The 56,551-nt window shown below is 35.3% G+C and overlaps 5 protein-coding genes across 5 annotated transcripts; 2 read left to right on the forward strand and 3 right to left on the reverse strand.

Annotated features, from left to right (window-relative positions):
- Window positions 1–12,733: 12,733 nt before the first annotated feature.
- On the reverse strand, window positions 12,734–13,633 carry LOC142609184 (F-box/kelch-repeat protein At3g06240-like). Its single transcript, XM_075780796.1, has one exon. The coding sequence runs from the start codon at window positions 13,631–13,633 to the stop codon at window positions 12,734–12,736; it is 900 nt and encodes a 299-aa protein (XP_075636911.1).
- Window positions 13,634–15,540: 1,907 nt separating this feature from the next.
- Window positions 15,541–17,280, forward strand: LOC142609186 (uncharacterized). Its single transcript, XM_075780797.1, has one exon. The coding sequence runs from the start codon at window positions 15,541–15,543 to the stop codon at window positions 17,278–17,280; it is 1,740 nt and encodes a 579-aa protein (XP_075636912.1).
- A 15,327-nt stretch (window positions 17,281–32,607) lies between these two features.
- LOC142609187 (uncharacterized) lies at window positions 32,608–33,201 on the reverse strand. Its single transcript, XM_075780798.1, has one exon. It carries the CDS (start codon window positions 33,199–33,201, stop codon window positions 32,608–32,610), a length of 594 nt encoding a protein of 197 aa, XP_075636913.1.
- An 8,763-nt stretch (window positions 33,202–41,964) lies between these two features.
- LOC142609188 (F-box protein At3g07870-like) lies at window positions 41,965–43,098 on the forward strand. The gene has a single exon (XM_075780799.1). It carries the CDS (start codon window positions 41,965–41,967, stop codon window positions 43,096–43,098), a length of 1,134 nt encoding a protein of 377 aa, XP_075636914.1.
- Window positions 43,099–46,074: 2,976 nt separating this feature from the next.
- On the reverse strand, window positions 46,075–49,921 carry LOC142609885 (F-box protein At3g07870-like). The gene is made up of 2 exons (XM_075781612.1): window positions 48,660–49,921; window positions 46,075–47,486 (listed from the first exon to the last, which is right to left on the reverse strand). Exons 1-2 carry the CDS (start codon window positions 49,854–49,856, stop codon window positions 47,406–47,408), a joined length of 1,278 nt encoding a protein of 425 aa, XP_075637727.1. The 5' UTR covers window positions 49,857–49,921; the 3' UTR covers window positions 46,075–47,405.
- Window positions 49,922–56,551: the final 6,630 nt, after the last annotated feature.

Raw genomic sequence — 56,551 nt, forward strand, 5'->3', positions numbered from 1 at the left:
GCAAAAAAAAAAAAATTATTTTCACAAACCAAAACTTACTTTTGCTACTTTAATATATCATTTGAAATGTCACATACATTAGTGATATTGGTATTTGGTATTCTAATATTAAAACACCTTATACTATTACTCTAATATGGGGCTAACTATAATCTTTTATTTTTTATTTTAAAGTTCTGTTTTTGTTAAGTTTTTTAGTTGGGTAGATACTAGTCGGGCTAGGCTAATACATTGGTTAAGAGACCCAGTGATATCCCCTTGACCCAAGTTTGGTAATAGAATCAAAAAAACATAAGTGATCAACCACACCTTGAACTCTCAATGATTGATAGTGATTTTATAAGTCCTAAAATTTCCCGTGGACAATGCAATTGAGCAATGTGTTCAGGCATGGAAAAATTCACCCAATTTGAACCCAAAGGAAAATACCCAACTCAAACACAAAAGTTATGAGTAGGAGCAAAAACGAATTGACCTATGACACAACCTTTTTTCTGGGTTGGTAACCTGTGACCTGACCCATTTGTTAAAAATAAAACCATATAAGCTAGTAAATTGCTCCAAATTTTAACCCATTTGAAGGTAAGATGATATAACTGTACAAAGTTGTTGATAAGGTGGACCTTAATGGGGAACTGGAGACACTCGTACAAGCAGGTTTGGCAGATAATATATGGTGCTCTTACAATGGCTGGTTTAATTTATTTCTGTAAATGATGTACAATGACTTCAATTTAGATTAATATTGTATCTACAATATTGTCTTGCTGAGAGCTCTTTTACAATATACACCATTTCATTTTTGGCTGCTATGTAAATTGAAATTTGTTTGACATTTATATGTGGTTTTGTAAACGAATGTAAATTCTGTTCAACTTGCCAGCTCTTGCTTCTAAAAAAAATGCTAGCTCTTATGTTTGCAATATTAACTATACAACGGGGAAAAATGCCAAGAGACTCTTTGAACTTTGGAGTAATGACCATTACACCCTCTAAACTTTTATTTTAACCAATTTACTCCTTAAACTTCACATATGTGCCAAAAAGAAGCATATGTTACTCTACACATTTCACTTAACGGAACTACCACGAACGTTAACTTCATTTGAAAAAAAGAAAACAAACAAACTTCCAAACCAATGGAGAGGGAGAGAGAGAAAAACTTAAAATTTAAAAAAAAAAAAGAAAAAAAAAAAAAAAAAGAATGCTTCCCACGGTGAACCCAAGACAGTATCGAGACAACCTCATCCTTTTCTCCCTCTACGAATAAAGTTGAAGCATAAGAGCATACCAGATCAATTCAAACTCTATAATTGCAAGCCAAGCTGAACAGCTAATTATTATTCGCTATCTTTATTTTTTCTTGAAAAAAAAAAGGGTAAGAGAGACACTTGAGTTGGTGTCTTCCCTTTGAAACTGAGAGTGACCATAGTGGCACCATACTCGCTGAGCCCAGGCTTGTAGGAGGGGATTCGGATGAGTCATAGTTATGCACTCAACCCCATCGAGGACACTAGTGAGCATGATCCGAGAGCATGAGGTTTATTTCTAAGTGCTTCCCATTTTGGGATTCGAACTTAGGACCTCCACCTCCTAAACCTATAGGAGTGAGCCTATGATCACTAGACCAACGACCCCTGGTGGTTGAATATATTGGTAGTGACTAATTTGGTACATTTGTGAAGTTCAAAGAGTAATTGGCTAAAATAAAAAGTTCCAGAGGTATAATAGCCATTACCGAAAAGTTCAAGGGGGTGTCAAAGCATTTTTTTTTTCATATACAATGGTATAATTTCCTTTGTTGACATAAGAGTGGTCTTCTATATTACTATTTAAGGGGTTTCCTCTATTTTTTTTTTTTAGTTTCCTACAATGTTTTCTCAAAACTTTCAACCGGATATTAATCATTGTTTGCAATGGGTGGGCCCATAGTGAGATAAATCATTGGTCCAGGGAAGTTTTTTCAAAGTGTTGGTGCCCAGACTTGAATTGAAGAGCTCTCATTCAAACCCAAAACAGCCACTTTGAAACTGAGTGCCTAACCACTCGGCCAACCCCACTGGGTTGGGTTTCCTCTAATTGAATTCCTACTTTTAGTTGCCTAAGAGCATTAGCAATGGGGGATGTAAAAAAATAGTTATTTTACATCTTCAAACACTTCTATATCTATTTTACCAACCCATCCAACAATACACCCAACATTCCAGTTTTTTTTGTGTGCATACAACCTGATAAAATAATATAAACTACCTAATAAAAAACTAAAAATTAAGAAAAGAGAGAGCGTGAGAAGAAGAGAGAGTGTGTGAGAGATTAAAAAAAGTTTTTTTTTTTAATCCCCATGAATAGTAAGGTTGCATATATGCAACCTTACTCACTTTTTCAGTCAACTTCAAATTTAAAAATACAACTTTTTTTTATAAAAGAAAATAAAACTACTTTTTTTAGATAGTTTCAAATAGCTCTCTCTCTCTCTCTCTCTCTCTCTCTCTCTCTCTCTCTCTTGTTAATTCAATAACGAAACTAGTTAGTCTTTAAGAAAAAAAAATCCTATAACTTTTCATCTATATCCCTTAAATTTAGGCACTACTATGTATCCTTATACTTTCTTAATGGCAAGCCAATTGCCAAAATAAATGATAAATCTCCTTTATCTCTTTCTTTTTGAGGCATAAGCCGAGGTAATTTTCTTAGTGCTCATTCTTTTCTGTTATCTAATTATTAACATCAATTTTTTTATCAATCTCTACCATCATGTACTTATTTTTATGTCAGTTCAATTATGTTTATGTTCATTAAATTCTACAATGGCTTTCTTATATTAAGCCTACAATTCATATCTCTCATTGTCACATTAAACCCCAAAATAAAGAGCTTCATTGCAAGTGTGAAACATGTGTGATGAGGCTAGTTTAATATAATAGTATACTTTCCTTTGTTGACATGAGAGGGGTTTTATGAAGTTCAAAGTTTTCTCTAATCGTGCTTCTTCTTTACTTCTAATTGTTTAACGGTGTCATGGCTTTGATTATCCAAAATGGATTGCACTTACAACTTTAGTAGTTGAGTATTTGTGAACTTTGAATTTTGTAAACTTAAAAATTTATGTATTATTTCCCTTATATTTTGAGAATTTTGTAATTTTTGACATTTAGTCATTTTTGTTTTTTTTTTTTCATGTGAAAAATACGAGTAGATCTGCAATCCAATTGTCTTAACCTGCTTACATACTGTTTATGATGACTCGACTCGACCTGTTTTCCATGTCCAAGGATGTGTTTGTTTGAAGGTGAAATAGGGTAGGTAGAAAACTTTGAAGAGAAAATGGGAAATAAAACTTTTTTGTAATGTATTTGGTTAGGTGAGGAGGAAGGAAAATAAATGGTAGGACTCATGTATTTCCTTCCCGGGCCCACTAAAAAGTTTTCTCTCCAAAATGGAGAGAAAACTAAAGGGAGAAATTGGGAATCATTTTTGGACAAAAATGCCCATGTGCAGTTGCACATGGACTTGTCCACGTTGTTCTTCTTCACACTTTTTTTTTTCTTCCTCCTGTTGGACATTGCTTCTTCTACTTCTTTTTGTTTTTTTTTTTTGTTTTTTTTAATTGGGCAAGGTTTTCCTTGTCCAATGCTCATATATATATATATATATATATATATATAATCTATCTGGGATAGGGTCAACTCCTAATAATTATAATGCCCTTTTGGTTTTATTATGATCTTCTTAATCGAAGAGTCCAACTATTGGATTTTGAGATCTCTACACATCTTCATTCCTTCACTTCGAATGGTGCTAGAGATGTCTCCATAGGTTAGGTTATCATAATCTATGACACCTGAGGGGCTGCAAAGTGTTTCTTTGATCTTCTGGCTAAAGAGTGTTGGTAACCCATCAATGAACTTCTCCTTCCAAAATGGAGAGTTACAATCAGTCCTATGCATGACTCGGGTAGTAAAGAAATCTTAATACCATTGGTAGTCTCCTAGGGTTTTACATCTAAGATTACTCAGCTGCTCGTAAATCCTAGATGTGATATTGCTAGGTTTTCCTATGAAGTGTTTCATGATCGTATAGATCAGGTATTGACTCCATCAGGAACTCCTCTATCAATATTATCAAAGATGGGGGTTCCATCCTAATCTTTTTGGACTGCATGCTTGATGTCTTCTTTAGACATATCTGTTAAGCGTTGTTCCACCATTGCAGGAGTTTTCCTGTGAATCCTAACACCATCATATTTATGACTTCTTCATGGGGACGGCCTTCGTCCAGGTAGTTATTGGCTACCATTGTCATATGTTGGATTTTGTTTAGGATTTCTTGTTTCGATAAACCATCTATGTTCCATTCATAGAGTTTACCAGAGGATACTGAGAATTGGTTGCTAACATTTCTTTCCTCTAATTGGAGGTTAGGGGGTGTAGGTCAAGGGTACCAATTCTTGGTTAAACTGGTTGGATTTATGTTGGGATGGTAAAGCCGTTTTACTTGTAAATCTTGAAACTGGTGTTCTAATTGTTCTATTTCCTTGTCACAATCTTGACTAGAACTACTAGAAGCTGATTGGATGTCTAAAACATGAAGCTGAGTAGTTGCAACTGGCGAAGGGGTGGCTGGTTCCTTTTTTTACTAGTTCTTCTAGCTTCTAGGCAATTATTTCTAAAGCTGTTTTGTCCTTAGGGTAACTAAGGCAGGTGTGCCTAGTGGGTAATTTGACTAGGGGTTTTTCTAAGGCTTGGATAGGTTTACTAGGGCTTCCTGGCTGAAGGATGACCTTGTTCTCGATCCTATCTTCTATCCTGTTAAGCTGTTTTCCTATAACGCTTAAACACTGGTTGGTATAGTTATTCTGTTCAATCACCTTGTTGACTGGTTTATCCTCATTAGTAGAGATTTTGAAAAGAGTGGCAACTATCTCTCTTTTGCGGTGGTTAAAGGTTATGGCTTGTAGGGGTGGATGGCTAGACCTAACAACTTCCTTAGTTGCATTGGGTCCTTCTATGGTCCAAGCTCTGGTGAGGACACAAAATTGCTTGTGCTGACCAAAGTATCTTTTAAAGTATATGAAAAATGGGACATTACGACATAGTTCTCTCATGAATGTTGTCCATGCTTCAAATACTTTTTCTTTTTGCTCTCTGGTGTAATTGGCTTTGTAAGCTTCTCTTTTGATTCTATTTTCCTCAGAACGAAATTCCTTCCCTAATTCTTCTAGGTCAGGAATGAAGTCTCTATTTAACATAAAGAGCTGGTGGTCAATGGGAGGAATCTGGGGCTCTTGCTGAAATGGTTGTTCCATATCAGTTCCTGATGGGGATGGGGGGGATTGCTCACGATCGTCTTTCTCATTGACAATCGAATCCTGTTTGGCTGTGTAGCATGGTGTGGTAAGCTGGGAATTAGTTCTAACTCCTTGGAGCTGTACACCTAGATCTCTTCTAGACCTGGGGAAAGGTGATCCTAAAGGTCTGGTTGAGCTACACTGGGATGCAGATTTATCTCTAAGGTAGATAGGTGACTACTTATGAGGTTGGTGTAGATCTATTGGGGATCTAAACCAAGATATATCTAAGGGTGGTCTACACTCATAGTCTAGAGGAGTGCTAAACCTAGATTTGTCAAAACTTAACCTAACCATGCCGTCAGCTAGCTGTTAGACAAATTCTAGATCTGGATTCTAGGCTGGGTTTTGGATCTGTAGAGTATGGTTCTCATTCTCTAAAGTCCAATTGGCTAGGAAGGTGACCTCTGTCCACTTTAGGGTTCTTGGGACCCGAATCTTGGCACTAGGGTCAGTGGTTTAGATGAGGGTTGTCTCACCTCTTTCCCTTTTGTCAAGTGCTCCGACATTCATGTTCGTTCTCATGCACTTGTAGTATACTCTGTATATCATGGATGTGGACAGCAAAATCCAGGAAACAGTCGAAATGGACTGGTCCGTTGCTAAGACTGGTTTCTATGGTTCCTAAAAGGCTGTCATCAAACCCGAAGTGACGAGCATCTCTGAGGGCCATGAGGATTGAGTTGTTCAAACCTATACTGATAAGTGGTTTAACTCTAACTTGGACTAAACCTATGTGTAGGAAGTTATGACCTTGCTTCCTATGTGCTTGAATGGCTGAAGGGGATAACAAGTAGCACGTTTCGTACTCCTTGTTTATACCGTAAACTTGTTCTATAGTCTTGACATGGTAATCTGTCTTGAAGGCTCTCTTCCAAGACCATGAGGACTTATAGATCTGGTTGGTGGCTACTTTAGGGATATTCCAATCTCCTATGTCTAGATCTACATCAGATAACTCATAAGACTCCGAATTAATTATTTCTACATCTGCTGGTCTGCGTGGGAGTCCATATTCCCGAATGGAAACAGACTATCTGTTCAGGAGAATTAGGACTAACACGCTGGAGGAGGATGCCACTATAACCTATGTTAGAGGCATCTGTCTGGACAATCTTGAAGGAATTGATTGAGGGAATTTCTAAGCAAGGAAGGGTCTTGACATATTGTTTGATATGTTGGACAACTTGGTATGGGCTGGAGTCCAAGGGGATGGATTGGTTCGAAGTTTATCAAAAAGAAGTTTGCATTGCTGTCTGAGATTCTGATAGAAATCAGAGAAGTAGTTGAAAGATCCTAGAAATCTCTGAAGCTGGGTTTTATCTATCATTTCATCTGGAAACTTATCCGCGAACTGGATAGCTCTATCTATGGGTTTGATTACACCATGGTGGATATCAAAACCTAAGAATCCAACTCTAGTTTGGAATAGTTTGATCTTGGGGGTTGAAACACCAAGACCATTGAGCTTGATAGTATGGAGGAATGCTCTTAGGTGTTTCTGATGTTGCTCCAAAGATTTTGAGAAGATGAGTACATCATCGATGTACACAATTGCATGGCTGGAGAAAGGATTAAAGATCTCATTCATGATATTTTGGAATTCTGAAGGTGCATTTTTGAGACCAAAGGGCATTATATTCCATTCGTAATGTCCAAAGGGTGTGGTGAAGACTGTCTTATACCTATTAGACTCTTTGATTTGTATTTGCCAAAATCCACTCTTCATATCAAACTTGCTGAAAACTACTGTCTTACTAAGCCTATTGACTAAGTCTTTTTTTGTTGGGAATTGGGTACCTTACCCATTCTAAGACTTTGTTGAGGGGCTTGTAGTTGATGACTAATCTAGGAACACCTCTTTCTATCTCAGCATTTTTCTAAACATAAAAAGCTGGACAGGAAGGCCTTAGACTATAAAAAAGCCCTGGCTTAGACACTTTGACTGTACATGAGCCTCTCTTATATTGTGGACTTTGCAATCACTATGCCAGGTATCACAAGCATAATTGCGACGACGATTCCCAGTGGGATCCTTACAAAGGATATCCATTAGATACTCTTGATACTGATTAAAGCATCTTAACCAAGCAACTCAGGATAAGGTTCCAGTCCGGTTACTATTCAAAATCAGCACCAGCAACTAACATGAACAATATCCGCACCCAGCAGATTCCCTGACAGAATACTATTCATCCAACAGTACCAGCCACTACAGATAAACAGTACTCCGAAAAAGTAAGGGGACAAGTCACTATTCATGAACAGTAAAAGCTATTGTTCAAAAACATAATCATTCAGAAACTCTGTTTGCTTTCGGTGAAAAGAGTTTTCACCCTAGTAAAAGCATTTCACTTTCCGCGATTCTAGCAATCTTCAGATGGCATCCAAGACTCCCTCTAGTCTATATAAGGTAGCCAAGACTCCATTCTAAAGCAGGTTCAATTTTAGGAGCAACTCCAAAATACCTCACTCTCCCAGTCCAGAGTTTCTCAGCTTTGCCTCTTCTTTACAACCCTTAGCATTGTAATCAGATGGCTCCTCTTTACTTTTGTAATACCCTAGCCGGTTTTCACAATTGTAATCCTATGGCCCCAGTCAGCCTTTACTTTTATTTTTCGCACATGGCCTCAGTCAGCCTTAGTCTGTAACTTACCCCATTTTGGAATGCCATTTGTGGAAGTTAATCCTACTGATGGTATCTAAGAATAATTCTTTGGAGGGTTCTTGGATAAGAACAGCTGTGGGGTTAACAATTTCTTCATCATCAGAATGGTTTTGAAATGAGGGACTTTCTTGATGAGAAGTGTTTTCCAATTGTTGGGCTTTCTAGTCACCTTTATCCTCAAACTTCTGGATCTAACCTTTAGATCTGAAACAAGATTATACAACAGTGAGATAGACACCTTATCTGTGCACTCGGTTACCTAGCCTACTTTCTTCCAAAAGATGAGCCTGGTATCAGACTATACATGATGATCGGTTAAGTAAAGGCCTTTACACGAGCCAAGTTGGACTTGAATGGCTGATCTCACAAGATCAGCCCCTTTTGGTATAAACTCAGGGATATTGTTTCCAAGTCAGAGTTTGCTGGAACTAGTCCAACTAGGCTCCTGTTTCGGATGTAAACCAAGTCGGAAAGATTATTGGTTAGCAAAAAGGATTATTCCTACATCGTGTGAGATAAGGTGAATTGGTGAATCTGACAAAATTCTATAATCAACCCTTATCTGACAAAATTCCTACATCATGTCAGATGTCACTACTGGAATATGTCACCATTGGAGGGACAAATTCCTGAAGGGATATTGATCCTCTATGGCTAGTAGAGGATGCACCTTCATGCATTACAAAAGATTATCCCATTGGTAGTCTTTTGTCTTAAGGATAGCCCATTGTTGGTGCTTTCCCCTTATTCTTCTTCTCTGCTGAAGAAGTCATTGTCCACTTATTAGTGGTATTAAATATTGCTTTCTCTCTATCCTGCTAAGAAAGGTTTGGATCATTTGAGATTTTCAAATAATTGTTAAAAAAACCTTTTGTTTTTAAAACTGATGGATGCAAAGATGCAATTACTTTCATGATGAATGCATGATGATAACTGGGACCAATATATATATTGCTTTCTTTTGTGTTTTCTTCTACTTCTTTTTTTTTTTTACTGGGTAGGCTTGTCCAGTGCTCATATTCTCTTCTTTTTTCTTTTTTTTTCTTTTGCTTTCTTTTGTATTTTTTTTTTTTTTTAGATGTGATTTTTTTTCCTGGACATGATTTTTATTTTTTTTAATAAATTTAAGTGATTGATTTTTTTTTTTGGTTGTTTATCACTTTTTTAGTTTTAATTGAATTTCATTTTTTAACAAGAGTATATGCGTAAATTTATATAAACTCACTTTTTTCATTCATCCTCTTTTCCACTCCCAACCAAACAAAATGAGGGAAATTAAAACATTTTCTATTCTCTCACTTTTCCATCCTCCTACTATTTTCTATCATCTTATTTTTCCACCCTTCCAACTAAATGAACCCTAAATGAGTGGCAGAAATGTACAAATCATTTTCAAAGAGGAGGTCAAGGCAATTAGGGTGCCGTAAGCTATTGGATTTGCAGCATGCAGGCCAAGGGAATTCTCTTAAGTCATTATCCTAAAAACATAGGGATGAAACCCAATTGGTAGAATATACACCACCACAAATATAAGCGAATAAAATATAATAACATAACAAGTCATTTTTTTGTAATTGCTCTTTTTAAATTAGTTCAATTGGTAAAATATCTTCTACTCAAGTAAGAGATATGGGTTTCAAACTCTACCCCAATAGCATCATGGAACTAAACCTATAGGTTGGCACTTGGAATACTAAAAAAAATAATAATAAAAAGAGAGAGAGAGAAAGAAACCCCATCCAAATTCTAATAGATAATCATTCCAAAACACTAACATTAATCCAAATCCAAATCCAAAACGCTCCCATTTCTGCTACCATTCCAAATCCCCAATTCCATTGGAAACTCCAAGTTCTTTCTTAGTTGCTAGACCAAGTGGGTTTGATAGGACTGTAATGTATAGGCACCAAGAACAGAGAAACTCCGCGTAAAACAGAAAAGCAAAAGCATGCAACACCACCCCATTAACTCTTTCTCTCTTTCGTCAATGCTTCATGAACTACTATTGCCAAAAAGCAACAGAATACAAGAACTTACTATAACCTGTCATTTAATTAACACATAAAGAAGGGAAAAAATAATTAGTGCAACAAAGATTAACCTTGTAAAGGTCAAGCAGGGATTTTCCATGCTTTTGAAGAAAATCCAGTAAAGCAGTCCACATAAAAAAGCTTCAAACTTTACCATAGAATAATTCAATGTTTAATCTTTGAGAAATTACCACAACTCTACTTATCCCACAAAAAAGAAAAAGTTCCACAACTCTAACCAAAAGAAAAGAGCAAGTTCCAAAGAATTTCATTCATGATCATTTCACAGGGAATTTCTAGTTCCCTTACCCCAAAATCAATGTCATACAGAAGACCTTAAAAAATCCTAGTAGAGTGAATTTCAGAAAATGAACCGTAACATTTAAAAAAAAAAAAAAAAACACAACAACAACAACAGCAACAACAACAACAACAAAGAAGAGCTTCATGCATATCATTGTACAACACAACTCATCAACCCCACTTGCAGCCATTCCCTACACCACATGATACATCAGAGAACCCAAAACACATATAACATTCAGCCATAAGAGCCAACAACCAATCATATATGAGCAGCTAACAAATATCACCTTGCACCATATTTCCAAATTGGGCAGAGAAATTATATACGAGAGGAACCAAATCACAAACAACTTTCATACAGAAGAACAAACCAGCAAATCATATATGGGTAGCTAACAAATCTCTTTATTTAAATCATCTTTCAGATCAGCAAACATTGGGAATAAAAAACAGGATGCTATCACAAAGAAAGAGAGTATGAAGTTAGGAGGTCAGATCAGCGAGAATATGGTGTTAGAAGGTAAGAACAGTCAGAGGGAAGGGTTAAGTTGAGAGATAAATAGTTGATTTGGTTCGATCTCACAGGTTCCCAGAGATGGTGAGTTAGTAGAATGATGCAGACTAGCTATTGCTCTCTTTTGGTTTTGTTGTTTTGATTATATCAATGTTACTTGGAAAGACTCTGTTTTATCTGGCTAATCATGGTAATTTAGATGGGTTTTATTTATTTAGATTCCCCCATGTCATTTATGGCTATGTTCTGTTACCCAGTAAGATTCAGGTAGTGTTCAGACGTCGTGGTGGTCCCCTAATTGGACATCTTTGAAAATTGTGTTGAATGGAAAATTTGTTATCACAATTCATTCCTTTCTTTTTCTTTTGTTTTGGTCAGAATGGGGTTGAAAAAGTCACTAGATTGGCTTACATCTGTTTTGGTCATTCAAGTCTGATATCTATGTTTTAACTCTACTAAATTTATCATGATAAAATTCGTGAAAGTGTAATGGGCAAAGAGCCTCTCCCGCTACCATAATCCTAGACCCCTTATATGTCATGTTTATTCTGATTCTAGAAGCAAGTAACATTGTATATAATGCAAAAGTCGATAAAAGCAAGAAGTAACATTTTCAGTTGGGTCAAACACCTGAAAATAGGGAAAACATTTTGCAGAAGAGGTTTTACGTTGAAACAATTGCAGCCTGAGTACCGATAACTCTTTGTTAAGAATAAAAAGCATGAGTTACTGAAAACTTTCTTTTGTGTTATGAGGATTAAATTTCAATGACATAACACTATAACAGTATGATGGCTAGACATGATTCACAATGAAATGGCCTTGACTAGAATGAGCAATAGAAGTTGGTTGATAAATAATAGTCACAACTCATTACCTCTGAAGTGATTTTGACCTTCTACATAAAAGCAGTACTTTCATGTCTACAACAAAAGGAATAAAAAACACAGTGATAACATAGATTCAGAGAAAAGCTTCCAACCTTACCTTACTTTTTCTATGCTTTTAAGGAAAATTCAGTAAAGCAGCACACATAAAAAAGCTTCAAACTTTACCTTAGAATTAGTCAATGTTGGATCTTTGAGCAAGTTCCATAACTCTACTTATCCAAACAAAAAGATCCACAACTCTAACAGCAAGTTCCACAGAATTTAGGATCATTTCTTGGGGACATTATTTCAATTTCCCTTACCTCAAAACAAAGTCCTAGAGACACCAACAACTGTACCCGTTTATGATCATTTCAAAGGGACATTATTTCCTTTTCCCTTAACCCCAAAATCAAAGTCATACAGAAGACCTAATAAAAAAATCATAGTAGAGTCAGTTTTAGAAAATGAACCTTAACATTAAAAGCAATCAAAACAACAAAGAAGAGTTTCATGCATATCTTTGTACACCACAACTTATTTACATACATTTCCTGCACCAAATGATACATTAAAAAAACTCAAACAAATATAGTATTCAGCCATAAGAACCAACAAGCATATCAGATACCCAAAAGACAGACAACATTCATAAAGAACAAACTCATCAATAAGAATTTCAAAAGATTACCACCTTATGGTTTAATCATTGAGTAAAACTAAGCTCTCCATGAGATTAGCTGTGTAATGCTCCAGTGAAATATTTTCAATTCCAAGATCTTCAATTCTAAGATTGTTCTCATTTAAACTCTCAAGGTCAAATAAAAAGAATCGATCAGAAGAAAATGGCCTGATACTCGAAATCATAAGTTCATCACTGCCCATGCAGCCAAAGATGCTCTTAAAATTCAACAACGGTACAACTTTTTGAGTCCAAGATTCAGCAACACCATAATCCCTCATCACCCATATTTCGTGCAACTCATTGTCTACACCTGCTCATTGGCCATAATTCATCAAAGCCAGTGATCCCTTGAGTATCGCAAGTTGATCAAAACTTGGAGATAACTCAACTGCATAATTCTGCGGTAGTAGTATCTCCCGGAATTTCTCATCATTGACATCAAAGCACAAAATGATTTTCTTGAGGAAATTGTTGTGGCGAGTGTACGCTATATAGTGCAGAGCTCCATTAAAAAACAAACCGTTTGATTCAATCCTCCAAACAGATTTTATCAATCCATTAAGTGGCTCCACCAATCTCCACGAATCGGTACTCAATGTGTAAACCTCGGCCTGAAAGGACCACCACAAGGGACCTTTATGTATAACACGCAAAAATCTCAAAACCTTGAGGTCATTGTTTTGACAATGATACGCAAATCCATAACCGATAGTATCAAAATGGTTGTTGGCTTGAAGCCTCTTAAACTTTCTAATGCTTGGGTTCCACAAACACGTCATGCAATTATACCCAAAATATTTAGTACACAAAGAATCACGGTCCTCATCCAGAGCAGTGAGGCAGAATATGCCATTGAAGAAGCCAATAATGTAGAAAGGATCAAATGGGAGTTTGAACCTAGAAATTTCTGTCAATGTGTGGTCATTATTGCATACGACCGTGCACAAGTCAGCCTCAGACGAAGTGGGCACTGGTCGTGTCTTACATAGTAGGTAACCATTGTTGTTGTTGGACAAAGATTTAGCTTTGTTGAGGTTGAAGTGTGCGTTGATGAAAATGGGGTCGGTGATGGTTGAGTTCAAAGATTTAGAAATGCACCTGAATCGGATTATGGGTTTCACTGGCAGCCGAGTCAGGATATCGAATACGACTTCGTCAGAGAGACGATGATGGGACGAGGACGACAATGTTGGCTTTTTCCTAGGCTTAGACATCGTTTGATTTTGAAGCAGTAGGCTTCGGCTTGTCTTTACACTTTTCTCTTTAGTCTTTAGGGAAGTGAGAGAGTGACGATGAGGAGACAAACTTCTTTTTTCTTTTTTTCTTTTTGTGAAAGAGGAGAAAGAAACTAAGTTTTAGGCATAGTGGAGACCTCTATATATATATCTATTTATACTACTAATAATTTTTTTTTTTTTTTTTTTGAGATTGTATCCTACTATTAAGATGGCAAAATTTGGGAAACAGTACAGGATGGGAAAAATTTTAGGACGAAAGCATGCATTCAAACTTAATTAGTAAGTTGGACTCTTTTTGGAAGTCGAGTTTACTATACTCGACTTCCGGGTAACTTCAGTCCACACTACCGCATATTTCTCTGTCTGACGTGGATTAAAAAAAGGGAAAAAAAACCCCGTAGAAGTCGAGTTCAAAAAACTCGACTTTTATAAGTCGATTATCCTAAACTCGACTTCAAGGTCCCCACAGTGTCAAAAACTCCCGTAGAAGTTGAGTTCACTAAACTCGACTTTTAGAAGTCAATAGTGAACTCCAATTTAAGAAGGTGTATGAATTCACATAAAATCGAGTTTACTGTACTCGACTTTCAGTTAAAGTCGAGTACAGCCTACTCGACTTCTGGGTATTCACCCCTACATGGTAAAAAAATTTTAAATGGAAATCGAGTTTACTGTACTCGATTTCCAATTAATTCTGCAACCACCTCAACTGCCTCATATTATTACTCTGATGACTCTTAATCCCTTACTCTCACAACTCTCACAACTCTCACTTCTCCCAGCTCTCTCCCACGTCCAAAATTCTCCCTTTCACCACACATCACATTCTACAAATTAAAAAGGTTGTTTCTTCTTCTTCAATAAGAGAGGTAAATTATTCAAACATTTTAAACTTTTCTTCTTCAATACTTGGTTATTCAACGTTCTTGAATTTTTTTTTTATTATAATGGTAGTAATGGTAGTTTATGTGCTGTATATATATATATATATATATATATATATATATATGTGTGTGTGTGTGTGTGTGTGTGTGTGTTGTTTGTAATGGTAGTTTATTATCATTATGATGTGCTGTTTTTTTTTTTTTTTTATCCCAGCAAAGAAAACTTTCAGCTCTCTTAATAAAACATTGTAAATTATAGTGATTCAAGAAACATGAACTTGATGGGCTGTTATATTATAATGATGTGCTGTTTTTTTTTTTTTTTTTTTTTATCCCAGCAAAGAAAACTTTCAGCTCTCTTAATAAAACATTGTAAATTATAGTGATTCAAGAAACATGAACTTGATGGGCTGTTATATTATAATGATGTGCTGTTTTTTTTTTTTTTTTTTGATCCCAGCAAAGAAAACTTTCAGCTCTCTTAATAAAACATTGTAAATTATAGTGATTCAAGAAACATGAACTTGATGGGCTGTTATATTATTATGATGTGCTGTTTTTTTTTTTTTTTGATCCCAGCAAAGAAAAGTTTCAGCTCTCTTAATAAACATTGTAAATTATAGTGGCAGGATTCAAGAGAAACTTAGACTTGATGGGCTGTTATATTATTATGATGTGCTGTTTTTTTTTTTTTTGATCCCAGCAAAGAAAAGTTTCAGCTCTCTTAATAAATATTGTAAATTATAGTGGCAGGATTCAAGAAACATGAACTTCTCTTGTTAATTGTAAGGTGTAACGTATTAATTTTTTAAGGTTAGCGACCATGTAGAAATTTGTTTGAGTTTAAAAATTTGTTTATAGTTGTTTAAATTTTTTTTCAAGGTTAGCAACCATGTTATCTTTATATTTTCCTTGAGGCAATATTTGTAGTTCATATCGAATAAAGGTGTTATATTTGTCACTAACTTTCAGTAAACTTATTTGACTTGTAGGCTTGTAATGAGTTCGATTGATTTATATCTATATTATGGTGGGGAGCTCTGCAATGATGTTACTTATGGAGTGGCATATGAAGGGCCTGGTACAAAGTTAGAAATTATTCAGCTAAAAAAACGGCGGGAGATCAATTTGAAGAAGTTGAAAAAGAAAATTATGAAAGAGCTGAATTTGGACCGTCGGTTGCAAGACATAAAAATTACATATCGTGCTCCTCTTGCAATGTTCAGTGACCGTATTGTCTTCACACCTATTGAAATAAAAGGAGACAAGCATGTTAAGATTATGTTTGACAGGATAAACTCTACGCCCCAATTAAAAGCTGCTGAGTTGTATATAAGTGTGGAGCCTCGTATAGAAGTTGGCGGTGCAGATGTGCAACAAACAACTTTGGAGGGTGGTGGCGGGGAAGAATTCCAATTATTACATGCAGATAGTCATCCGATTCTTACCCCGTCCACTATAGTTGGGGGTTATACACTACCATGTCAAGAGACACCAACTCCAATGGAGGATTGCGGATCTAGTTATCAACAAGAATATATTCAATCTCTAGGGGGGGAAGGTGAAGACGAAGACGAAGACGAAGATGATGTTGATCATGGTAGAGATGAGTATGAAGAGATGATTGGGAGAGATGACTTTCACGAGAATACTATAAACTATGAAAATGTTGACAATGTCTGTGATGATGTCGTGGATGATCATGATGATGATGCTATAGAGTTTCAAGATGATATAGGTGATGGTGATCATGCTACAGTCCCTACATATGAAGCTCATGGCCTGTCATTCCATGCAAACACTTGGGATAATGTTATTGATCCTTCAAGTGTTGAGATACCATTTTCATCAAGTTGGGGGCGGGGAATGAATTTTAGCAAAGGGTTAATTTTCCCTAATAAAGAGGCTGTGAAACAAGCATTAATAGTTTACTCTCTGGATAACAACAAGAATTATATAACTGAGTGGTCCAACCAGAAAAGATTGTGTGTGAAGTGCGCAAATGAGTCATGTGCATGGAAAGTCCGAGCATTCTCGCAACCGAAGCTTAACGGATTATGGGCTGTCAAAGTATTTGGCGGTCCTCACACTTGTCCATCAGTTGGGGTGAACAAAGATGGCAGAATGATGGATTCGAATTTTCTTGCCAAAGAACTGCATAAATATATACTTGACGATCACACCAGCAAAATAAAGGATCTCCAAAATCTGATGAAGGAAAGGTTTAACCACGATATATCATACTACAAGATATGGGATGCGAAACAAAAGGCTATTGCAAACATACACGGGAATTGGGAAGAGTCGTACCAAAAGTTGCAGAAGTTGTTGTTGGCATATAAGGATAGCGATCCAGGTACACAAGTAAAGTTTCGGTCGATCAACAGGGACATACCGGGTACTATTATATTCAAGTATGTGTTCTGGGCTTTTGCTCCTTCCATTGCTGGATTCGCACATTGTAGGCCAGTGATTAGTATTGATGGAACTCATCTTTATGGAAAATATAAAGGAAAGTTGTTGATTGCAATGGCTACCGATGCTAATAATGAGATTTTTCCGCTTGCCTTTGCGGTTGTGGATGATGAGACGGGGGCCAGTTGGGGATGGTTTTTAGAATGCTTGCGGACTGCAATACGGGATGTGGTACCCAATTCTGGCATTTGCATAATATCAGACCGACATAAAGGTATAATATCATCCATTGCCCAGTGGCCCAATAATTATGTTCCGGTATAACAATAGATGAAAAACGTATGCAAATATTTAGTATTTATGGCTAATTAGAGTTGTGACATGAATGCATAGTTACATAAAACTCATGCAATTACCTGTCCCCCAGGGTTCCACAGTAACTCAGATCGATGTTTAACTTGTTCCGTCAATACACTACGATCAATAGGTCCAGGATCTATCGTCATACTGCAAAAAGTTTATGTGTCATAAGGCATAACAAGAAAAGGAGATCAAAAAAGTCAAGCTCAAGCATAACATGGATAAAGAGGAGCTATGCTCTACTAGAACAATATTAATCAAGGGAAACAATACAAATGACTTGGCTTGAACTTCCACATTCGTCTGCCCACCAACACAAAAATTGAATTAGTCCTAACATATTTCAGTCAACCATTAGCACATAAGAAACAACTAACATTCAAGAGCACTATCTACACAAAGTAACTAAGATACTATTAAACTCATAGAAAAGTAATCATGATTTGGGCAGATTATATAGGTGGAAGAGGGAGAAAGAAATAATTAGAAGATTCAGAGGCATAACAAGAACAAATAAAATAAAAACAAGTATGTATCGAAGTTTTAAGTCGGTGCTTCTGTTGTTTTGAGTAATTGACAAGTCTGAAAACTTCTATTTTGTTTGAGAAAGCTACAAAAATTGAATCATTCCAGATAGCAATCTACACAAACATGATTTGGTTGATTATATAGGTAAATCATGATTTGGTTGATTATATTTGTGCAGATTAAACTCATAGAAAATAAATAATTAGACGATTCAGATGCATAACAAGAACAAATAAAAACTAAACCCAAATCTCCAAATCACTAAACCTAAAAACCAAATCAAAACCCATTTCAGCCAATAAATAAAGAGAAACAAATCACATTAGAGAGAGAGAGAGAGAGAAAACAAACCTGCTGGTTGATGATGGATGGAGAAAACGACGGCGTAGGAAGAGAGAGACACCGGAGAGAGAGACAGTTACGGCGTATAAAGAGAGAGACGCCGGAGAGAGAGAGAGTTACGGCGTAGAAAGAGAGAGACGCCGGAGAGAGAGAGAGAGAGAAGAACGGCGTAGAGAGAAGGCCTTAGGTAAATCGAGTATACGATACTCGGATTAGAAGACAAAAAAACAAATTTTAACCGCAGTGGAAGTCGAGTACAGGATACTCGACTTTTTATGGAAGTCGAGTATCTTGTACTCGATTTTAGTAGTTTTACTACGTTCTACTATTTATACATTAGAAGTCGAGTACACTATACTCGACTTCATAAGTCGAGTATGGTTTACTCGCTTTTATAGAATTCCAACCTGGCTTTTTTCCTCTTTTTTTAATCCACGTCAGAACTATTTTTAGTAGGAAGTCGAGTATAGTAAACTCGACTTCCAAAAAGAGTCCAACTTACTAATTAAGTTTGAACGCATGCTTTCGTCCTAAAATTTTTCCCATCCTGTACTGTTTCCCAAATTTTGCCCTATTAAGATGATTCTACTGTTTCATTTTCAATTTTTTTTTCTCAAAAAAAAAAGTTTAATTTTTTTCTTACAAAAAAGCAAAAAAAGGTTAAAAGAATAATACTATCTCCCGTACAAAAGAAAAAAAAAACTGTTATTCTTATTCTCACCACTTATTCGTATCAAATTTCTAATACCTATTTGTATTTTTTATTTATTTGAATTCAAATACTTCAATTATATTTATAAAAAAAATGCAAAATGCAGAATACAAAATTACTTTAAAAAAAAAATACCACTACTTCAAGTAAAAACTACTTATTCTTATCCTGTAATCAAATGTCTAATTCTTATATGTATTTATGATCTATTTGAATTCAAATACTTCAATTATCTTTATCAAAAAAATAAAATACAAAATTACATCTTTTAAAATAGTAATATTATCTCACCTATAAAAGGAAAATAAAAATCCTTTAGTTTAATTTTTTTCCAACAAAAAAGGAAAAATTGTAATTTCGAATTTTAAAACGAAAATAAGAGCACCCCATTTTAGGAAATATGTTTCTATTCAGTTTTTAACCGTTATATCAACAAATATATATATATATAAGTTTTTTTTGCATTAACCACCTAAATTTTTGAAACATTAATTCATAGAGATAAACTCCGTGTTTAAAACAATATCACCACGATTGGAGATGATTAATTTTAAAAAATAAAACTCACACATCCACCACTCTCAATTCTCTCTATATCAAAAAAAGAAAAAGATAATCTCTGCATCATCCAATTGCATTCCCCAAATTTATTTCTAATATAACTCTAAATTGTAGTCTACCTGGGTATTTAATTATTGTTGCTTCATCATAATTTTGAAAATAAATACTAATGATTTTTTATTATTCTCAGTCTCTAACATTGTTTTTTTGTTGTTTTTTTTTTTTTTAATATACAAAATAGAATTCTACTATAGTCTAATCTAAGTGTATATGTGTGTAAAGCTCTCTTTTGGAGACTTGAACCCTGGCTCTTGCCCCCCACACCCCATAAACACTTATACTTGTGGAGTGACCATCGCACTAAGGGTATGCGGTGGTGTCTCTAATATTGTTGAATTTTCAGGTTTTGTGATGGTTTGAGACTTGACAACATTGGGGGAAATTGTGGAGTTAAGGATCACCTGTGTGTGTCTTTGCTGGTGTCGTGGGGTAAGTTTTATTAGTATAAAGAAATTGCTGGTAGCCAATTCCTTTTAATCAATTTCACATAATTTTTTAGATCTTCCATTGTCACGTACTCATTGGTTTTGGTTGTTTTAGTCTCATGTTGTCAATTTAAAAATGCTATATTTATTAAATGAACCTTATTGAAAAATTTATATGATTGAGCTATTTCCCTTCTAATGTCTTTTCTTGGATAGGCTACAACTATTAGATCTAGAGACTCAATAGGCTGGTGGAGATACTCGCCATGAATTTATATTACTCAATAGAGCTCACAAGCTTCCTTTGTGTTTGGTATTAAATTTGAAGCCTAATCTATTGCACTTAAAGTTCTAAAAATTAAGTTTCACTCATTTGCGTATAAATTAAGAGGCTTTTCTTTAAAGAAATAATATGTGATTAGTCCCCTTTGCAATAATTTGTTTCTAATTTTTAATATCTTTCATTTCTTTTTCTAATTGGATCATAAAACTCAACAAAAAAAAAAATCTTTACAATTTTGATTGGAGTTTATGCTATTTTGGGTTGTTGAGAATCATGGAAAAAGAAGCAAAATTTATAATATTTAGGAATAAATTGTTACATTATTTTTTACTAAGGTGATCCACTTTTTGACTTATTTGCAGGTTGATCAGATGAATTAAGAAGAAAGGCTTGGGTTTTCCTCAATGACATGACATCTTCTTCTTTTTATTTTTCTTGTTCTTTTTTAATTTTTATCCTTTGTTCCCCTTGATGGATTGTTGTTAGATATTTAGTATTGTCAAAAACAAGATAAAAAAATAAACATAAAAATGAAAAGCCTTCAATCATGCGCGAAGCTATAAATCTGTAATGAAACAATTAATAGGGTGAATGAAAGATTCAAAGCCGAATACTCCTGGAAATTTTGGTGATTGAAAAATGCATCAACCTTGAATTATAATAAATAAATAAAATTTGCACTCACAATAAAAATAGAAAAGTCTCTGAGCATACACAACACATGTGCGAAGATCAACACGTGTGCGAAGATGCCAGTACAAGACAAAATTTCTACTCGAACCTAATTTAAGTATATTTGTGTGTTAGACTGTGGTGGAGCCAAGATTTTAGTTTGGAGAGAAGATTAAAAACAAACTTGAAAGCAAAACTAATCCAAAAAATGTTAGTCGACATTAAAAATAAATAAATAAAAATTCTAATGCTATAATAGTGTATTTGTCAAATACACAAGAATACTCAAATCACATCTATCACATTCAAATAATCTAAATCTGTTTTTTTAATCCAATAATCTAAATCTAAGTATATAAAGTTCAAATATGTAATTTCTTTTCACAAAAAAATAAATTGAAAAAGACAAAGTCGAATTCTTCAATATTCATTGCCTTATTGCTTTTTATATAAAAATATATAAATTTCAACTTTCTTTAACTATTCTCTTTACTATTTAAAGTTTGGATTTATAGCCAAAACCCACAGTTTGAAATTATGTAAGAGTCTGATTGATTGAAAAAAAAAATTAGTGGAAGAATAAGTAGGTAATTGAGTTATAATACAATGAGAAATATGAGTACAATTTGACTTTACAAAATGTTATGATATAAGAAAACTGAATTTCTTTTTTTGAGAAAGAAAACTGAGTTTCAATTATTAATAAGACCCAAAGTGGCGTGAGTCTATTAATCCTTTATCCGCCAAAAAATGCCGTGAGTCCCTTATTTATCTTCTTTTTCTTTCTTTTTTTTGAAGAACTCATTGATCTATTTGTTTGTTTTTCTTCTCAATATATATATATATATATATATATATATATATGTTTTTTTTTTTTAGTTTTTAAAACATATCATCTTATCATATTTATCTTTTTCCTGGCTGAACAGGGACGGAACTAGGATTCGAACCTAGGGGGGGCAAAGCTTAAAACAATTTTTTTTTTATGGAAATAAAAACTAACATCTATTTCATATTCAACAAAATACTACATATAAAATAAGTGTTTCTTAAACATTTTAACATATTTATCAAAATAGAACTCAACGCTATTTCAGAGGAGATCTAAATATATATATATATATATATATATTTATTTATCTAAGGGCAAATCTTTTTTTTTTTTTTCAAATTACATATGTATACCAGTTTTTTTTTTTTTTTAATTGGGGGGCTATTAGGACCAAAATTTGGAAAACTCAATCAAATCTTAAAAAATTTTGAATGTTATGTGTATATAGAATGTTATGTGTATATATATTTAAGAATCTTTTTTTTTTTTTTTTGGGTCCGTCTCTGTTGCTGAATATATATCATAACAATCTTTTCTCTTTTTTTTTAATCAATGTATCATAGACAGGTATCTAAGTATCTATTAGAGTAGTAAAGAGTAACTAAACGGCAACTTAATTCGAATTAAAGGAGAATTTTTGGGGGAGGTCAGGGGGCAATTGCCTCCCTAGGCCCCCCTTGGCTCTGCCCTTGGTGTGAGGCTCTATCTATAGACTTCAATCTCGGCTCTTGCCTCTTCCACCACACAAGAATTTTATATTTATGAAGTGACCATCACGCTAATGGTGGATAGTTTAAAAAAGAGTAAAAGAAAACAATTGTATATATGAGAAATGTGAGGTAATTACACACCCTCTTTAGTAGTAAAGGGTAACTAACGGCAACTTAATTCCTATATTAAAGGAGAATTTTTGGGGAGGTCAGGGGGGCACTTGCCTCCCGACCCCCCCCCCCCCCCCGCGGCTCTACCCTTGGTGTGAGGCTCTATCTATAAACTTCAATCTCAGCTCTTGCCTCTTCCACCATACAAGAATTTTGTATTTGTGGAGTGACCATCACGCTAATGGTGTATAGTTTAAAAAAGAGTAAAAGAAAACAATTATGTATACGAGAAATGTGAGGTAATTACACACCCTCTTTAGTTTTGAAAATTAGCCTTGTCAAATTGTCAAAACTCAAAAGCCCATTATTCTCCTGGTCTAACAAAAACACATTATTTACTAGACTTTTCTTTTTTTTTTTTTTAAAAGCCATCCTCTTAACCTTTAGAGAAGGAGATAGTATCTCATACGACTGTTACATAAGATATTTTTTTTTGGAGAAGATAATTTTAGTGCCTACAGAATTGTCAAATGGGTCTCTTTGTGCAAATGAGAGTTAAATATTCATTCTTCTCAACACACAAAAAAAAAGTTAAATATTCACATTTCCTCCATTTCAAATTATTATCTTGGGCTACGGAAGAAAGAGGTGGTTTCAATCTCTCACCTGTTTGTCTTTGCTCTTTTAATGATAAGTATCATCCAAAAAATCACACACAGCTAAACTTTTGAACTTATATATCTAGTTGTAGACATGATTTGATCCATATGTAGGTTAAGAGACCTAGTGACATCCCCTTGACCTAGGTTTGGTAATAGCCTCAATAAAACATAAGTAATCAGTCGCATCTTAAAATCCCAATGATCAATAGTGACTTTATAAGTCATGAAATTTCCCGTGGACAATGCAATGCAGCAATGTATATATAAATGTATGAATTTGACCCGACTTGAACCCAACAGAAAATATCCAACTTTATGGGGTATGATAAAATGCAACTTCAATATCGTCCATGGAGGTCGTCCAGGACAAGACCAGGAAAGCGAAGGTGGTAATAACCTCATCCATGAGGACCATGGTCGTCCAAGACAAGACCAGGAAAGCGAAGGTGGTAAGAACCTCGTCCTGGTAAACCTCATCCATGAGGACCATGGTCATCCAAGAAAAGACCAGGAAAGCGAAGGTGGTAAGAACCTCGTCCTAGTAAACCTCGTCCATGAGGACCATGGTCATCCAGGACAAGACCAGGAAAGCGAAGGTGGTAAGAACCTCGTCCTAGTAAACCTCGTCCATGAGGACCATGGTCATCCAGGACAAAACCAGGAAAGAGAAGGTGGTAAGAACCTCGTCCTGGTAACTCTCATCCATGAGGACCATGGTCGTCCAGGAGAAGACCAGGAAAGCGAAGGTGGTAAGAACCTCGTCCTGGTAAACCTCGTCCATGAGGACCATGGTCGTCCAGGAGAAGACCAGGAAAGCGAAGGTGGTAAAAACCTCGTCCTGGTAAACCTCGTCCATGAGGACCATGGTCGTCCAGGACAAGACTAGGAAAACGAAGGTGGTAAGAACCTCGTCCTGGTAACCCTCATCTTGGTAAACCTCGTCCGTAGAGGAACGACCTTCCTTGGAAGAAAGGTACGCTCGACAAGAGGACCCCTAGACGAGTTCTGGACACTTAGGAAATTCTTGAATATGTACAACAACTCATTATCACATGCATAACTTCCAGTGACCGTTATATGAGAAAAATGTAACTCCTAAACAGTTGTGAAAGTTATTCCTGAACCCTCGCACCTCCTCAAATCTAGGAGAAGTTACAAGTCTAATAACTGCTCTTTAGACACTATATAAACACTCATTCAGACCAGACAAGGAGTACGTTTCTACTTCTCCCAAAAAGTTGGAACTCCAAAAATATAGAGAGAAAACTAACTTTGCCATCGGAGGGTTCTTGGCCGGCGACCCCGGTCAACTTTGATTTCTTTTCTTTCTTTTTCAGGCCATCGAGAGAGCAAGTAGTCCTTTCAAGTCCGAAGCATCCAGTCTACTGATTTTCTTCGCATCATCACAACTCAAACCCAAAATTTTGAATAGAAACAAAAATAGGTTGACCTATGCATGATCCAACCCTTTTTATGGGTCAGGCACAAGTCAACTCAACTAACTTGTGACCCAACTTTTTTTTTTTTACTTTTTAATTAAAAAAATCTATATAAACTAGCAAATCCCTCCAAATACAGAACCATTTAAAGGTAACATAATGTCACCCACACAAAGTTGTTGATAAGGTTGTAATAATGAGATTCTAGAAGGATTTGGTTACAGCAGCAGTAAAGAAATTGACATCGATTGGACAATCAGTGGACCCTAATGTGGTGCTTGATAGGCTAATGAATGATGGGAAGTCGGAGTGACGTACTAGTAAGTGAATGTAAATTCTATTTAACTTACTAGCTCTTGGTCTTGCTTATCAAAAAAAAAAAAATGCTAGGTCTTTTTTCTGCACCTATATTAACTATAGATAAAAACCTATATAGATCTTAACAAATATGAAATAAACTAATATATAAAGGTTTATTGTATTTAAACTTCACTCGCAATAAATAGTATGTTCATTGTATAAAGAAATAATGTGCCAAATGAACTTATAATTTATTTTTTATGAGAAATACTATGTCCACAGTATTTTCACAACAAATTTTAAGTGGTAGATTAATACTCACTGTTTTTTTTTAAAAAAACGAAAGTATCTAGACCTCTTTGAGTATCCCGCTATGCTCTCAGGTGTATTCAATTCTTCTGTCCCACATGCACCAAGTTATTACAGGGAGGATTCCCATGAGAGTGGCCCCAAGATACTGGCAAAGAGGTTTCCAATCCAAGATCTCATAGATATCATAAATCCTTAAGAACCACTTAGCCAACCCCTGGGGTTTGATTATTATTCATTATTAATAATGGACAAAATGTAACAATTTTCATCTTTTATTTTCTTGCTAGTATGTACTATGGACAAAAATTCATCTTTTTATTGACCCTTAAAAAGAAATCATGGAGCACCACTATTGGATTTTAAATCAAATAAAATTGAGAGGGCCTCTAAAGTCTAAACATGCATGTATGGAGCAAGGAAATCAATACCGTACCGGAGGCTGTACCGGTTTGGCCACCGGTACGATATATTTCAGATACCGGTCAATACCGGTGTACCGTTTCAGGTTTACCGCATTTTTATATATTTAATACACACACACACACACACAAAATCTCTATTTACACACACATACACACAAACTCTCTAACTTTTAGTCTCATAAATACCTTCCATTTCAACTATTGTGTACTGATTGATACAGCAACCTAAAGATGAACTGGAGATTATAATTGATGCAGGTAAAACAATTAAAAAAGAAGAAAATGGAACTCTTAATTCAAACACTAAATCCAAATTAAGTAAAAGAATTGGAGAGATCAACGGTTAGGTGAAATAATGAAATTATCTACAAAATACTTTCATTATTGATTATTTTAGAGACAAAAACTGCCACAATTACACAAAAAAAAAAAAAAAAACACACACACACACACATAGCATTTTGTGTTTCGGTCCGGTACGGCCAGAATTCGCCGGTACGGCCGGTATTTTTTTCGGTACAAAATAGAAGTGTATCGGTACAAGTGCACTGGCCGGTACGGTATTGACCACCCTGGTATGGAGGCTAGTAAAAAACTTAAAAATATTGTTGTTGATGCTCCAAATCAACATTACCAATATGTTTCCTCCCCTTTGTTTTAAAGTTTATTTTTTTATGTGTACCCTTTCCAGTTTCTCTATTTTATTATCAACTTGAACATACTATCACTTCTTCTTCTTCTTCTCCTCTCTCTCTCTCTCTCTCTCTCTCTCTCTCTCTCCCCGAAAAATTCCTTCATCTCTCATTTTCTCCTATCGTCACGTCATCTAATAAGCCTAATTCATCTAGTATGAGGTTCGGGCTTCTATGGCCATCTAGTGTGGTAATAAACTCTAGCTTTCGAGTCTGTCTTTGGGCCAAATTTTCCAATGACAGCCTGACCCACATAGTTTTTGGGCTTCCTCTGAGCTTTGAATTGATTGGTCCATGACCCAACATTTTATTGCTATTGATGTTGCATGGAATGTGTTGGATTTTTTTGATAAAAATATTAAAATTTATTGTTTTCAAGTGAATTTGTTAAATTAATTTTTATCCTTCAGTGGCTATATCAGTTTTTTGTTTTTTGTTTTTTTATCAAATTCAAATATGATAATAACAATATTTTCTTGTCAAATACATTTCCTTATAAATGTTTTTTTTTTTTATACAAAATAGAAATTCTACTCTAAGCTAATCTAAATGTATATGTGTGTGAAGTTTCCTCCTAAAAACTTGAACTCCAACCCTTCCTCCTCACACCCTACAAGTATTTATACTTGTAGAGTGAACATCGCATCAAGAGTATGCAGTGATCTTATAAATATATTTTTAAAGTGTACTAGACTTGTATTCGATTAATACTTAACGAATCATGATACAAAGCTTTCACTGGCTGGAGGATGGCAATCCTCTATCCAAATAGTTTCTTCAAACACATTTCGGGCAAAGCGAGCTAAAGAATGGGCTGCTGCATTGGCACCCCGCTTGATACAGTTGACAGATCCCATCTCAGACTGTGAACAAGACATTGGATATCCTCAAAAACATGACCCAATCTAGACTTATCCATACTATTGGAACTAATAGCTCTCATAACATTCGCATTATCTCCTTCAATCATCTGTTGGGTATATTTCAACAATTTATTTTTGTGATAAAACAAAAGGAACAAAACATAGATCTAAGAAAAAGCAATAACACAAATAGATGTACAAAGCAACAGTAACAAACAAATACTGAATATATATATATATATATATATAAAGATAAATCTGCAAATAATTAAAAACTCACAGACCAAATGCGTGAAGGATGAACAAATCAGATCAAGTCTTGTGTTTGACACAATCTCCTTAAAGCAGATTTCGCCCCTCACACAATCACTGTGGTGCTTTGAGACTCACGGACATCTGTCTCCCAGGATAAAATGATCTACAGCACGAAAACGAAGCACACAAGGTCGTGCTCTGCGAACTACTTAATGTCTCTTGCTTTTTCTTTGACACAAAATGAATGCACAAAAATTCTCACTAAAGAGTTTTTTCTGAAAAGTAGTTTTTATGAATGAGGGACAATGCAAAATTATATGTTACTAAATAGGTACTCTGTTTCAGTAATAATTGCTGTGTACAAACTAACTGACTCAAAAATTAAAATAATAAAAATATAAATATTTGGACAAGTAAGCCCAGACCACATATGCCAAAAGCCCAACCCAATGTCGAACCCATGAGCATATAAACTCATATATTATCTATTTCCTTTCCTATGTGGGACTCAAGAATTTTACCACTTTTAATAGCATCTTCAAGTGAACGTAGAAATATCAATTTCTTATTCACTCCATGCTATTTTTCCAACATCATCAACTCTAAAAAGCCAGCATCAATGGCAAACTCAATAGCTTTTCAGCATGCTAGTGCTTCGGCTTCATCACTATCCCATACTGGAGGTCCTTCAACAAACAAGATTGCCATGACTTCTCCCCTCTCATTCCGAATAATCGCACCGACTCCTGAACAACCCAAATCTGAGAAATTGGCCTCATCAAAATCAACTTATAGTGATCAACTGGAGGGGGCTGCCACTGAGTCACACTCTGCTGTCTACTCGATATTGATAGCTGATCTTGTGCTTGGTGGTAGTCTATTTGCTCGTTTGCACAGCTGCCCAGGATCTTTTGTTTTTCCTCCGTGTATCATAGCGTTCCTCTGATTCTAAATAACCCATGACAAGGTCAAAAACAATTCAAACTCCTCTTTGGACAGCTAGTTCAGTAAATCTGCACACAGTTGTAACACATCATCGTGGCCTTGGGTACATTTATGCAGTCTCACCAAACTACCAGACCAAACCTCTTGGGCCATCGGACACTCCCATAAGACATGAATTCCAGTCTCTAGAGCTGTCTTACATAATTCACAGTACGCATCCTCAAGTATTTTCCTTCGAGCCAGGTTTACCCTTGTTGGAAAAATATTTTGACAAGTCGTCCACCCAAAAACTTTAATCTTATTCAGAACCTTCAACCTCCACAGCTTCACCCACACTCTAGTGCCACTGCAACTTGCGGAACATTCAGCCCAATTTTCAGTCCTTATTATTTGTCTTGCCAAATGATACCCTGAATTTACCGAGTACCGACCATCCTTGGTGTGTAGCCATAGTATTGAGTCTAAAACATTTCTATGACTTAAAGGAATTTGACATATCGCTTTAATGTCATCCCTATGAAACTTCGACCAAACGAGCTCCCTATCCCAGCTCCTGGAAATCGAATCTATGAGGTCTGATACTCTCCATTCTTATTCCTGTTCTTCTGGGGGGTGAAGTACCTTGTTGGGATAGTTTGTGATCCATCTGTCCTGCATGACTCTAATTGAGGACCTGTCCCCAACTCTCCAACATCAACCTTGTTTTAAAATAGGCATAGTAGACATTAAACTCTTCCAGACAAACGATTTATTTGGAAAATCACTAGCATCCAAAAGATTACACCATGGAAAGTAACGATATTTGAAGCACTGATATAACAGATAGTTGTGGCTTTGCATCAATCTCCACCCTAGTTTTGCCAATATGGCCAAGTTGAAAGCCCTTAGGTCTCGAAAGCCCATCCCACCATCCTTTTTAACCTGAGATAGCATCCCCAACTCTTCCAATGTATCTTCCTCTCATTCTCCACTTGCCCCCACCAAAACCTTGCACACATCGCATTGAGTTCATCATACAGCTTTGCCGGTGTTTGGAACACCCCTATTGTGTAGATAAGAATAGATTGAGCCACTGCTTTAACTAGAACTTATTTACCCGCTCTAGAGAGTAATTTTCCTTTCCAACCTTGTCATTTTTTCCAGAATCTATCCTTAATAAAGCAAAAGTCTAGTATTTTGCACGGCCTATCAATGTAGGCAAGCCCAAGTAAGAGTCGAAGCACTCCACCTCCTTAACTCCTAAGGCAGCCTTTGTTCATTCCTTTTGTGTTTCAAGTGTGTTGCTACTAAACAAAACCAATGATTTCTCCATATTGATGCATTGGCCCGATGCTCGTGCATATGTTTGTAGGAGCTCATTAACTTCATTTGTTGGGGTTTATGCCCTAAAACCCAATTTATTGGCATGTATTTAATAATTAAATTGTTTAATTATATGAGACTATCTATAAATGAACTAAGACATTATCATAGTCCATGAGATGCATTGTATGTGATTTATGTGAAAAGTCACAGAAGATATAAATCACAAGTTCTTTGTAAACTCAGAAGTTTAGTTCGTAGTCGGTGATGAAATTGGGTGTTTCATCTGCGAAGACTATAACATATCAACTAAGATTATTTGTCTTGATCATGGAAGTGGAGACTTCTAGTTGGTATGTTGATATGTTTTAAGAGTTAAGACATATTAAACTGGACCGCTGTGAGATTTATTATTCTCTTAACGACTGTCAAATGAATAATAAATCTCACGACTTCTATTTACATCAACTCTAAATCCTGAGAGAATAATGGACATGATCATGAGATGTAGGTTGCTTTGATATATCAAGAGTGAGATCTATTAGTTACGGTCAAAACCTCAGTATGTTGGGCATCCGCATTTAGTGTTGATGGAACATATATTCTCAAGATGGAATTCATAGTCTCTTAATGGAGATACAAAATATTTCCTTGAGATAAGTTTAATGGATTTAGTTATTCAGAGTGTTGGGCCCAACCACTTTAGTAAGGAGTTACTAAAGTATATATTTATGAAATTGGATTTCATAAATATATGACGAATAACATAAAGGATTAAACCGGGTACTCAAGGATTAAGATGTAGTAATCTTCAAAGTGGCAGTCTATATTCATGACTTTGGATTACTACGAATATTTTAATGAAGGGGTTGTATGCATAATAAAGTCTTGGGATATAATTTATTAATAAGGCCTAGAGTGCAATTATATTTATATAGTGGTATTAAATATAATTAATGGTAACTTTGGACTTGTCAAGAGTTGACGGAAAAGCCCAAGGCCCATTGGAGCTAGTGTCTTATTGGTCCCTTTTGGTCCCACTCCAAGCCACACACTAAAGCCCAATTGGAAAGGCCCAATAGGCCAACCCAATTAGGTAATCAGTTAGTTATAAAGGGAGAAACATACAGAATTTTTATTAGAAGAGATTAGAAAAAGAAAAAGAAACGGTGTGTGAGAGAGTGTGAGACACACTTTCATTCTCCCTTTGAAAACTGATTGAGAGACCACACATCTTGGGCGTAAAGTGGAATTGGAGTGAAGATTAAAAGTGTTCACAAGTGCTTCTAATCTTTTTTTTTAATTTCTCCACACCAAGGTACGCTATCTTGTTCTTAAATTCTAAAATTTACATAGTGCATGTTATCGATCATGAATGAAATAGATTCTTGTTTGTTGCTTCCGCTATGTGTTTTGTATGAGATACAAAACCAGTTTTCTCCTGCATCATTAACTTTCTTTTGGGTAGCTTGGCAAAAAAGCAAAGAATCATCCGCAAATAGCAGGTGGGAGATTCTTGGTGCTTGCTTGCAAATGGATACCCCGTGTATGCGCCCCTCCACTTCTACTTGAACTAGCAAAGAAGTAAAACCTTTTTCACATAGGAGAAACAAGTAAGGCAAAAGAGGGTCTCCTTGACGGAGACCTCTAGATGGAGTAATATGTCCAAAGGGTTTACCATTAATAAGAATTGAAAAGGTGGGAGTTGTCACACAGTCATCACCCAATTTATCCAATTTTCTTGGAAACCCAATTTTACCATAATACCCCTCAAGAATACCCATTCCACCTGGTCATAAGCTTTACCTATGTCTAATTTCAAAGCTAGTGATCTTGTTTTACCCTTCCTCTGCCCTCGCATAGTATGTAGAGTTTCACATGCCACCAACACATTATCAGTGATAAGACGACTCGGAACAAAAGCACTTTGAGTGGAAGAGATAATATGGGGAGAACCTGCTTTAATCTATTGTCCAACACCTTTGAAATGATTTCATAAAAAACATTGCATAAACTAATAGGTCGAAAATCAAACGTTTTTTCAAGGGCCTTTACTTTGGGAATTAGCACAATACTGGTATAATTTATTTCAAGCACCATATTATCAGAATTAAAAAAATCCAACACAACAGAGCCTACATTATCACCAACAATATGCGAAAAATTTTTGTAGAAAAGAGCATTCATACCATCGGGTCTAGGAGCCTTCATGGGTCCCATTTGGAACAAAGCTGCCTTTATCTCATCTGCAATAACCTCGTTGGACAATGTTTGCCACATATCATATGTTACCTTGTGAAGGACTGCATTTAGGCACTCTTCAATCTGGTCACAGACCCTTGCACTGAAAATATTCCCAAAGTAGTTGGTCGCCACATAAGCTATGTCCTCCTATTCCTCTAGCCAATTATTTTCTGAGTCTTTAATTCCTTGTATAAAATTTCTCTGCTGCAAAGCTTTGGAGTGGAAAAACTTAGTATTCTTGTCACCATGCTTCAACCAAGGAATCTAAGATTGTTGATACCAATAGATCTCTTCCTGTCTTAATAGATTATCCAGGTGCTTGCTAACTTCTAAGAATTCTGCTATGTTTTCCACTGTGCATTCAGCAAAGTTTAATGCCTCAACCTGATTCTGAAGTTGTTTTATCTCCTTGGAATCAAGATGCATTTTAGATGCCCCCCCAAGTCCGCAACTCAGCCCCACATGTCTCAATCTTCTGCTTCATGGTTGCTAGTGCAGAACTTCCATAAGAATTTTTCTCCCAGGCGTCCTTAATAACCACTTCACATTCATTCCAGAGTAGCTAAGATTTCTTAAACATAAATCCATAGTTCCTCCTATCCTGAAGCTTCTTGTCAGATCATGTTTGAAGGATGATTGGCAAGTGATCCGATGCATGAGATGAAAGGTGAGTCACAGTTGTCAACGAGAATTCATCTCTCCAATCTCCAGTCGCTACCGCTTGGTCCAACCTTTCTTTCATGTTGGCTTCACCAGGCCCTTTGTTATTCCATGTAAATGGATATCCTTGGTACCCCAGGTCTGCAAGGTTATTCAATTCCAATGCCTCTCTAAAGTCATCCATGATTCTAGATTGAGTTGGCTGACGACTTAATTTTTCTGATGAGCTAAGAATAGCGTTAAAGTCACTGATACATGACCAAGACCCTTCCACAAAGGATCGGAGATGGTTTAGTAATGCCCAGGATTTTGCTTGACTATTATACTCTGACCACCCATAGAAACATGTTAAAAACCATACAAAGCCATCTTCCTCGACTACCCTGACCAAAAAATGGTGCACCGTATAGTTGATTAGATCCATCTTCACATCCTTCTTCCAAATTAAAGCTAGCCCACCCCCTGTGTTTGGATGTTTCACTATAAGTCTGTTTGGATATGGTAAGTCACTACACCAATATTTAAATCCTTCTCTGTCCAATCTTGTCTCCATTAGGAAACACACTTAGGAGCTTGATCCCTCACAAGTTTGTGAAGGCTTCGAAATGTCCAAGGGTTCCCAAGCCCTTGGCAGTTCTAACTCAAAAGCCTCGTTGCTTCCGGCAAGGGTGGGTCTCCACTCTCGCCAATCTCTCAATAAAGGTTGTTTGTTGTTCATCAACCTTCTGTTGTTTGATGCGTCTTGCTGCTAGAACCTCATAATCATCTCCATCCAAATGTGGCATTGCCCTCTTTTTACCCAATTGGGCATGGGTTTTATCTTCCTTAGTTATTTTAGGCTCATCACCCATGCGAGGAAAACGAGTCCATTTTGGTTTGGGCCTAATGATAGGCCCATCAGTATAGTTATTCATCCCTAAAATAGAATCCACATGCTCTGAGCCCGCACTTAAATTCAAATTTGGATCTCCAATATCATCCCCTATGTAGTTTGTTACCATCCTTTCCATTATAACTTCCCTGTTATCGAGAATCACGGGACTATTTAGCTGAAGATCAAGGGGAATCCCTGGATTATCGTTGTTTCCTTTTCCACGTATTATCTCCTCTCTAAGGTTTCTCAAAATGTTTTCCAGCTAGCTTGAGATTAATTTTAAATATTTGAATCATTGTAAGTATTTTAAGGGCTGAATCATTTTAAGCATTTGAATCATTGTAAGTATTTGTTTATCATTGTCTTTGCTCTCATCCATGTTCTCTCCTAAAAAAGATTGAACACCTAAGCTAATAATAATGCTTATCCAAACCACTATAATATAAGGCAAAAATTATTAAATAAACCAAGTGACATGGACTCAACGAATTTTCACATTGTTTCTTGGGGTTTTGAATTCACACCCAAGATTGATTCAATTACAGTTTATTCAAAGAGGGGGGAGAAGAATTTATCAATTGATAGCTACGTCTATTTAACATATATTACCCAATAGTTGACTATAAGGAAAAGCTAATCAACTTGATATTGGGAGTGTTCATTAAATTTGGAAATTTGAATGGATATGGTTGATTTATATTTTTTGATTAATTTTTGGACTTAATACTTGTAAGCATTTTATATTTGTGATTCTGATAATTGTATTGGGTAAATTGTTGTGTTAGAGCAAGTGGGTGGCTTGCATGGTGTTATAAGGTCGTTGCAATTGAGATTGGGAGTGTTTATTAAATTTGAAAATTTGGGTGGATATAGTTGTTGAGTTATGTTTGTTGAACCAAAATTATTTGTGATTATAGTTTTTTTTTAAAATATATTATGATTTCCACTGTCAATATTTGTGTCGAATTTGTTTGTTTGATTGTTGGATGTTCTCTTAACTGTGATAAATTAATCTTGTATTGTTCATTGGCTAAATGACTTGAATTCATTCTGTTGAAATGGCCTAAATTCTAATGTCAGTGGATTGACATTACAAGCAAGCATTAAATGCTCTTCATGAATTGTCAAAGAAAGAGGCAAGGAACAACACCGACTCATTAATGTGCTGGAACTATTGTGCTGGAATTATTGACTCATTAAAGAGACAAGCAAGCATTTAATGTGCTAGAACTATTGACTCATTATATACATACATTCATACATACATACATACATATATATATATATATATATATATATATATATATATATTGTTACTAAATTTTCATGCACCATAACTCATTAAAATTTTCTACAATAGCATTCTCATATGAAAATTTTGGATGATTTGGAGTACCTTTTTTAGTTGAGACATTTAGGCATAATGGGTAAGTTTCCTTATGTGTACCAAATGAAAAGGTTTGGATACAATTAAACTTCAAATATTTTCTGCAAAGTGGTCCTTAATTGTTTGGCTACAATTGTTTGGCAACCAGTATGTGCTACTCGTGGTGCTAGCCAGTACTCATTCATTTGGAATCTCCCTGAAAATCACAAGATTGAATTGCCATTAACTAGTTCAAATCAGCCAATTCAGAAGGTAGGGAGACACTTCTCAGGTTGGTTGGGTACAATTGCACGAAAACCCCATTTGTGCCCAATTAAGTATAAGAATTGGACAATAATGCCAAATGAATTGAAGGAAGAAATATGGGATATTTTTCAGGTATTCAGGAAGTTATAGACTATATGTGTATTATTCTATCTTGTACTGAGTTTTACACAAGTGTTTAGCTTGATATGGATTTTGTTAACTAAGCTATTGCATGTAATCAAAATGGATTTTGCCTGAAAAACCTGCTAGGTTGGAGGCAATGAAGAATAACACATTGTCCTCAATTGTGACATATTGGAGGAACTACAAGTCAACTTTGAAGAAGAAGTATTTCCTAGGAAGAGGAAATAGAGCACAAGCACCGGCAAATGTAATTCAGGAAGATTATGAAGCCATTGTTCAGCATTGGAGTTTACCAAAAACGAACGTATTATTTTATATTGATATGCTTTAATTGTTCTACATCATCATCAGAACAAGAACATTCATATGGATATCCTTATTCTACATTGAATATCTACCATGAAAAATATATTCAAATAATACTTTGTTTAAATATGTAATTTTTTTTAACATAGGATCTTGCTTTAAAAAACAAGAACAGTCGTTCCAAGCAAACACATGTACATATTGGTGGTTCAAAAAACTTTGTTTCGTACGCAGAAGAAATGGTAATGACTCAATAATTATCTTCTAAATGACTTATTAGATTGTTCTTAAGTTTGTATGAAACCATTATTCCTAAGAGTTTAACATCTAAAGTTTCTGCATTTTAGACAAAATATTAGATCTTGAACTTAAAAAAAATAACAATAATAAAAAGTGATGGTTTTCTCTACAAATTACTCATAATTGTTTTAAGAAAAAATTACTAACTGTTTGAAACTTAAGTATTGAATTTTATAAACTAGTATATAGCAAATGAAAATTAAAACAGGTGTGTTGGCAATAAGTGTAAACTTGAAAACCAATATAAATATAGCAATGTATAATAAACATTGCCAATAATTAGTACGTGTATGTTAGAAAGACAGCCACATGTGTGTTGTAAAGTTGTTAGAAAAATGAAAGATACTAAAAGTCTGCGTTTGGCACTAACTTAAAAAGATTTTTTTTTTTTTTATACTATTTAGCTTATTTTTATTATAATTTATAACTTCTATTGTACTTTTTAGTATTATTCATGGGTCTTACTGTACTATTTCAACTATCTGTTAGCTTTATCTACCTTACTTTCATTAAAAAAAAAAATCAATTTAGCCAACTAAGTTGTTTCCAAACAAACACAAGACACGGAATCTATAAAGTTGTGATTTACAACTATGTTTTATGTTGGCTTTATTCCATGACAAAAAGTGTTGTATTTGCTTTAATTTGTTCCTTTTTTTTGTGGAATTTTATTTTATTGGGTTTTGTAGGGACACGATATTCAGACCAAGCCCAAAATGTAAGGGATCTTGACCCAGTGAACCTAGAACAATAAATTTGTAGAGAGTGGATCAAATAGCTAGGTTTTAGTGCATGGATAACAGTTAATATGGTTGTGGATGATGAACCAACAAGAATTGAACCCAGTTTGTGCGAGAAAGTTTGTCCTCGGCACAGTCCGAGGAGCTCTGTTCTAGTATATATTGGATGACAATGGTTACAGGAGTTGTTGAGATTACTATAGTGTTTTCTCTTCTCCTTTTTTCATCCCCCCCTTTCTCTGGGATCTCTGCCCTTATTTATATTACATCTCTCCCTTCATCCTTACCCTACACGTAGACTACATGTGGATAGTTGATCTTGTCCCATCAGCCCCCTCTAAAAGTCTTCTGGGGTGGCTGTAAGGCTGCCATAATACTGTTCAGAGGTCACTTCCTCATTAATGCGGTGGTAGCAGCTTTCCCTTAGATATTTTTGAGTCCTTATCCCTCTTGTACGTTCATGATGCTCGTTGCTATCGTTAGAACTTCCTGAAAGGTCATCCTTGATCATTAAGATCTACACCGGATTTGCGTTTAGCTTTATCCGAGGAGATAGTACTCCTCGGACTCTGACCACCCATGCTTTTCAGCCAAAACCACATGCTCTCGGTTAAATCCCAAAATCCATGACCCCACAATAGCCCCTCAAAACTCCGGTTTTCTCCTCGCGTCCAAGGAGAAAAGTGGAGTTTTGAATTCTTAAAAGTTGATTCTGCTTTGATCCTTTGATTTACACCTGTGGGAGTGTCGTTTCACGTGCCCCATATTTATACTGTGAATTGCTCCTTTCAGAGCTATCAATTTGAGGATTTGGTTATAATCTTGGGCCTGTCTTGACACGTAGTGAGAAACAAATAGATGTTGTGGAATGATAATTCCCCAAAGTATGTGGTCCGAGGACCGAGGCATGATCAAGTTTATAGTTTAAATACCTTGAAGAGAGATGTCATGAAGTGTTAATTTTCTCACATCATCTCGTCCGAGGACCGAGGCATGATTGAGTTATAGTTTAAACACTTTGAAGAGAGATGTCATGAAGTGTTAACTTTCTCACATCATCTGGTCCGAGGACCGAAGAATGATTGAGTTATATTTTAAACACTTTGAAGAGAGATGTCATGGAGTGTTAACTTTCTCACATCATCTGGTCCGAGGACCGAAGCATGATTGAGTTATAGTTTAAACACTTTGAAGAGAGATGCCATTGAGTGTTAACTTTCTCACATCATCTGGTCTAAGGACCGAAGCATAATTGAGTTATAGTTTAAACACTTTGAAGAGAGATGCCATTATGTGTTAATTTCCCCAAAGCAGGAGGTCTGAGGACCCGGCATAGCTAAGACTCTTTTTAACACTTAGCAGGAGGTTTGTGGGACCTGATGTAGCTAAGGCTCTTCTTAGCAGGAGATCCGAGGACCCGGCATAGCTGAGGTTCTTCTTAACCACTTCAATAGATGTCAGTGTATGTTAATTTCCCCAAAGCAGGAGGCCCGAGGACCCGGCATAGCTGAGGTTCTGTTTAACCACTTCAATAGATGCTAGTGTGTGTTAATTTCGCCAAAGCAGGAGGTCCGAGGACCCGGCATAGCTGAGGTTCTATTTAACCACTTCAATAGATACCAGTGTGTGTTAATTTCCCCAAAACAGGAGGTCCGAGGACCCGACATAGCTGAGGTTTTGTTTAACCACTTCAATAGATGCCAGTGTGTGTTAATTTCCCCAAAGCAGGAGGTCCAAGGACCCGGCATAGCTGAGGTTCTGTTTAACCACTTCTAAAGATGTCAGTGTGTGTTAATTTCCCCAAAGCAGAAGGTCCGAGGACCCGGCATAGCTGAGGTTCTGTTTAACCACTTCAATAGATGCCAGTGTGTGTTAATTTCTCCAAAGCAGGAGGTTCGAGGACCCGGCATAGCTGATGTTCTGTTTAACCACTTCTAAAGATGTCAGTGTGTGTTAATTTTCCCAAAGCAGGAGGTCCGAGGACCCGGCATAGCTAAGGTTCTGTTTAACCACTTCAATAGATGCCAATGTGTGTTAATTTCCCCAAAGCAAGAGGTCCGAGGACCCGGCATAGCTGAGGTTCTGTTTAACCACTTCAATAGATGCCAGTGTGTGTTAATTTCCCCAAAGCAGGAGGTCTGAGGACCCGACATAGCTGAGGTTCTGTTTAACCACTTCAATAGATTAGAAGATATCAATATATACCTTCAAGAACTAGCCCCGCCGCAAAGCCCCTTTGAATTGCTCATATGTTGCTGCCATTTCCTCTAATGGAGGTTCAGCGAACTCGGCCACCAAATTCGCGAGGACCTGGCCCTTGACAGAGGTACAAGGCATGTACTTGATGTCAGAAGCCCCCAGAACTGTGCCCTATTCAGCAATCCTCCCCGTATAATCCGCACTTTATAGTATAGACCTGAGCGGAAGCTAAGTTAGGACAACAACTGTATGCCTCATGTAGTGACTTGCTCACATAGTAAACTGGCTACCATAATGGTTTTCCCCAGGGACTCTTACATATGGGGGCCTAATCCTATCATATCTAACCGTTGCACTCACTATCCCACAAGCTCTCCCCATAGACGGCGCCAATTGTAGGGACACGATTTTCAGACCAAGCCCAAAATGTAAGGGATCTTGACCTAGTGAACCTAGAACAATAAATTTGTAGAGAGTAGGTCAAAGAGTTAGGCTTTAGTGCATGGATAACAGTTAATATGGTTGTGGATGATGAGCCAACAAGAATTGAACCCGATTTGTGCAAGAAAGTTTGTCCTCGGCACAGTCCGAGGAGCTCTGTTCTAGTATATATTGGATGACAATGGTTACAAGAGTTGTTGAGATTGCTATAGTGCTTTCTCTTCTCCTTTTTTCATCCCCCCCTTTCTCTGGGATCTCTACCCTTATTTATATTACATCTCTCCCTTCATCCTTACCCTACACGTGGACTACATGTGGACAGTTGATCTTGTCCCATCAGCCCCCTCTAAAAGTCTTCTAGGGTGGCTGTAAAGCTGCCATAATACTGTTCAGAGGTCACTTCCTCATTAATGCGGTGGTAGCAGCTTTCCCTTAGATATTTTTGAGTCCTTATCCCTCTTGTACGTTCATGATGCTCGTTGCTATCATTAGAACTTCCTGAAAGGTCATCCTTGATCATTAGGATCTATACCGGATTTGCGTTTAGCTTTATCCGAGAAGATAGTACTCTTTGGACTCGGACCACCCATGCTTCTCGGCCAAAACCACATGCTCTCGATCAAATCCCAAAATCCATGACCCCACAAGTTTAGTATTACATTAATGAAGAATCAAGCATATAATGAAGAATTAGTGGATTTCGCGAGTGTCTCGCTAGAAACTTACCCGCGAAATAGCCACATGAGAAGCACATGCTGGAAGCTGAAGAGTCGTACCAGGCTATCGTTTTTACGAGTGTTTCGCGGATAAGGCCTTCTCACGAAATACTCGCGAAACATTCTGCCTAGAAGATTTTTAAGTGTGACTTTCTTACCCTTCACTCATACTATATATACCCTCATTACCCATAAAAGTAAAAAAGGTCATTCAGAAAGAAAAACCCTAGATAGGTTTTCAACAATACACAAACCCATCTTTTAGAGAGAGAGCTACTAATCCTTAGTGAGAAATCATTCTAGCCTCTTCCCATTCCCTCTCCCATTGTCATACCTTGAGAGGAGATTTGTACCCAAACACAACCCACACTTTTTCAGAGTGTAGAGAGTGTTTTGGAGCTTGGGAAGTTTTGGAGCTTGGGAAGCTTTGGGGATTTGCAAAAAGAAGCCGACATGACTTGTCGGATGCAATCGAGCGTACTGCGAGATTCGGAAAGCTAGACAAAACATGGTTCCAAAAAGCCTTGTTGGAGTAGGAGCTTGAAGGGCTTAGGTGCATTGGGTAGATTAGGCTTGGAGGATCTCTTGCTATTCGTGTATCCAAACTTATTGTCTAGTGGATTGATTTACCGCTTGGAGGGCAACAGAAAGAATTTTCATCGAGTTCTTCAATTTCCTCTTCAATAACACATTTTGGTGTTATCTTGTGATTGCATCTCTTTTCTCTTACCCTTCTGCTTTACTTTTATCGTTTGTTATTCATGTTTATGCACTAGAGTAGTTATCGGTTTATTGCGCTTCATTTACTCTTGTTCTGTACTTAGATAAGTTAGAGTAAAAGCAATCTAGCCATACTTTTTAATTGGGGGTCTAAACAAGCTCTTGTGTATTCATACAAATTCGAGCTTTCAAAATCCATTGTAAATAAGTAATAAATTTACTCTTTGGTTGGTTCAATTCTAAGTAAATTGCAATTTCGTCTTTAGCAGTAATGGTAATAGATAAGCATAGAAAGACGATTAGCGGTGGAAGAGGCAAGTGCACAGCAGTGACAAAGCACACAGAGTAAAGTTGAAATTTTTTTTTTTTTTCTAAAGTTTAATCTCTTTGATTTGGAATGTGTTTATTGAGGATCGGGTTTTGTTAATATTTAGAGAGTCAAGGGCTGAGAAATGGGCTTTTTTTTTATGGGTTTTTTTTAGATCAGTTTAAAAATTTTGATAGGCTGATTATAAACTTTTAAGATAAATTTTACATTTTGAGTCTAAATTCTAATATTTAAGGGGGACCAGTAAGGAAAGTTCTATTTAATTTAGTAATTTATTTACCTATGCAAGCTACTATTAATGAAAAATTAAAAAATCCAAGAGGGCCATGGCCAAATGGCCCCTCCGTAGCTTCGCTAGCGAGTCTAGAAGATTGTTACTTTTATCCAAAAAGTAATTTGCATCCCCTTCTTTTTTTTTTTTTTTTTTTTAAATTTACTTCTTTTTTTTTTTTTTGGTAAGTTTTAATTGGTTAATAGCATAATAATTTGTTGATGAGTTTTAATTGGTTTTTAAAAAAATTTAATTGATTTTCTATAAAAATAAAAATATTTATTAAATCTAATTTAATTAGAATTTGTTTAGTACTAAAAGATTGTTTTATCCAAAAAGTAACATCCGTCCCCTTCTTCTTTTTTTCAATTTGTTTACTTCATTTGTTTATCATATGCCACGTAGACAATTCTGATGAGTTTTTAATTAGTTTTAAAAAAATATATAAATTGATTTTCTATATAATCCGAATTTGTTTAGTACTAGAAGATTGTTTTATCCAGACTTCTGTTGCTTTTACACCAAGTAACACAAACATAAACCCTTTTCTTTGTGATATGCATATAAGTTGTTCTTGTTGGCTGAACGCAGACCAGAAATATTCAGGAAGCCAAATCTACCTTATTATAATCGAACCATCAACTATGTCTCGACCTATGGAACAGTGTCTCGATGAGGACCTCGTATTCGACATCCTGACTCTTCTGCCAGTGAAATCCTTAATCCGATTCAGGTGCGTTTCCCATTCATGGAATTCCACTATCATCAGCCGCCTGTTTATTACAACACACCTCAATCTCAATCTCAACCGCAAGCAACCCAAATTATTATCCAATACCACGAACAATGAGAGTCATAATGGTTTTATAGTATGGACGTTGGACAATGAATTGTGTACATTTGTTTGCAATAGCAACCGCACATTGACTGAGATTTCTAGGCTGAAAATCCCCTTTCCTCCTAAATATAAATTGGTTAACTTCTGTAACGGCTTGTTCTGCTTTGATAGTTTTACCGGAGGTAATCATATAGTAAGTTTGTGGAACCCACGCATTCGAAAGTTTAAGGTTGTCTCTTCTCATCATCATAGGATCAACCCTAATATCACACTTGGTCTTGGGTATGATTCTCAAAACAATGATTTCAAGATTCTAAGAATGGGGTGTACTAGTGATATTTTTGGACGACAACCCTCATGGCCTGAGGCTGAGATTTACACATTAAGTACGGATTCGTGGAGAAAGGTTTTGATATCAGTGGAGTCCATACGTTGGCCTATTCGTTATTTATATGATCGGCACTGCACACTTTTTAATGGAGCACTGCACACTATAGCATGTGCTGCGGACTACAAATTCATATTGTCTTTTGACGTCAATGATGAAAGATTCCATGAGATAATGTTGCCTCAAAATTACTTTGGTGGATTGAATGTATTGAAATGTGAACAGCTTCATGTGTTCAAGGGATCGCTGGCGCTGATTGTTTTTGATTATAATAACATAATGCATTATAATAACACAATCTATATATGTGAGATGAAGGAGTATGGTGTGGCTGAATCTTGGACTAAAAAATATATACCAATTGGCTTTAGTTACTTCTATGGTTGCACTGTCAATGGTGAACTTCTTTTTAAGAATGCCAATGGGCTGGTTTCAACATTTGACCCTGAGAGTCTAAATAAGAACATTTTTGCAATTGAAGCTGCTTCTTGGGTGGGTCGCACTTGCACCGCAAATTCTATGGAGAGTTTGATTTTACTTGACGGGGAATAAATGTGTCATCTAAATACAAAAATTAATCTGTTGTGCTTTCTAGAATAGTGACTATTTTTGTGAAGTGACAGGTATTGTGGTATCAAATATGCAATTTGAGTAATAAATTGAACTCTTATTATGTTCTCTCTCCTTTTTTGTTTTCCTCTTATTGTTGAACAATATATTACGAAGTTAAAAATCTTGATGGGGATTGTGGCTATTATATCCTGACTGATATACTTGTGTTAATGAGGTTGAAATAATACTTTTTAAAAAAAAAATCATACATTTCTAAAATATGTAATGGTTTTTCATTTTATATATACATATATATATATATATGATTTATAATTTAATTAGTTTTAGACTCTTTTGTTTAGCTCTTTTGTTTGCAATATTAACTATACAATTGGGGAAAAATGCCAAGAGATCCCCCTAACCTTTGGGATAGTGGTCACTACATCCTCTAAACTTTTTTTTTAACCAATTTACTCCTTAAACTTTATATATATGCCCAATAGAACCATTTGTTAGTCTACTAGCGGTGAACCTAAGACAGTATCGAGACAACCTCATCCTAATCTCCCTCTACGAACTTCCAATTCCATCACCAATCCCTTAGGGAGCTTGAAACAACTCATCGTGTAAGTTGGTATGTTTTGATTGACTAACTTGATGAGAACCTCCCTACCCACTTGGGAGAGAAGTTTTTCTTTCCATCCCTGAAACCTCCTCCAAGCCCTTTCTTTAAGATAAATAAAGTTTTACTTCTTAGCTCGACCCACCAAAGCTGATAAACTCAAGTATTTCTCGTACCATGTATGGCAAGGACACCATGGAGATGTTGGATCCAAAGTTGATTACACTTCTTAGTATTATTTATCAAATTTTCAAAGGCGGATTTATTTTTACAAGTTGGATACATCATGGTTCAAACCTCCCCTCCCAATTGTAACTATTGAATCATGCATTATTATTATTTTCGGTGTAGAATGAGGGTGTTTAGATCTTTAACTATTTCCTCTGGTGTGTATCCCCCCTCCCACACACCAGGCATAGCATCCGCTGATGAGAGAGCATGGGAAGACGATTCGTAGTAGCTCTGCGCACTACAACTTCCTTGGAAACTAATTTACAGAAGGAAGGCTACAATAATCGGCCAAAAAGTAAAAATGAACTAAAGCTGAAAAAGAGATTCAAGGAAACTTATTGCAATAGCAAAATGCCTAATACAATTAGGCTTAAATAGTTTAATTACCTTAGTTACTCAGACACTAGGATTCTAATAGAAGAATGAACATACAAATAAACGTTAAAGGCATCAATTAGAAACGCCAAAGTAAAAAGGGAAAACCATTGAATATATACTAGTATTAGCTAAATATCAATCAGAAACACAAGCGTCCTGAAAATACTCTAGAAAAACATTTTCCGATGTTTGGCTCGTATGTAGAATAAAAAGAGAAATAATTGAAATTAAATAAATTTTTTTTTGTTTTGCTTTTTTGGACCAGACATATATCCATAACTTGCATCATAAGCCATGAAAGTTTCTGTTCAAAATACGCCACTTAAACCTGGTTTAAACACAAGCATCCATAATTCTCACATTACCAAAATACTACACATAACAAGTTAATACATATCCATTCAAGTTAATATATATCCATCCAAGTTAAACCAGATCTCAAATAGCTTTGGGTGCTCCAAGAGTCCAAGTGCTTTCTAAGTTGCTGGAGCAAATGGGTTTGAGAGGATTGCAACAGAAAGTACCAAGAACAAATAGACTCCATCTAAAACAAATAAGCAACAAGCAACACCACCCCATCCACTTCTCTCTGTCTTGTCAATGTTTTACAAACCAATAGTGCCAAAAAGCAACATAATACAAGAACCCATTATAACCTGTCATTCATTTGAGACATAAAGGGGGCAAAAAATTACTAGTGAAACAGGGATTAACCTTGTAAAGATCAAGCAGAGATTTTCAATGCTTTTGATGAAAATTCAGTAGAGCAGTGCACATAGAAAAGCTTCCAACTTCACCTTATAATTAGTCAATGTTTAATATTTGAGCAAGTACCAAAACCCTACTTATCCAAACATTAAAAAAAATCCATAACTCAAACCAAGACAAAAAGCAACTTCCAAAGAATTTCATTTATGATCATTTCACAGGGATGTTATTTCCATTTCCCTTACCCCCAAAATCGAAGTCATACAGGAGAGCTAAAAGAAATCATAGTAGAGTCAATTTAGAAAATGAACCTTAACATTAAAAGCAATCAAAAAAACAAAGAAGAGCTTCAGGCGTATCATTGTACTCCATAACTCCTCAACCCCATTTGCAGCCATTCCCTAAACCACATGATACATCAGAGATCCCAAAACACATATAACATGCCGCTACTAAATATGAGTAGCTAATAACCAATCATAAATGAGTAGCTAATAAATATAAACTTGCACCATGGACAATTTATATTTTATACCTAATAATATCATTACAAATTTTTTTTTAAAGTTAACAAAATACAAAAATGACTATCAATAGTATTTAAATTAAATATATAGAAATTATATTATGCATCTTATTGTATATTTTTAAGTGTATCTATACATATGCATGGGTTTACAAACTAGTATAAAGAATAAATTAGCCTCCATCGACAAGGCCAATTTGGAAAGATAATTATCAAATGATGCATTCAACGATTTTCAAATGCTAAATATTTCTGGCATTCCTGAAACTATCGTGGTAGGAGCAATGAACCAACCATATGCTTATCTATAGAATAAAGCACGTGCTATTAGCTAGAGAATGTTTCTCAAAAAAAAAAAAAAAAAGTTTAGAGAACGGCCAGCCTCACAGTGAAGTAAAGCAATGTAACGATTCTCAAGTTTAATCTGATACGTGTCTCTATGCATTTTTTTTTTTTTTTGGAACAAAGATCAGTTTCACTGAAGACAAAAGAAGAGTTTTTTATAATAAAAAAAACTCAGATACAATAGCCTGTCAAAAAGAACCTGTGATAGCCAGGTTAGTGACTATTCCAACAAAGGACATTGGCAACTACCATATGGCTTGGATTGAACCCCATTGTCTTCCAGCTTGGTTGCTTTCCTTTGGATGCAATCACATCTAAGCAGAGTCCCTTCAATGATTATATTCAGATGCTTGTTGCTAGGCCATTGCCCACCTCATAGCCTCAATTTCTACCACCAGGTTTTCTGAGTTTGAAGTAGTTATCTCTGCCCTCAACATTTCACGGTTTCCACCTCCATGATTCCTTGTGACCATAGACAAGTTGGAGTGGTTTGAGCAAACTGCTGCATCACAATCCGCTATAATGGGGCCTTGTGCTGTTTTCTCTGGGGTCCAACAACTGCAGGTTGCTCAAGAAAGTACTGCTTCGACCTGTCACAAATTGGTCTATAATGATCTTTTTTTCTTGAACACCACTTGATTCCTTTTTACTCTTTAAATCAGGTCAAACACCATGGCTGCAAAAACACTAAATTCATCTCTCTCTCTCTCTCTCTCTCTCTCTCTCTCTACGTAGGTTGCAATCTTCTTTTTCTTCCTTGCTTCTCTCAATTGCATCTTGTACAAATACAAATATTCATGCCTTCTTTTGTAGTGTACTGGCAAAGAACTTAAGCTGATTAAGCTCTTACAAGTAAGCACACATGCTTGGCAAACATATTTTCATGCCTGCTTAGATCAGCCTAACATTTCCTACCAATAAGCATGTATAAAATGTCTTGCATGATTAATCTTGAAGTCTTCCTGCACTCAACGAAGTTCCATCAGATTTCACTGGCTCACTTGTATGGTCACCTTATTCAGCTGACTACTGTCTTCAATTAGGACCCCAACAACTCAAATACATGACTTTCCTCAATGACTCCTCCAACTGCTTCATTTTATCACCTCTCAATTTGGCTGAAAATTATTGCAGAAGTTGAAGAAGAAAGGTTCTTGACCTGAGAAAAGGACCTGAGATGGTTCTGGGCATGTTGCTGAGCTAATCTCATGATAAATTCCACCTACAGATTCCTGAGTCCTTCATAGCTTCCAAAACTGCAACACTGTCTGCCACAATAGCTCTCCTTATTGAATTCATCTACTCTTAACAAGACTATTTTTTGCTCTTGAAATTGGAAGCAAAGAATTGTAAACTTTGTGTAGCAAATATAACTGGTATAAGAAGGATATGTGCTTGATGAAGCAAATGGTGTAGAGCAGTGGAGGGGTCACTTATATATAGGGAGAGATAGGAAGATGGGTACTGAGTGGAAGGAGCTGAAAGTTTTGGGGAAAATCAGAGGCTATAGCAGTTTGAGGTGTCAGAAGTTTCTCCATGATTTCTCTCAGGACTCAAAGGAGTTTCAGCTTCATTGTGCTGCAAGAGAGACAAAAGGCATTAAAACATGACAGATGAATTGAAGAGAGACACCACAATCTGTTGTGCATTGTGTTCCTCCACCCACACACTCCTGAGAACCCAAATGACTCAAAAATTGAGAATTGATTATGTTTGGCGAATAAGGATAGAGAGCATGGATTAGTGCTATCCTTTTTTTTTTCTTCTGCCCAGGTCAAAATTAGGATATCCACCAAGGCTCATTAGAAAAGATGAATATCAATGATACATTCAATACTTTGCAAATCAAACAAATTTCTAGGTTTCGTAAATTTCCAAACCCAAAAACCATCACGGTAGGACCACTGAATCAACCTTATGCATTTCATACAAATATCAAATAATGTTCAAAAGCATGAAAAGTACATATGCATTGAGAAATATAGTATTCAGGAGAAAATCTGACTTGCACTTCTGCTGCATACAAAATTAAAGAAAATTCAAGCATATGCATGTCTATGCCCACTTATCAACTATCTCACTACCCCAACTAGCTTATATCACACAAGATAGTTTATTTCAATAAGTTCATGATTCAGAAGATCCTAACATTTTAAAACAATTTAACAATTATAAAAATAATAAATAAATAAATAAATAAATAAAACATGTATATTTGCAAAAGCAATTAAATATGTGAGCAAAAATCAAAAGCCTGCTATTTAATATATTGAAATATACAATTAGACTTATTGCATATGACCAATGAATCAGTTTCATTTATCCCATACAGATTGCAGAAGTTCATTGCCATTTTTCTTTGGGCCCAGCTAAGAGACTAAGCTCACCAACTAGATGATGTTGTCACTAAGGAATTACGTTTGCTAACCATGTCTACTGAACCATGACATTGCCATCTTTAAGGAAGTGCACAATGTGCTTGACACAAAAATCAGATCGCATGTAATAGCCACAATCTCCAAGGGAATTATTTCTTCATAATAAATTAATCTGCCTGCATTGATTTAATTCTAAAATAGGGGGAAAAAGACAAAATAATAAGAGTATCATTTAATACTCAAAATGCATATACGATGCCATGCCACAAAATACTTGTCAATATGAACTTCACAAAGATTTTCAGTTTGCTATTAACTTTACTTGACTAATCTTTGATACAAACTAATCATGATATTTGGATGACATTTTTACCTGATCAAGTAAAACCAAGTTCTCCATAAGATCAGCTGTGTAAGCCAACCAGGGAGTTGTTTGAATTCTAAGATTGTTCACTTTCAGGCTCTCAGAGTCTATTGAAACAAGCCTGCTGTCAAAAGTTTGAATTAGAAATTCGCCGCTGTTAGTGCAGCCAAAGAAAGTCAGAACCCAATCAAATAGTACATTTGTCTTAGTCCAAGACTCAACTATACCATACTCTCTCATTACCCATATGAGGCATATATCCGTATTTATTTCATCTCCATCTTCATCCACATTCTCAGCCGGACCAAGAACAACCAATGCCAACATTCCCTTGAACACCACAAGTTGGTGAAAATGGTCGTCAAACTTTGAATAAAATTCATCTAAGTAATTCTCCGGCAGCCTTATCTCTCGAAATATCTCATCATTGACATCAAAAGACAAGATGAAATTGTCATCGTCATTGCCCCAAGTATATGCAACAAAATGCAGAGCTCCATTCAAAAATACACAGGAGTTTGGCAGTACAGCAAAGATAGATCCAATATTGGGTACAGATTCCACCGACAATTCAACAGTTCTCCACGAATCAGTACTCAGTGTGTAAACCTCAGCATCAGGTGGCGGCGCCTTTTCATCACCAAGTCCCTCATAAGACACAATCCTGAGAATCTTGAAATCACTGTTTTGACAATGATAAGCAAATCCAAAGGCGACTGTTTCTAAATATTCGACAGTGAAGGGTCTGAAGTGCATAACATCGATCATTTTAAACTTTTGAATAAATGGGTTCCACAAATATACAGCATTTGTAGGACTAAAAAAGCTATAAAGGAAGAACATGCCATTACAATAGTCAACCACGCTGGAAGCTAAAAAGGGTATTTGATACCTAGAAACCTCGGTGAATGTGCAGTCGCTATTGTAAACTAAAGTACGCAGTTCTTTGTCAGAAGACTTGTATAGCAGAAAACCATTATGGCTGTTATTGTCATGGATATTGGATACTAATGACTTGGGTTGGTTGAGGTTATGATTGAGGTGTGTGGTAATGAAAATGGGGTTTGTGATTGTAGAGTACCATGACTTTGAAACGCACCTGAATCGGATTAAGGATTTCACAGGCAGCCGAGTCAGGATGTCGAATACAACGTCGTGTGGGAGACTCTCGTCCGACAAATTTGGCTTTCTCCTCAGCTGAGACATCGATGATTAGAAGGAAATGCGTGAGAGAAAGAGAGGGAGAGAGTGTATTTTTCGGTTTGCGTTTGTGCAGCGACGAGAAAGGTAAACTAAAGTATTACTGTAACAATTTGGGCACAAGGCTTAAATTGAATTTTTTTTTTTTTTTTTTTTTTTTTCCTTTCTATTCTTTTTGAGAGAGGCTCAATTTTTTTTTTTTTTTGAGCAGAAGGACCAATAAAATTTCATTAAACAGAAAATTAGTCAAAATTGGCTAAGAGTACATTATTGATATACGATGAAACATTCTTCATCCACACTGAAAAATTGCTAACATGTCTAGCATATCTAGCTAAATATGGTTTTTACTTTCTACACCCACAACCAGAAGTACAGCTTGTTATATATATATAAGTATATACATGGATAGGTTGTAGTAATGATATTTGAGTTTGGATAGTATTGTTTTATAAAGATGATAAAATGAAAATTCAAGTTCTGAAATTTTCAAATGAAAATTCTAAATTCAGGATTTTTTATAATGAGAAAAATAATTTTGGAGTTTCTGCCTAATTTAATTGGTGTTCAATTCCTATTCGATCGATGAGCCTTCGATTGATTGATGCTCGATTCCTCTTCACTGATCGAGACTCATAAAATTGAATTTCTATAGAATTTTCTAATAACTATTCTTAATGTTTGAAAATGTTTCATGTCTTGTGAACGGTTTTATGAAATATTTCAACTCTCCATACGTATCTTTAAAGGAATATTACTTTATGGGTATAAATAGTGGTTGATGTTCACTTGATATTTTTTTTTTTCTCCCAAAAGTGAGTTAAAGAAAAAAACACAAGAAATCTTGTGGGTATTCTCTAGAACTATCTGTAGAATAATAGTGTGGGGGCAAATATTGTCTAAGAATAACAATTTTGTGTCTCCCAGTTATCTAATTCTCTATTTATCTTTTTGTTCACTTTGTTCTTTCTTGATTACTTTGTGTATTATCTCCTACACAGCCCATAACTAGGGGCGGAACCACTCCCAAGTGTGAGGTGGCCATAACCCCAACAAAAATTTTGAAATATCCTTCTATAGTATGTAAAAATATTGAGCATTTTGAAGATTTAGCCGATAAAAATTGGAGTTCCCCCCCCCCCCCCCCTAAATATTTTAGTGCAATGTTGCTTTTATAAAATATGCTTTGCACCTAAGAGGTGTAACAAATTGAATCAAATAATTTCATAACTAACAAATTAAAGTAGGTATACCCTATAATTTCAAAAGCAACAAATTAAATCCTGAGATTTCAAAAAATAATATATTAAACTTCAATCTTCAACCCATTGTGTTAGATGTTTAATTTACTACTTTCTGAAATCCTAATTTTCTTTAAGGTAATGACCAAATTGATCTTTTTTGGGCTCTTTGACCATAGGAGTGTTTGTCTTGTTAGTACTTTATAGGACTGACCTAGTATGTCTGTCTTGTCATTGTTACAAAGTTCAAGTTGTGCCCCAATTAATTTAAATTTTCGTTAAAAAATTAAACCTCAAATGAATAGATAGTAAGTTTTTCAACTACAATATCTCATACTAGTTTAATTGATGAGTTTAGAATGAAATATTGAATCAAATGCGGCTGATATATTTTGAATGAGTGAGAAAAATGAGATGGAAAGTGACAAAACATTCATGATATTCACATCAGGGCTGTGAAAATTTGAAAATCTTATTGTTCATGCAAGAGGTTAGTTCCGTTGATGAGTCTAGTATGGTATGAAGCTTTAGCATAACACCTAGTCAAATTACAATACAAGTGATCTCTTCATTTGTTTAGTAGATACATTTCCAGTAAACAAGAAAGTAAAGATAATGTAAAAGTTACCATTATTGTTCATCTCTTTTTGTGTTTAGTGATAAGAGTTTTTTTTTTTTTTTAATGTAAAATTGTCTTTTATATATATATATGATTAGATAGTATGCATCTTACATAGTTCATGTCTAATTTGGTGGGGCCAATTAATCTTTAGATGGATGCAATTACTAATAACAGAGACTATTCTCCGGCTAAAAAGAAGAAGAAGAAATAAAGCTATCCACGGACTCATTTTTTGCACACCTTGGCAAGATAATCATGTCCTCAGAGTTAACATTAAAATGAAGTTTTACCAAAATCATCTTTGAACAATTTGAAATATGATTTCATTTGTGTGGCCCTCATGGATTATTTTGTTTAGGTGTAACCGATTTGATCTGTCAATTGTTTTGTTTTTTAATACCAGATTTGATCAATCAATAAAATAACATTACATATAAAATAAAATAATTTGCATCAGATTGATCCATTGCAAAAAAAATTCTTATTTTTGAACGAATGAGCGACTCTCGCAATGAATGCAATTAATAGAGAGTCTAATAGAAGTGAAAATCAAAAATCAAAGTACAATGTAGAAATTCCCAAGCCTAAGATCAATCAAACAAAGTCCAAATTGGTAAGGACTTCAACTAGTCAATAGATCTCACGACATCCTCAAATGTACGGCTGTTTCGTTCCTTTCACACTAACCATTTCAGGCATGCTAGCATCGTATTCCATACATCCAAGAAAAAGAACTAATTGTACAGGAAGAATGACATTGAATCATTTAGTAATTATTAATCTCTTGTGCACCTTGACACCAATTTCCTAATCAAGAAACTATAAAGGTAGGACCAATGAGTCAACCTTATGCATCTTATACAAATGGCAAATATCCATGCTTCTCTTGACGGCTAATGGCTAAGAACATAGCCAGATCTTGCTGATTAACATTTCTGCCACTAGGACAAAAATTAAATAAGATTATGTTTGCTATACAGTAGGAACTATGCTTGACAATTTTGTCAAGTCAAATAATGTTCATGACACTCCTGATACAATAGCCATAAGTTTATATAAATATAATAGCCATAAACTTTAGAGGAGCCCTCTCTCTCTTGGCTGGATAAATTTCAGTCTTCCACATCACAACAATGCTTTAAGAGGACAATTATCTCTTTTACAAGAACCCCCATCAAGGAAAAGGTAAAGCAAAAAACGAATCTAGATTCACAAGACTCGCAAAATGAAGTTTTTTTTTTTTTTTTTTTAAAGGAACTAGTACTTACAAGACTCAAAAAATTAAGGACCACCAAGTGCCCATTAGCACTTTGTATCTTGATTAGCACTCTGCTGCAGGGGTCACTCCTAGCCTCTTTTGCCTATTTTCCTGTACTTAAAACCTTTCCAAACTAAATTCCAATGATTCAATTATCAACCATCATCAATATCAACGAAACAATCATAAAAAATCTAAGACTCAAAGCGAATCAAAACAGAAGAATCAAAATACATCTCAAAATTAAGTTGAATCCATCCAGGTGCAAAAGAAACCCCTCTAAACTAGGGCATTGAGCTAATGTCATTTACCGAAAGGATTGTTTTCCATTTACTTGGATCCGAAAAGTTACCTACACGTTAATAGAACTGTACCAATCAAAAAGAAAAAAGACAGATGCTTTTCTACAGGTGCTCAAAGATGACCTCTCTTTCCATGACGTTGTGCGAAAGGTTTTGTGTGCTGCTCATAGAGCCCATAAATAAAAGCAAAAATAAACTGAATAATAAAATAAACTGACTTTTTAAACTGGAGCCAAACACGTCCTTCATTTTTTTTTTTTCACGGTATACACTCAAAATTTTATACACGTGTAGATAAAAAACAATCTAAATTTGTTACTTTAGAATGATCATAAGCTTTTTACTTTAAGATGTTGCATTCCATCCCAATGCCTTTTTAAGAAGTGAGAATTAATTAAAAAGCTGCATTAACAACTTCTTTTTCTTTTCTTTTTTATATACATAAGTAATAAAAGATTACAAGCAAATAAACTAGAAATGCATAAATCCCCAAGCCTGAGTCAATCAAACAAAGTCCAAATTAGTAAGGACTTCAACTAATCAATAGATCTCACAACATCCTTGAATGTGCGACTGCTTCATTCCTTCCACATGAACCACATCAGGCATGCTCGAACTGCATTCCACACATCTAAGAAATGTTTCCCAAATAGTTCTACCAAACAAAAAGGAGGGGTGCTACTGTCTTCGGTAGTTAACAATTTGAATTTTGGACCTCTTTTTGAACATTGAGCATTTAGCTTTGTCTTGTAAAACTATTTGGCAGGACTAAGAATGCAAACAACTGGTAGATGCCACTAGCCAGTAGAGCCCCAAAACTATTAGACTAAAATTCATCCACATAAGTCGATATATAATTATTTATAAGTTTGCTTTGAGCACTCATGTTAGTGAGTGTATAATAGAAAAATGTGAAAAATTTACATAATTTTATCTAAAAATAACTCACATTAGCCCAAATATATAATTGTGTTAATTTACAAGTTTGCTACAATAATAGTGTAAATTTTTTTTTTGAAACTATTGTTTCTTTACGTATCTCAAGAATAACGGAAGAGAATTGACGGCAGTTGTTGTGTGTAAAGAAAGAAAAACATTTAAAAAAATAAAGAAAATTTGATATTTTAATGAAATATAGTGTAAAATATATAATTTGATATAAGGTATTTTGAAAAGTAAGTATGCAAAATAAATTAAAAAAATAAGTTCATATGCTAAAATAGACAATAATTTTTGCACAAGCTGACGCGAATGCTCTAAACCATGTAAATTTACATTAACACTACTCATTTTGCATTTAGCTTAATTTTTCATTCTTTGTTGTTGTTGTTGTTGTGTGTGTGTGTGTGTGTTTTTTTTTTTTTTTTGCTAAAGAAAAGAGAAACAATTAAAATTAATATTTTAATAAATGTAGTATAAAATAAATAATTTAATATGAAATATTTTAAAAAATGAGTAGGTAAAATAGAAAAAATAAATCCTTATCATAAAATAAACTGAAATTTTTGGATGAGCTGAGCTGACATGTAAGCTTTAAGCTTAGGGTCCGTTTGGATAGAACTTATTGCTGAAAATTGAAAACTGAAAACACTGTACCAAAATAATTTTTAAATGTGTGAATAGTGTCGTGGGACCCATTTTTAATAAAAAAAATTCTGTAAAGTGAAGTTTGTAGGTCCTGTAAACAGTACATGGGACCCACAAATGTGCTGAAAAGTCAGCAAAAGTGGGCTACTGTTCATGCACAGTGCATGAACAGTAGCCTTTGTCCCCTGACCCATACAGCAGCAAAAAAAAAAAAAAAACAAAACAAAACAAAACGCAAAACGCTGGACGTGGCCACAAAACGCCCAATCCAAACTCAGCCTTAGTTTCCTAAGAAGAGAGCCCAACTATCTGAATGCTAGAACCAACAGACCTATATGTTTGGGCTCTTTAATAACACTAGGCTTAAAAGGATTGTTTGTCTGATTAATGGGACTCACCAAATTGTCATTGGGCCATTCAAGTTATGGACCAATTAGTTTGGTGGACTCAACCCACTTCACCATCATGCAATGTTCAAGAGATAAATCACTCTGATGACTTGCTTTTTTAATTATGTGTTATTTAAAGTCATTTTTCCAAATGTGGGTGTTTGGGACTTTTCAATGGCAAATGTAGACAGAGATATGATATGATATTTCATCAGATGGGCAAGGACGGCAATAAGATGGAGTAGGAGTCGATCATGGTCATGTTACACAGGTCAACTAGGAAAAGAGTGAAAGTATAAGGTGACTTTTGTTTTTGTTTTTTGCTATTTTTATTTTTTATGGAAAGGAAAATGAGAATTGCTTGACTTATGAGTGAGTGTGTTAAGAAAGAGATAGGTAAGTGTCTTTCAAAGTTCAAACAGTTCAAAGTGGAAGAAACCCAAACAAGGCCCAACAAGTCAAGCAATCCATGACATTTTTGCCATCCCTAGTTCGGGAGTCTATTACATTCACTCTAACCTGCCCTTTTATTTTTATCTTTTTTGGGTCTAAGTCTTAAACCAATATCCTCTTTATTTTTCAATTAAAAAAAATCCTTATTATTTTCAATCAATGTTTGCACCCTCCAACTTTGGAGAGAAAAGAAAATAAAAAGGTTGAAGATTGTACCACACAAATCAACATCAAACACTTGGTTTTCACATTTTATTTCAATAAAAAAAAAATAGTTGCTCAAATTTTAAAATACGTTTGGCAACTGTTTTTTCCCTTTATTTTCTGTTTTTAAAAACAATTTTTTTATTTTTGAGATTAAAAAACTTGTTTGACAACTCAAAATGGACAAAAAACAAAAATGTTCTCAAAATTTAATTTGTGAAGGAAACTGAAAACATGCAAAAGACTGTTTTTAGTTTCTATTTTTCAAAAATTAATGAAAATACACTTTTAAGTTAATGAATCTATCTCATTTAAAGAATTAGAATTAGAGTTCAAACCCAAATAACAACATATTTTAGTATTTTTTTCAAAAAACTTTTTTTTTTTTTTAAATTTTAACTAACCAAACATTTTTTTATTTAAAAAATACAAGAAATTTTTTTTTTATTCTCAAAAAAAAAATTTTGAAAATAGAAAATAAAAATTGTTACCAAACATAACCTTAATGTTTTCACTGTCTTCAGCTAGAGTTTCCAAACAAAATGAAGGCTCAATTGAGTTGTCTTCTTTGTTTGATACATTATTGGTTATCAGGGGACAGTGAAATAGGAACTCATACATAAATACAGGGAGATACAAAAGGCT

This window comes from Castanea sativa, chromosome 9 (genome assembly GCF_040712315.1).
Source record: "Castanea sativa cultivar Marrone di Chiusa Pesio chromosome 9, ASM4071231v1".
Lineage (NCBI taxonomy): Eukaryota > Viridiplantae > Streptophyta > Magnoliopsida > Fagales > Fagaceae > Castanea > Castanea sativa.

Bases quoted from the DNA above. Each gene is read 5' to 3' on its own strand.
- LOC142609184 (XM_075780796.1), bottom strand. From the start codon at position 13,633: ATGTCTAAGCCTAGGAAAAAGCCAACATTGTCGTCCTCGTCCCATCAT.
- LOC142609186 (XM_075780797.1), top strand. From the start codon at position 15,541: ATGAGTTCGATTGATTTATATCTATATTATGGTGGGGAGCTCTGCAAT.
- LOC142609187 (XM_075780798.1), bottom strand. From the start codon at position 33,201: ATGGAGACAAGATTGGACAGAGAAGGATTTAAATATTGGTGTAGTGAC.
- LOC142609188 (XM_075780799.1), top strand. From the start codon at position 41,965: ATGTCTCGACCTATGGAACAGTGTCTCGATGAGGACCTCGTATTCGAC.
- LOC142609885 (XM_075781612.1), bottom strand. From the start codon at position 49,856: ATGTCTCAGCTGAGGAGAAAGCCAAATTTGTCGGACGAGAGTCTCCCA. The intron at 47,487-48,659 runs GTAAAAATGTCA...TCTCTCTTGCAG, and splicing joins ACTTGGTTTTACTTGATCAG to CACAATGAAGCTGAAACTCC.